This window comes from Odontesthes bonariensis, chromosome 9 (genome assembly GCF_027942865.1).
Source record: "Odontesthes bonariensis isolate fOdoBon6 chromosome 9, fOdoBon6.hap1, whole genome shotgun sequence".
Taxonomy (NCBI): domain Eukaryota; kingdom Metazoa; phylum Chordata; class Actinopteri; order Atheriniformes; family Atherinopsidae; genus Odontesthes; species Odontesthes bonariensis.
Window position 1 is genome coordinate 38,201,071 of NC_134514.1, and position 72,089 is coordinate 38,273,159.

A 72,089-nucleotide genomic window follows, 5' to 3' on the forward strand; every position below is an offset into this window, starting at 1 on the left:
GGACGCGGGGTAGCCATGACTGGAAAAACTCCACTGTCTGCTCAGTTTCCGTGTTTTCTGCCAAACCCACGACCCGAATGTTTAGGCGCCTGCTGTAGTTCTCGGCCATGTCCAAACTCTCTGTCAGGGCGCTGACCTGTTTCTCCAGCTCCACAATCCTCGGCTCCTGTGCTTCGGCGGAGTTTTCAACAGCTAGCAGCCTAGCTTCTGCTTCGTCTAGCCGCTTGCCAGCAGCATGGAGCTCTATAACAAGCTTTTGGACAGTCTCGGCCAAAAGGCTGAGTTTTCCATCGATAACTTTAATAATGTTGGAAGTCATTATGCTCAGAGCCTTAGCAAGGGCAGGGTCAAGTCCATCTGCGGTTTCAGACTCTGCCTGGTCGCCATCTTGAGTATCACCGCTGGGCTCGGACGGGACATCCTTTTTGTCTTTACAGTTTTTGCCCGTTGCTTGAACACATTTTGCAAAACTTCGCTCATTGTGCCAAAACTCTACACGCAAGCAAATAAGACACAACACTGGGAAATAAACGTTTTGTTTTTACCGTTGTGTTTTCTCTTTAGCCGTTGTGTTTTTTGATTTACCGTTGTGTTTTCTCTTTAGCCGTTGTGTTTTTTGATTTGCCGTTGTGTTTTCTCTTTTGCCGTTGTGTTTTCTCTTTAGCCGATGTGTTTTCTCTTTAGCCGTTGTGTTTTTTGATTTGCCGTTGTGTTTTCTCTTTAGCCGTTGTGTTTTCTCTTTTGCCGTTGTGATTTGCACTTCATGACCTCTGCAGCAGCTCCATCAGTTCACACGTGCTAACATTGTTGAACAGGTACAGCGGTACGTCTGTTTCGCTCTTGAAGGAAAGTGGGAGGACATTGACTCAATACAAGTATGTTCTGCCTTCTGTGTTGACGGAGCTTAGTGGCTTCAACCTTACTGTGTGAGCTGAGCTGTAGGTTAAATGCTTTGTAGTGAATACTGACACTCATGCCTTTGTTTAAGGCACAAGCGATGCTGAGGTTTAATGAATTAAATACTTACATTTACTGGTCTCGTGAAATGGGACATAAAGGCCTCTAAATAAAGGGAAAATATACTGTATCTTTATGTCAACTATTAAAATATTCAAAAGATATCAAACTGTGATTAACTGCAATAAGTGGTATTAACATGTTGGCCACTTGAGGCATAGCGAGTAATATTTAGAGTTAATTCCCCACAGTACAAGGGAAAACACCCAGCCAACTTCCTAGTGTGTCAAACTGATGTTTGTGACTGCATTAAATGCCTTTGCGGAAACCCAAACTGATGCTCTTCCCTTAATTGACCACAGAGGATTTAGGGCTTGATGTAATGTGACCACATGGCTTAATCCCTGCATATAATGAAGATGTATTGTGTGACATATTCAAAACAATACTATGAAACATGTCCTGTGGAACTTGGGGTTTATACAAATAAAAAAAGAGAACAACCAATTTCTCCAAAAGTTTTTTATTTGGAAGTCAAGAGCCAGAGGGGTGAGGGGAGGGGTCTTCCCACAGCCCTGTTGCCTGGTTGCTGCCTGGGGCGGGAGGGGCCAGGAGGAGGAGTTGTCCTGCTGGTTCGGGGTCTGTGGTGGCTGGGGGGCTGCTGGCCCCCGGATGTGCCCGCTGCGCCACACCCCAGTAGAGTTGGGGGATGGATGCATGTGCCGTGTGAGTGTGTGTGAATGTGTGTTTATTTATTTTTGTATTTTTTTTATTATTATCAGTTTTTTTTGTTTGTTTGTTTGTTTGTTTGTTTTTTTCTAATATGATTTATGGGGTGACTGGGTCTGGGTCTTGCTGTCCTCTAGCCTGCTTGTGCTGTTCCTGATGGGGGGTGGGCATTGCTTCTCCCCGCTGCTCGCGGCTTCACCCACCTGTGGGCACGTCTTGACTCCCGGGGCGCTTGCCCAGGGGCACTGGGGCATGCGCTGGCCCACTGCGCTTGGCTGTCTGGGGCGCCTGGCCCTCTCAGGTGTTGGGCGGGGCCTCTGCCGGGGGGCTTGGTGGCGCTGGGGCTCGCGGGAACCGGTTCCAGCGCACGGCCCATGTCTCGGTGGCGGGGGCCTAGCGGGGCTGGTAGGCTGCCATCTCTGGCCACCGGGGGGCCTCTGCCCTATGCTTGTGGGGGCTCTGTCCGGGGGCTTCCTCTGCTGTCTTCTGGGTGGATGCGCGGTTGTCCCTGCGGTGGGCTTCCCGGGTTCTGTGCTCCTTGGGGGCTGTTGGTGACCTGGGTCTGGGGACCCTCTCGGCCTGCTTCTGATGCTGGGTGGGTGGATGGATTGTGGCCCTATACACTGATATTTAAGCATGGTTATTATGTGGGACCTATGTGGGACCATCTGTGTATTGCAAGTTCATGCACACACACACACACACACACACACATATTCATTAGCCCAGTAGCATGCTCCCTAAGCAGTTGTTGTGCTGTCCTGTGGTTTAAGGTCATCCGTGTCCACAGTTGTATTATATGTGATTGCTGCTGCTTGTGCTTTTTTGTTTGTTTGTTTGTTTGTGTGTTTGTTCTCTGCTTGTCTGCTTCCAGGTGCTCCTGGTGCCTCTAAGGCTGGATTCCCCACAAAAGCTGTGGATTGTCTTCAGTTTTGTTTTTACAGGTGTAGCAGCTGGTTGTCTGGTTTTTCATTGTTTTCTTGTTGTCTCTTCCTATTTCTGTTCCTTTTTTTTTCTTCTTCGCTCTCCCTCTTTATCTGTCCCCCGGTCCAGTTCGGCACTATCACATGTCAAGTATTGTAACAAAAATAAATAAATAAATAAGGAGTTGATGGGCATCAAGGGGAGCTTTACATTCATAAAGCTTCCCTTGGCATAGCAAATGTGCTTGGCATAAACGGTATTCAGATTACAATTCTGCTGCCATAATGCTGGACAGGACAAGGGAGGAAAAAAAAGGAAGTCAAGCCTTTTCCCATTGGAACTGAATCACGCTTTATAGTTTTTCTAGAGAGCTTCAATAGGACTACACATTAAAACGTTTTCAGTGTTTCAGAACAATACAAATATTTAAGCATACAAAGGTATATTTTTTCTGAATGCAAAGTATTTTTGCTGGTATTCTAACCAGCAAAATGTCTAAATATTGTCTTTTTCCAAAGCTTCATAGTGAGCGCTATGAGTTTTACCATAATTGCTACTGAGTTCACATGTCAACACATCATCTCAATTAGGAATAATGTGGGACCAAGTCAAAGCAGGGTGAAAAGAAAAAGTTGTTCAGTCAACCTCAAATAAAGATGATATGTCATATGTCAAAGTTATTCCTAAATTGTACCATCAAAGTTAGAAGCTGGTCTGCTCAGAAAAATAAAGAATGAAGTAAAAGTAGTTGTTACTTAAACTCATGCTATTAAAGCAATATTAAAATATGATCAGGCTTTTTTAAACCATATCTAATAACACAAAGACCCGCAAGATATACAGAACCTACAGAACAAAAACACAGAACAGAAATTTTCCAAAGTGCCTTCTATCATGATGCATAGCCTACGTAGCTATAGGAAGATATCGCATCTACATACTATTTCTGCTGCCACCATATGGCAGCCTAGTTCTGGTCATCAGAATTTTCAATTTTAAATACTGTGCAACTCAAGGGAAAGCTAAGGAAAAAAGTTGTATATAATGGTGGGGTGGTAAGATAAAATAGTGCAAAACATTGTGCTTTTTATATTATTATATTATTTATGTTTATAAGAGGAAAGCTATGTTTACGATTCTGTGTGTCAGTAAACTGTGTTTGATAATTATAAGTAGGCTTTTATGTTTGTGAAGTAATGTTGCTAGGGATTATAGAGAATTTGATTAGATTAGATTCAACTTTATTGTCATTGCACAGAGTACAAGTAGTGAGACAACGAAAGGCAGTTTGGAATCTAACCAGAAGTGCAAAGAAGAAAAAAGTGTTGAGTGTGTGCATGTGCATGTGCAGTAAGTAGAGAAATTGAAGATCCATGAGTGGTACTGAATACATGAATGCTAGGATCCAGTTTTCCAAAAGAGCATGTGCTCAGTGTTATTTTCTTCACCAGTCAGTATTCTAGTGTCCAATGTAACTGATCACTACACAGCTTTAAGTCATACTTTTGTTGACTCTCCATATGAATTATGTAAATAATGTGATTGAAAATATCCATCCAGCATGTTTTGTGTCAGTCCTGGGGTGGAGGTGACCAGGAGGCATCCTAATCAGATGCTGGAACCATGTTAGCTGACTCCTTCTGACGCAGAGCAGCAGCAGCTCTACTCTGAGCTCTCTCTAGATGGTTGGGCTCCTCACCCTATGTCTAAGGCTGAGTCTAGCCACCCTCAGAAGGAAACTCATTTGCTTGTATAGGCAACCTCATTCTTTCTGTCTCTACCTAAAATCACATGACCATTAGTGAGGGTTAGAACGAAGATGGACCAGTAAATCAAAAACTTCATAATAATGGATTGGCACAGTGTCCTAATGACTGCTGACAAAGCGCTGATCTATCTGTCCATCTCTTGCCCCAACTTGCCATTATTCGTGAACAAGACCCAGAGATTCTTAATCTTTTCATTTGAGGCAGAGACTCATCCCTGACATACTCATCCGACTGAGAATCATGGCCTCAGATTTGGAAGGGCTTTCATTGCTATCACTTCACAGTCAGCTGTAAACCACCCCAAATGCAAGCTGAGAGCTATAGATTGAAAAAAACAACAACATCTTCTGCAAAAAAGCAAAGATTCAAACCTGAGATTCTCAAATAATAAGATACCATCCTCTCCCCAACTATGCCTCAAGATCCTGTCCATGAAAACCACTAACGGGATCAGTGACAAGGGGAAACCCTGTCAGAGTCCAATGTGCATCGTAAAAACAAGCTTGACTTTGTGCCAAGATTGCAGACACAGCTCTTAGTTTGGTTATAGAGGGACTGAATATTCCGCAAAAATGACTCTGGTACCCAGTACTTCCACAGCAACCCTCCAAAAAATATCTCAGGGATGGGGCGGTCAGTGGCGTAGTGGGTTAAGCAGCCGCCCCATGTACAGAGGCTACAGTCCTCGCTGCAGCTGGCCCTGGTTCGAGTCCCGCACCGGACGGCCCCTTGCTGCATGTCTTCCCCCTCTCTCTGCCCCCTGCTTCCTGTCTCTCTCCAACTGTCTATCCATTAAAAAAGGCATGAAAAGCCAAAACAAAATAAAATAAATAAAAAATATCTCAGGGATAACAATTGTAAGAATTCTCATAGCCGACAAAACACATGTAGACTGGATCTTTCCTATGACAGCTTCCCTCACCACCATTGTACACCAGTGGGCCCTCAGGTTGCCACCACAACAGGCACAGACAAATTTCTAGCAACAGTTCATGGAAGCTGTATCTTCAATCGAGTTCCTGAATGAGGTCCATTCGGATCCCATTTTCCCAGCCTTCCCTGGTAGATGACAAAAACTCTCCTGGTGATCTTAGTTAAAGATTTCCCAAACTGGGATCTCTGCCAGACATTCCCAGTTCACCCTCACTACTACCCGTTTGGGCTTATAGAGTTTGGTCTGGCATCTTTCCCCTATTATGGTCTATGTAAAGCACTTTGAATCACCTTGTTGTTGAAATGCGCCATATACTGTATATAAATTTACCTTGCCTTGCCCCACCAGTGGATCCAGCTCTCCAGCAGGTAGGGATCAGTTGACAGCACTGCCCCTCTTTTTACCAGAGTATCCAAAACATATGGCCGCAGGTCTGATGATACAACTATAAAGCCTAATTTATAGTCGTTCGGAAAAGGCTACGGAGAGCCCTCTCCGTCATCGGAGACCCTCCCGGAGACGCTCTCCATCGCTTGCGTGCGGCGGCCAACATTCCTATCTATCCGTCGAGGAGACGGAGACTCGCAGAGACCACAAGGGTTGTGATTGGTCGGCTAACAACATCATTTCCGGAATCACTTTTCTGGTTTAGCTCCCTCCTCTCACAACAACAACACCGCCATTTTTGAAAGAGTTTACTGTGTGCCGGTCAACATTTGGTCACTGAGTGGAACGGAGCCGGAAGGTGAACAATCAATCAACGACTTTCACCATAGATGATTAGGTCGTCTAACGTAGTGACGCCTACTGATCGGGAGGTGAACTGCCTTGCGTATCCGACATCCCAACGGAGAACTTCGAAAGGTTTAATAGCCTCTGCGTGACAACGGAGTCGGATTGACGGATAGCGACAGAGTAGCATACCGAGGCCTTTAAGCTGAAAGCTTTCCTTTCGGCCTAAGGTGGCCTCTCAAAAATGGCCACAGTGCTGAGATTCATGATGTCCACCTCGCACTGACCAATAGTGAGCCCAGCCAGGTAGAATTAAGCTGCCAGCAGCTGCTCCTCAGACCACTGCGGATCATTGTTGGCATCATCTTTAAAGAACATCCCCATCTTCACGGGGGAGAAGCGGTAGCCCTCTTTGACACCTGGATTCCTCTTGAGGAAGAATCCAGTTGCCACCCTGCGACACACCCACTCAATATGAAACACCTTATGCTTGAACACAATGTTTGTAATGGACAATCCATTACAAGCACAGCAGTCCAAGAACAAATCACTGTGTTCAAGCATAAGGTGTTTTCCCCATTCATGGCCTTCAATTCAATTTCAATTCAATTCAATTCAGTTGTATTTCTATAATGCCAAATTACAACAAATATCATCTCAAGGCACTTAAATAATATAGTCCAATTCACGCCAATTGGAGTTCAATTCATTGTAATCATAATCCAATCAAATCCAACTAATTAATTTCAAAATAATCCAATTCATTCATATAGAGCCAATTCAAAAACAATTTCCTAGCTAAGAAAACCAACAGATTGCACTGAAACTTGTCTTCAGTCCAATCTCCCGTCCTGAGCGTGCCTGAGGTAGACTTATAGTCAAGACCGCCTAAACCGAGACCAAGACACTACCAAGACCAGAGGGTATCAAGACCGAGACCAAGACGAGACCAAGGTCAAGACAGACTGAGTCAAGACCAAGACAAAGTCGAGACGAGACCGAGACGAGACCGAGACCGGGACCAAAAATACAAAAAAAAACAGATAGTGAGCTAGTGTTACACCATAACTTGCATCAATTGAATAAAAGCAGCATACTGGGGTAAGAGGTTCAGTCCCAGTTTAAATTAAATTTAAGAAGGTATTATTTCAACTACAGACAGAACAATGCAGAGACAGAGCATGCCATGAATGTGTGTGACTGTGAGCTCACTCACTGTAAATGTTTTCGTAGACTGGGTGAGATAAACTATGAATAGCAATTGCATGACAGCTGTTACTGCACTATTAGATGATTGAGACTCCTTTGTCTGCTGTTGAGGACTGATATTACTGACTGACTGGTACTAACTGGTCCAAAAGTCATCTGATAAAACAGCTAACACCTCCAACAGCTATGGGGAATATGTAACTAATTACAATTATACTTAATTTGTAGATGAAATTGAAGATACACAATTATAACCTTGCCAGAAATAGATTAAGCCTGTGAAGTCAAAACAATGAGATATGCAGATGTTATTTAAATGTCAATGGTCACATTTATTTAGTTAAACATTAAGTTAACCAGTGTGTCTGTTAGAAAAAGGTACATAAATAAGAATACCAGTGCTAAGTTTATGGAAGTTATAGCTATGTCATCAACTGCGAGTGCAGAGACAGTCGATGAACTCTTAGATAACTTTAACTTGAAAATCTCAAATGTCATGGATACTGTTGCACCTGTTAAAAATAAGATGATCTTGAGCAGAAAGCGAACACCATGGAGGAACACTATTATGGTAAAGGCCTTGAAAACAGAATGCAGGAAAGCAGAGCGTAAATGGCGAAAAACTAAACTTCAAATTCACCATGACCTCTACAAACAAAGTCTTTGTAATTTTAACCACGGGTTACTCCGCGCTAGACAGCAACACTTATCTGAAATGATTAATAAGAACATCAACAACACTCGTGCTCTGTTTGCTATGGTTAATAAGCTGACAACCCCCCCAAAACAGATAGTTTCAGAACTCTGTTCCACAGAAAAATGCAATGAATTTGCTTGTTTTTTCAATGAAAAAATCAAATCTATAAGGCTAAATATCAACATCAGAACTTTAAAATCTATTCTGTATCTGACCGGGAGCCAATGTAAAGACTTGAGAACTGGGGTGATGTGATGTGATCTCTTTGTTCTGGTTAAAACTCGGGCTGCAGCGTTCTGAGACTCTTTTGGGGGAGTCCAGTCAGAAGACCATTACAGTAGTCAAGTCTGTTGGAGATGAAAGCATGAATCAGCTTCTCCTGATCTGTTTGGGACATGAAACCCTTAATTCTGGATATGTTCTTAAGTTGATAAAAGGCTGATTTGGTGACTGATTTGATATGATTGTTGAAGGTCAGGTCTGAGTCTATCAGCACGCCGAGGTTCCGGACTTGGTGTTTAGTTTCTAGAGACAGTGACTCAAGATGTTTACTGACAGCAAACCTCTTCTCTTTGTTGCCAAACACAATGACCTCAGTTTTTTCTTGATTTAACTGAAGGAAATTTTGGTTCATCCACTTTTTGACTTGCTCTAAGCAGTCGCACAATGACTCTATAGGACTGCAGTCATCTGGAGACAGTGCCAGATATATCTGTGTGTCATCTGCATAGCTGTGGTAGTTGACTTTAGAGTTCTTCAGAATTTGACCCAGAGGCAGCATGTATAGGGTGAACAGAAGGGGTCCAAGAACTGACCCCTGAGGAACTCCACATGTCATAGCCACTCGATCAGATTGATTACTTCCAATAGTCACAAAATAACTCTGCTCCTCCAAGTAGGACCTGAACCATTCTAGGACTGTCCCGCTGAGTCCTGCCCAGGTTTCCAACCTGTTCAGCAGTATACTGTGATCCACAGTGTCAAATGCAGCACTGAGATCCAACAATACCAGAACTGACACCTTGCCTGAGTCAGTGTTCAACCTTATGTCATTTAACACTTTAATAAGAGCCGTTTCTGTACTGTGGTGAGGTTGGAAGCCTGACTGAAATTTGTCAAGGAGTCCACTGGAGTTCAAGAAGTTACTGAGTTGATTAAAAACCACTTTCTCAACAATCTTGGCTATAAAAGGAAGATTTGAGATGGGTCTGTAGTTGGTTAAAATGGAAGCATCCAATGTTGTCTTTTTTAGGAGTGGCTTGATGGCAGCTACTTTTAAGGGTTTAGGAAACGTGCCTGATTGAAGTGAGCAGTTTATTATTTGCTGCAAATCTGTTTGGACAGAGCTTACAATAGTTTTAAAGAAGTCAGATGGCATTGTGTCAAGACAGGATGTCGATGGTTTAAGATGCTGGACTGTTTCTTCTATGGTTTTTTGGTCAACTGTATTGAATTCTGATATCATAGTTGATTGATTCCTAGGTGGTTTTAAGGATTGCGTCATTTTATTATTTTGCTCATTTATGTTGATATTTAGCCTTATAGATTTGATTTTTTTCATTGAAAAAACAAGCAAATTCATTGCATTTTTCTGTGGAACAGAGTTCTGGAACTATCTGTTTTTGGGGGGTTGTCAGCTTATTAACCATAGCAAACAGAGCACGAGTGTTGTTGATGTTCTTATTAATCATTTCAGATAAGTGTTGCTGTCTAGCGCGGAGTAACCCGTGGTTAAAATTACAAAGACTTTGTTTGTAGAGGTCATGGTGAATTTGAAGTTTAGTTTTTCTCCATTTACGCTCTGCTTTCCTGCATTCTGTTTTCAAGGCCTTTATCATCATAGTGTTTCTCCATGGTGTTCGCTTTCTGCTCAAGATCATCTTATTTTTAACAGGTGCAACAGTATCCATGACATTTGAGATTTTCAAGTTAAAGTTATCTAAGAGTTCATCAACTGTCTCTGCACTCGCAGTTGATGACATAGCTATAACTTCCATAAACTTAGCACTGGTATTCTCATTTATGTACCTTTTTCTAACAGACACACGGGTTAACTGAATGTTTGGAGTTAACTGTAAGTCAGAGAACACACAGAAATGATCAGAGAGCGCCAAGTCCTTGATATCAACAGAAGAAATGTCAACACCTTTAGAGATAACCAGATCCAGTGTGTGGCCTCGAGTATGTTTGGGTCCATTCACATGTTGAAGGAGGCCAAAAGTGTCAAGTAGAGAGCAGAGTTCTTTGGCATTAGTGTCCATGTTATTGTCCATGTGAATGTTAAAATCCCCAGTTATGATAAAAAAATTATAGTCAGTGCAGATAACTGACAGCAGTTCAGCAAACTCATCAAAGAAAGTTCCAGGGTATCTTGGTGGTCTATAAATGATTAGGAAGATAACTTTTGGATCCCCCTTTACTAAAAAACAGAGATATTCAAACGAGCTAAAATCACCAAGTAAAATTTCTTTGCACTGAAAGACTGATTTAAAAATGGCGGCAACTCCCCCGCCCTTCTTACCACTTCGACACTTATTGATAAAACTGAAATTTGTTGGTGCTGCCTCATTGAGAATGGTATTACAGCTACATTCAGTCAGCCATGTTTCACTAAGAAATAAAAAGTCTAGATTATAGGTCATGATCATGTCATTTACTAAGAGGGATTTGTTGGCTAGTGATCTGATATTGAGTAGGGCTAATCTCGTGGAGACAACAGGTGATACTGGTGTGTTTCGGGGTTGACACACTATATTCAATAGATTGGTAGATTTAACTGAACCTGTTTTATTTCTCACCAGTTTGACCACTTTTCTGTTACCTGTCATCACAGGGATTGAAAAGGCTGTCTGAACTCCATAGGGCCCTGACTTTATCTGGGGAAGAGCATTCTTGATATCAATATTACAGCCTGGACCCGGCACATATCAGTCAGACTCACAGATATGATGATCCAGAGGAGGTGGGGGGGCTTGATGACTTTGGTTTGAGGGTTGTTTCCAACGTGATGGACGTGGTGGAATGGGAGGGGCTGGATGAGGTGGGATGTTAGGGGGGAAGAATATGGGATTTTGGCGTGGTGTCAATTGTATTCCAATATTGAGAAAGCTCTTCATCCTGTCCGGGAAATCCAGAAGTGAGGAGTCCAGACTGAGTGGAGAGTGCTGGGGGCTGAGTGGGGTCCGGGGGGGCGAAGGCTGGGGGTTTCCCACTGGGGCTGGGGAAGACTCCGCCTGTTGGACTGCCGGGGCTGGTGAAGACTCCACTTGTTGGGCTGTTGGGGCTGGTGAAGACTCCTTATCTTGGGGTGAGGATGATGACGTTGCAGGTTCTTTCTGGATCTGCTGTCCTCCATGGTCAGTCCTTGTCTCAGCGCCCTCACCAGAGCATTGTCCTATCTGTCGTTTTGGATCGTTTTGTCCTGTCTTGTCCTTGATAGGGGCTGCTGGTGTGTGACGCAGAGAGTAAAAAATGTTGGAGCTTAGCAACTGAACTCCTGACTTGTTAAGGTGAAATCCATCTGCCTTCAAGAGGTGCCTGCGTCCCCAAAAGATGTTGAAATTGTCAATAAAATTCATTGAATGAGCAGCACACATGTCTTTGAGCCATCTGTTTAGCATCATCAGTCTGCTGAATCTCTCATCTCCTTTCCAAACTGTTGGTAGAGGTCCACTGAAAAACACCTCTGTACTTGTGCATCGAACTTTGTTTACCAGGTCCATGAAGTCTTGTTTTAATACCTCCGATTGTTGCTTCACAACATCAAGGGCTCCTGTGTGTATGATGAGAGATTTCAGTGTCGGATGCTCAGCAACAATGTCCAGGATCTTCTTTGAGATATCAGACACCATGTTGTTACTAAAACAGAGTATTTTGGTCTTTTTCTTGCTGCAAAAACGTTTTATCTCATTCACAGCTCCGTCACCCACTATCAGAGTTTGAGGCCCAGTGGTTAGCTCTTTCTGTGGCCTTTTAGCATATAATTTAGCCTCATACCTTTCTCCGGTCTTGGGAGATGAGCGTTCTTTTGGAGAGTCAGGATTTTGAGAAATTGGAGCAAATCTGTTCTCTAGCAGAATTCCTGTGTCTTGTGGCAATTTGCTCCTGGTTTTGGTGGTGGTCTCGGTCCATCATTGCTTTTTCTTTGGTATCGGGGTAGAGACATTCCTGTGTGATAGTGCAGGCCACTCGGAGTCATTGTGGGTCTCCAGGTGTTGGGTTCTGCCTGATAACCGTCTTCCCACATCTGAGGGAGGCGATTTGTAGTGTTTTGGCTTAGCACCAAGGGAGTTCCAGGGAGGACTGGTTGAATATTTTCCATTTACACCAGGCTCCTGCCGTGTCTCGGTGGTGCCAGTTAGCTTCCTGTTAGCCTGCTCCCTTTCAGTGTTTTGGGATACTGGCAGAGTAGTTTCATTCCCATATTGTCCATTTATCTCCACGTTCACTTCAAGCCGATTAATTTTTGTTTCCAGTATTGCTATCTTCTGGAGTAGCTTGTGGTAATCGTCAGTGGAAAAGGGAGGCATCTTGCTGCTAATTAGCTTCAGTTAGCTGAGCTCCTCCAAAAGCAGGAAGCTGCAACGGAATTTCCACACGACAGTTTCCAGATGACTTTTTGATAAAAATGATTAAAAAAAGTCTTGGTTCACTTAAAAGAAAAAGAATAAAATTATATCCAAGATTTGTGGAAAGAAATAAAAGGATTTAAAAGCAAATAAAGCAATAAGCAGCAGGAGGAAGCAGAGACACGTCTGCACTCTTCAGAAGCAGGAAGCAGGAAGCAGGAAGCTAAGGCAATTCGTTCACCACAGTGCTTCCCTGTGAAACGCCTACAGTCTAGCAAAAAAGACTGCACAATGTAGGAGTCCTTGTTCTTGCAGATAACATGAGCAGTAACTCCCAGGAAGGACCGAAGCCTCCGGTCAGACCAGAGGTTTGTTGTTATTGCTACATTTGGCTGGACTTCAAGGGCTTTGATTATGTCATCTTTAACTTTAGTGACATGGTGAGGAATCAACTTCTCTGTCAAGGTGGCCCTTGACACAGGAGTGTATTTGCAATGAAGGACATTCAGGAAGTGTCTAAAGTATGGATTCTCAATGATAGAAAGGGGGAGAGAACATCCAACTATGAGGTCCTGGAGGATGGACTGGGTGATAGCCTGTTGCCTGGCTGAATTTGGAGAATATAGCTGGATGTTTGGAGCAAACACCGCTATTTGTGGCTGTGTTGGATCAGACAATGATGCTGTAGATCTAGCTTTGTACTCCAAGTACCTACAACATAGGGGAAAAAGAATCTGTAAGTCATCTGTTTCTATTCAACCACAACAAACTTCTGTATCTTACAAATGCAGTAATTTTAAATCTATCAATGAGTGCAGGTCTTTACATACAAAATAACCTCATCCAATCCAGTGTGACACATTAACAGAAAAAAAAATTTTCACATTGCATTAAGCCTCCTTATGTGTCAGCCAGCAATCAGACACAGCTAATGACAAGAAATGAAAGAAAAATATATACATATTCAAAAAAGTCTTAAGTTACTATACAATAGAATTGTGTCCCATAATAGATGGATAGATAGAAAGAGAAAGATAGATAAATACATTACTCTATCTATCTATCTATCTATCTATCTATCTATCTATCTATCTATCTATCTATCTATCCATCCATCCATCCATCCACCTATCTACCTATCTAATAATAACATGCTGTGGTAGCCCTACACGCTGGACTGGTTACAGTTAACACAGGACAAGACGCCTAACCACCATAACCACGTCAAACATGATTGTACATTTTGTAGAATGGGTGTCAGTTGCAATTATGCTCAGGCCAATTCAAACTCAAGATTCATGACGAGACAGTGGTAGAGGAGTTGCGGCGTGGGAATCAAACTCGTTGCAAGGAGTTTCGAGCTATCGCTAAACAATCAACATGTCAAATTGTACTTTCTCCTTCATAAGTGTCTCTGGTTTTAGGACGTTTTTACCTCACAGCTTTTATGACACAATGTCAGTCGAAAACATATGTCAAAGCAGCGTTTTGGAAATGGAGAGAAATTGAGTTTTATTGACTATAAAATAAGGCTCAATTACATCATCCTTGCTATCTGGGCCAGAGCTGCTGTGATATCTGGCTTCATCGGCGAGAATGCCGCTCGTGCTAACCTAGCAATGTCGAGGCACCCAAATGGCTCATCCTTCCTTGCGTGTCAGCAACCATATTATGCCAAAATCAACAACAAACCACATGGTACCAGGCCTTAAAGTGCTCACTGACACGGTTTTGATATACAGTATTTCTACTCAATGAATTCGCCAAAATATCTGACGTTGGTGAAAACTGTTAAGTAGCCAAGAGCCACTGATAAGTTAACTACCTGTACTTAGCATGTAGTTACACTCTTAGCCAAAAATGTTTCAGTAAGTCTGCAAAGAACTGAAGCTTGCAAAAAAATATCCGTCCCTAAATAATTTATACCGCGCGTGTAAGAAGAGCATGTCATGATAAATAATACTAGCACATGCATGATCTGGTCATGTGAGATTGGTTCGGATAAAGAGTTTGGAGCCAGTACCAACTAGCTAGCTTACCTCTCCGGGTGTCTCCGCTCCAGGTGTCTGGTGAACGTTGATGTGGTCCCGGCTGTTTCGGTGAGAGACACTTTGCAAAACTTGCATTTTGCAGAATGCTTCTTCCTGGCCCCTGGACTGCAAATGTCTTTATGGTCCATAAATGCAAATTTGATGATGGCGGAATTCGCTGACATTATTGTTAGGCTACTAGGTCTGACTGAGACTGAGCTACGATGTAAACCTAAAGTTTCGCGCTGTCTCTACACTTGTGTCTTTTGATTGGATGAGCGCCAGTTTCTTAATCACAACGAAATACATGTATGTCATTGATTGGTTGCATTCGAAAGGTTGCATTTGAAGGGTGTGAAAGGCGAAATAATTTAATGTTGCATTATCGAATGTTATCATTGACATTATTTGTTGCAAATCTCCCAAGACCAAGACAAGACCGAGGAATCCGAGACCAAGACAAGACCAAGACCAAAGACGGTCGAGACTGTGACAAGACCGAGAACACGTAAAAGTGGTCTCGAGACATCCAACTCTAGCCTGAGGCGACTGTGGAGAGAAACGACTCCCTTTTAACAGGAAGAAACCTCTGGCAGAACCAGACTCGGGAAGGGTGGCCTTCAGGACCAGAACCAGGAAGGGTGGCCATCCGCCTCGAGCAGCTGGGGTTTGAGAAGACAGAAAAGAGGGGACAACAAACATGTAACGCCATTCAAAGGATACCTGTTGGAACAGGGAAACACGAGTTAATGACCACAAGATTGCCAAATGTACATGATATTGTATGAGAAATTAAACGGGGGAAAAAAAGAGAGTAAAGTGAGGAAAGGTGGGACAGATGAGCTCCCCCAGCAGTCCGGGCCTATAGCAGCTTAACTATGGGATGTTTCAGGATCACCTGAGCCATCCCTAACTATAAGCTTTTTTAAAAAGGAAAGTTTTTTAAAAGTAGTGAGAGTGTGAGAGTGTGAGAGAGAAAGTGTGCCTGATAACTGAAGGCTCTGCCTCCCAAACTGGCAGCTGGTTCCACAGAGAGAGGCCTGATAACTGAAGGCTCTGCCTCCCATTCTACTTTTAGAAACTCTGGAAAGTAAACTCTGCATACTGAGAGCAAAGTGCTCTGTTAGGAAAATATCTTATAATGAGATCTTTAAGATATGATGGAGCTCGGTCATAAAGAGCTTTATATGTGTTTTTAATTGCATTGCACCACTTTGCGCTGCTTTTATATCCACTGGTGTAATTGCAGACACATGGGTGCGTTAATTGTTTATCAGTATTAATTGTTCATGTATCTCAAATGTGAACATCATTGTCTGAGGACTAATTGTTTTCACATTTATTTATTATAACAGTTTCCCAACATCACCTTAGGTGTTGCCAAAGAATCAACAGCTGCAGAAAAGTGCGTACGCCAGCCCTAAAGTTGGCGTGAGGCACCGCACATTTCCACGGTCTTTTCGCTCTTGATACATCTGATTGTTGATGTGAAAAGGTGCGTACGGCACCATTTTGTGCGTACGCAAGCTTTGTACATGAGGCCCCAGGTCTGTGTGCTCAGCATCATTCTCCTCCAAGTAAGCATGGAAAAGCCTTCTCTGCAGACTCCTGGCCCGAACTAAACACACAATCTTCCTTGCAATATCCATCACTTCTTTCATATTTAAAATCTTTCCACACAACACTGGTTGGTGAATTATACAATGATAATTCAGGAAATCTGGGAAAGATTCACTGTCTTTGCACAGTGCAATGAACCCACTGGTGTGGCCCAACATAGCAGGCGCCCCATCAGTTGTGATGGAGATCAGCTTGAAGAGCGGTAATTTTGTCTCACTAACGAATCCCATGAAGGCATTGAAAATATCCTCACCTCTGGTGTGTCCTTTTAATGGCAAAATGGTGAGTAGCTCTTCCTTGGTGCTTCCTCAGTTGCTCCTCCACATCTTGAGATGACATTTGTTTTATCTGGCGCTATATAAATAAAAATGAATGAATCTACAGCCATTCCCTCACATCGCCTTGTGGTAGTATTGTGGGAGAGTTGCACTTCTTTAATGGCCTTCACGATCTCTGTTTTATTTGTAAAGTCATCAAAAAGGCTATTCGCTGCCTCGAGAAAGGCTTCCTTTGTCAGGATTTCCTGTGTTTCCTGACTGGAGGTTGGTCTGGAGCTGGAACCAATTATCTACACACACCTGCAATCAATGGAGCCTCATCTGCATCTACTCTCTTCACCCATAAAGCCCTGGTTCAGTCCTCCACTCGCCGCCAGATCGTCTGCTTATCCTCAGTGGTATTGAGCCTTGACTCTGGTCTTTTCTATAGTATTGTCTTTGCATATTACTGAACCTCTATTTCCCTGTCTTCAGCTCCTGGTCTCAGCTACTCCCCTGCCCTGCCGTGGTCTCCCTGGAATCCTCCTTCTACCTCCTAGCCGCCAGCCTCCCTCACAGAAGATCAGTCCCTGTTTTCCCCTGGATTCCCCACCTTCTGGTTACTGCTCCCATCTCCATTATCCTGTGCCTCTGTTTCCACCTGTTACCCGTGTCTTGGCAATAAACCGGTTTATCACCACCACCTCTGATCCTTTTGGGTTTGTGTCTGAACTAGTGTGTCCAGTTAAAGACTGCCGTGACATCCTTCACAATTTCACCGTCTTTGAATGGCTTCTTGTGTTTAGCAAGAACGTGACTGACTCGATAGGAAGCAATAGCCTTACCCTGGGTCTTCGGTTTGGTGAAGACTGACTGCCGTGCTGCAAGCTGTGCTTTCAAATCCCGCACTTTTGAAAGGCGTTTTTGCGGGGAAATCTCTCTGTTAGCTCTCGTGTACCGTTTCCAAATTTCGCTCCAGATACCCTTTCTTTGCCAACGCCACCGTTGCATTGCAAATCAAACACACTGGCTTTGGATGAGAATAAACAAAAAAATAATCTTCTTCCCATTCTGAGCGAAAATGGTAGGTCTTGGCGCGTTTCACCTCAGCCATGTTTACCTTTAGGAGTGGTAACCGCTCTGATCGCTAGCTGCTAGCTCAGGGCTCTCAAGTTTTAAATGCAGGTAAGAGTGAGACACACCCCCACCCCGTTGGGCGGGTCGGTTGGACGGGTCGCAGGAATGGGGCTTTCATTAATAATATTATCATTAGTGTTGTTGTTATTAATAACTGCTCTGAGGGCTATTGAGGGCTTTGTAGGTGATGAGAAGGATCTTGAAGTTGATTCGCTGTTTTATTGGAAGCCAGTGAAGTTGATGAAGGATGGGAGTGATGTGTTCTCTGGAGGGGGAGTGAGTGAGCAGTCGGGCGGCCGAGTTTTGAACATATTGCAGTTTTTGAAGAGCAGAGGAGGGGAGGCCATACAGGATGCTATTGCAGTAGTCGAGTCTGGAGGTGATGAAGGCATGGACGAGTGTTTCGGCAGCTGAGGGGGAGAGAGTAGGGCGAAGGCGTGCCATGTTGTGGAGGTGGAAGAAGGCTATTTTGGTAACCTGGTTTATGTGGGATTTGAAGGCGAGTGTGGGGTCCATGATGATGCCGAGATTTCTGACCAGGGGGGAGGGAGTGACGGGGTGACCATCAATGCAGTGAGAAATGCTGGGAGGTGGGGAGGGTGGATTTTGGGCCAAAAATGATAATTTCAGTTTTATTGCTGTTGAGTTTGAGGAAGTTGTGATTCATCCAGTCTTTGATGTCAGTTAGGCAATTGGTGAGGGTGGAGAGAATGGCAGGAGTAATGCCAGTGGTGGTGATGTATAGCTGGGTATCGTCGGCGTAACAGTGGAAGTGAAGACCATGGTGGCGGATGATGTGACCTAGTGGGAGCATGTAGAGGATGAAGAAGATTAGTCCGAGCACTGAGCCTTGGGGAACTCCATGTGAGACGGGGGTGGTGAGGGATTTGTGGTTGTTGATGGAGATGTAGTGGAGTTTTTCAGACAGGTAGGAGGTGAACCAGGAGAGAGCGGAGTTGATGATGCCAATGGCTTGCAGACGGTTGAGGAGGATGGAGTGATTGATGGTGTCGAAGGCAGCACTGAGGTCGAGGAGGAGGAGAATGGTGAGGGAGCCGGAGTCGGAGGAGAGTAGGAGGTCATTGGTGACTTTTAAAAGTGCTGTTTCGGTACTGTGATGGGTTCTGAAGCCATATTGGAATGTTTCGTACAGGTTATTGGAGAGGAGGTATTGCTTTAATTGTGCTGCGACGGCTCTTTCCAGAATTTTTGAGAGGAATGGGAGGTTGGAGATGGGCCTGAAATTGTTGGGGTCGTCAGGGTCAAGGCCAGGTTTTTTAAGGAGGGGGGTGATGGCAGCAAGTTTAAGAGGAGAGGGGACGGTGCCGGAGGTAAGGGAGGAGTTGATGGTGTCCGTGATGAGTGGGGCGAGGGAGGTGAAACAGGCTTTGACAAGCTCAGAAGCAAGGGCGTAATTTTGGGTAGGGACGCTAGGGTCACGTCCCTACCAATATTCAGCCCCCAGGGGGATACGTTTAAAATGTCCATACCAATTTTGAATGGGAAATTGCACAGCGTTCGGGAAACAAAGGGTTAATTTTCCCCTTCCGCAGTTCCTTCTCTCAAAGACGGCGTGTCATTGGTGGGGACAGCCTTGCTATCTGTGATTGGCTCAACTTCTGTAGCGCTATGCCTGGCTTGTTGTTGCTATGTTGGTTGCTAAGCGGTGATAGCGGGAAAGCAGCTCGTCAACAGAGGCTGAGCGAAGTTTCAGTGCTCTGAGGAGGTTGAAAACATGGCTCGGGATAACAATGACGCAGGCACAGTTGAACCATGCTGCTGTCTGCCATATCCACCAGGACAGGTTGGATAGCATTAACATAAAACAAATATGCCAGCAGTTTGTCTGCGTCAATGACCGGAGGCGCAATGCATTTGGCTCATTCATACAAGATTTGGCTAGTTAATAGGCTGAAAGCTACAAACTTAATAGTTTGTAGCTTTATTGTGGTTTCCCTGTTCCTGTTGCATATTTAGCGTACTGGTGTTCATTATTACAAATGGATACAATGACGGTCTCCACTTTGTCTGTGATGTATAGCAGTGACTGAAAGCTCAGCATTTTTGAGGAGGAGAAAAAATGACCAATCAGTGATTAGAAATAAAGTGGTGTTGTAGAGTGGGAGGGCCGATGTCTATATCCAGTTAATAACACAGCAGACCCTGTTTCCACCATTTTAACTGCAGAAGAAACACAGAGTGCCGGGCTGTGAGAAAAGTGCTGTGGTGTCCAACAGCCAGACACCCCTCTCCCCCAACTTGTCCACGTCCTCCAAGTTAGTCACACAAGAAAATTGTTTTATTAGGGAGAGTAGAGGCCACTCTCAATAGTATAAATCTGCCACCCCCTGCTTCCTTCAAATGCAACACCAGTCACAGTTACACTTCAAATGAATAAAATTGGAGTAGCACATCACTTTGGAGATAAACCATGTTATGTGCTTAACAATCACAGGGCTATCAGGCATGCTGCAAGAAGCACTTGTCATACACATGGCGCACCAGAAGGCCAGATTTCTGGCTAAAATCGCATTGTATTTTCTGTGTAATAGCTTATGTTAGAGATAAAATGCTGATTCAGTGTTGAAAATAGGTTGATCCCAGATCCCTAAAGCACTCTGGATTACATAACAAGGACAACAAAACCAGCTGAGAGGCAACACATAGTTTCAGAAACTTATGCTAGATTCATAGCAGATGAGCTTTCCCTCCTTTTGAAATTGAAATTCAATTTTCCTAGTTTAACATTAGTAATCAAGTATAATAGATAAAAAGTTTTTATGTTTCAGTGACATGCAGCTGCACAGTCCTCCAATGTATCGCCAATATGTCAGGTTTTAAGAAAGAAAGAAAAAAGGAACAAATCATAATAACTGAAATGTGTTATTAAGCATCATTAACTTTAAGTGAATTTTCCTTGGTTTGCTTTTTCTTCTTTTTTCATGTGAATAAACACATTTCTGTGAAAATGTTTGATCAATCTTATTGGAAATTAAACTGGTATCTTCCAAATGGTAGCAACTATGATATTATTTGGAACATAACGTATAAAGATATGACTACATAAATCTAAATACACAGGATACTAATTGCTCAAAGTCTGTATTTTTGTTCGATATAAATATTTATTAGGTTTATTAGGAAATGAGGTATTCAGTGAGGGCTATAAATGAAAAAACAAAACAAAGCAAAAAAGGATTAAACCTAACAGTGTCTGCCCCCTTCAGTGTTCAGCAAATGTTAGCCATGTTTCTCAGTCCAACACTGGTGTCAGGCTGCCTGCAGCTGAAACCTCCTCCTGCTCCAACCATGTGACAGTGGGAGTGTGTGGAACTTCAATTCCCCTCCAACGATCTCAGCTCAATTCTAGTGCTGTAAAGAAAAATGTAACTTTCTTTTATTGCAGCAGATACTTGCAAAGGTGCTGCATGCATCTGAGGACTGTCTCCCCGAGGAGTCTGAAGGATCACAGAGGTCTGACGGAGCAGGGAGCAAAGCGTTAGGTAAGAACTGACACTGATTCACAAATATTCACAATTTTCCTAACTAGTTTTTACATTGTTATGAATTTATATTAAAACTGTGTTAGAGTTCATTTATGCAAAGTTAAGCCTCATAAAATGAAAAACTTTGTTATTTGGATCAAACATTAATCCAATAACAATAATATCAAAAATTATGATAATAATGATAAAAAGTTTTATAATTCAGCCCTCAGTATTTCTGCAGGTTTATCACCTAAATAAACAACATGGACTTTGTCCTTACTGAATGAATATAGGACACATAATGACCAAAATGCATGTAACTGTATAGTTTAGGCTTTATGTCACAAATTGACACATTCTCTGATATTGTTAGACTGAGATGTAGACTTTGTGGCTCTCAGTGCAGACCGACTTAGTTGCCTTCTGACTAATTGATCTGATTGTCTAATTGGCTCTGACGGAATAAGGGCATTTATAGATAAATACATCATAACAAAAACTTTTTCAGAGTTTATGTGGTATAAACAGACAGGACTGAACTTACCCAAACACCTTCGGTACCTTTTTTACAGCTTGTAATTCAACCTACCATCAATTTAAACGTAGCCTAACAAGTGAAAACTATTAAAATTATTAAATAAAAATGACTGGTTGGGATTAAATTAGAAGATGTTTAGAGTGTGGGTGATGCATGATGAGAATGCGCGTGTTGTTAATATTTTGAGGTTGAAGAATAAAGCAGCCAGCAGCTCATTGGAAGCAGTTACATGAGCGTCTGTCAGCAGCAGAAGCAGGCAGCCTGAAAGTCAGCGGAGCGGAGCCGCATACACTCACAAACACGCGCGCGTCGCCGAATGGCAAACAGAGCCCGCTCATTTGCACATGTCACCGAGTAGATGTGTAGGCCTAAGTCACGCTGGCAGCTGATTTATAGACAAGTTTCAGACTCATGCTTCATTTAATGCGGAAACCACAAGCTTACGTTTCACCTGCAAATACAGCGCGGCGCGGCGCGGCCTCCTCAGTCACCCACCGCCGAGGGGCTGCGGCCTGGTGCTGACTTACCACTAAACACAAACACAATACCCACACAAGGGCAATTAGCCACATTATAACCGTTTTTGTGAAATTGATTTTTCAATTCATGATACATTTAGAATGTTCAGGGACTGGAAAGATCGCTGAAGTGATCCAAATGAACGATATTGCATAAAAGTGCAAACATCAAGGCCGAAGCACGATTTACTTTCTAAAGAGTCCTTTTTGTGTTCTTATTGTCTAATGTGTGCATGGATTAAAAAAATAAATTAAATTAAACTCACAAACTCCGAGTGCAACTGGTCCAAATGAAAAGTATTGTTTTCTGTGTCAGCCACTGGTTTGAGTTGTTACACTGACCCTGCGCCATCTGTGACCAACGCAAACATCTTTTAAAAAGGCTAAACAGTCAAATAACTCACTGAATAACTGAATCTTCTATTGTAGCCTAATTCGGCTGCGTCCTCACACTTTCTTATTGTAACATTTTACTGAAGGGCTATTATTACGTTATTAGTTCACTGAGATGCTTCAGCTGAATTATATTTCACAGCTTTTACATGCAAACGTGTTTCCGGTCAGATAAAGTAGTTTTTCACACGGATTGCAATGTTCTTTAAGTGAAATATTATTATGATGGCAACTTGTATTTCACAGCTTCTAGTTAATTGGCGGTATGATACTGACTATGATAAGTGTTTTGGGGGTAAAGTATGGGTAATCCTCTATGGGATATGAGCGTATTTTACCAATGATGGCAAGTTTTGTTGTTGCAGGCTCCATGTTTTTTATGTAAATCCACAGGCTCATGTTAGCCTTTGGTCAGGTGAATACGGCAGAGATGATGACGCGGTTCACCTTCGTATCGAATAAGCAAACAAACAGTGCATGTTGATAATTAGATGCAAGGTGGTCGACATGAGAAGGGGCGCGTTGATGTAGATGCTGAGGCTGAGTGGAGGCTCCGCTGGCTGGAGACACTCCACCACAGCTCTGGTGTGCGAAACAAGGAGGGCAAATCAGTCCCACTGTTGCTGAGCAGCAATATGTGTGTGTGCAATTTTAAGAAAACATGCCTCTGAGTTCCCCTGTCAGAGCAGAGACTGCACTGCACAGGCGCAGAACGCAGCTTGACTCAGGAGAAGCTCAACGGCAGTAGAGCAAAAGAACACACCGACACGCAGTCACTTCTGAAGGGCAAACTGCCGCCGCCGGAGACCCGCTCCACAACGCATTTCTGGCACCCACGTGCAGCCGCTGCAGGGAGAGGGGACTCCCCGCTGTTTGCAGGCCGAAGACAGAGCAGCGGCGCGCGGGATGGATTTACGCAGATGATAACAGACTGCGTCAGGTAGGCTCCAGCAGACGCGTCTGCGCAGATGATTAGCAGAAGTGTAAATTGATGTTCTGCTGATGGTCGCCTTGCTTTGTTAGTAAAGCGTTCAGTCCCAGGTGCGTGTGGAGGAGCAGCTCCGTGGTCCTGCAGGCAGCTGCGCGCATTCCCCTCAGTGATCCACTCCCTCAGCAGATCGGATCCGGATGATCTGAACTGACAGCAAGAGATGCGCTCACTTTTACTTACTTTACAAGTTTTTAGTTTTGAACCCCTCTTGTTCGTTTTTGTATTGGCTACTATATATATTTTTATTACAACCGAACGTTTATGAGTCTGTTATTAGGCTATTTATATGATTATTATTATCATTTTTAACAATAGCGGGAGTAGGCCTAATAGTGATAAGTTTTACGTAGTTTCACTTAATTATTTTCATTCCTTGAAAATGGTGAATAATTTGGTCGTAGTATGGAATATTGGACGTATAGGTTAATGTATAAAGGACGTGGTTATTTGAAATATAAGTTAAAAAAAATTCTGATGTTATTTAAAATGAACTTTTTAAAACAATATATACTGATTAAGTAGGAGATCATTTTTTATTTGAAATCAGCAGAAAACGCCCCTCTTTGTAAGAAAAACAGACACTGGTCATTGCTCTTTTTCTTTTAGGCAAAGTTTTTAATGTTGTTTTATTCCGTTTATTTTTGCAACTGATCATTAGTGAAACACTGACCAACTGCACAGCTGATCAAGCCAGCGGAGCGTCTATTTTTAATGGCTTTATTCTTGTAGTCGTCACACAAACTGTTTGTCATTTGGACCCCAAACAAAACACAAACTTACGGTTAGGCCTGCAGTTGAGTGCGCACACAAAATGGCGCCGAGCTGAATTGTATTCCATCTGTCTGAGACACTTAACACGACTCATATCTTATTCACAACTAAAATATAATGCCTATTTTTGTGGCCCTCAAGCTTTTGAAATGGGTCCATTCTCTTTGTACAGGGCTCTAATTATGTGAATACATTGGATGACAAACATACACGTGACAAAAGAAAAGCTTGTGTGTTTATAACATTAAATATACATTCATATGTGAAGCAGTAAAAGTTAGGTGTTTCCTGTTTTTTCATTATGGAAGATTTATCCCATAGATTTTTCCAGATTTGCAGAGTATAACATTTGTAACACTTTTTATATGCTGCATGGGCTTTCTGAGGTGCACTATATAGTTTTAAAAGCAGATACCTTTCAAGCAAACATTTCTTTCAGGGCAAACAACAGGCACCAGGAAGCCCAGAGCACATACATTTACATATCCACTTACAACCATAAATTGCTGAATATATAACCTGTTTTTTGTTTTTGTTTATATACTTTTTTTAATGGTTTTACCATCTTTTAATGTGTCATATTATGTAGGAATATATTGGCTGAATAGTTTTCATACTGGTTGTCAGGAGTGACAGAAACAAAAACAGTGTGTTGGCTCACACTCTCAGTTAAACAGGATCAGCGAAAGGCCCAAATTCACACTGTGAAAAAGGCTCCGTGGCTGTTTCTCAGTCGCTCGCTATCTTTATTAGCTTTCACAAATGTCTCCACCAGTTTACACTGGACGCTGCCTCTCCACTTTCATGCTTAAGAGAGTGGTCGGCCTGTGTTTACACTTCGACATTACCAGTGAGCAACACCAGGATTTCACGGGCTCTGAGATGGGAGCAACAGGCTTCACGTTGACATACTTTTAGTAGTTTTTGCAGGATATCAAAGCAACACTGGTGCCTAATCTTAGTGAGAACACTCTAATATTATGGAAGAATGATGATAATAGAAAGTAAGTCTGAAATTCAGCAGCTGAAATGTGATTTGAAAGAAAAATTGTAGCCAGAAAATGTCTTTAAAGAGGAATAAGAATAATGAAAGGTAATTGATCTAAATAACTCCATTATTATAATTATTCCATCTGCAAATTAAACAGCGCTCAAAGTATAGTGTCTGCATGCAGCCTCGAACCGAAAGACACCCTCGGGGGTCTGAGGCGTTCATGAAGCTCACAGCAGCAGCAGGAGGATGCAGACAGATCGGAGGTTATGACGCAGTGTGAAAGACGTGTGCGGGGATCCTGTAGGTGTGACAGAGAGGCATGAAGGGAATGATTACAGCCTCCATTTTTACTGAAATCAGTTTCTCCTGATAATTTTACATTTTTTTATTGACTTTGCTTCCAACCTACAAAAAATCTAATCCTGACACCTTGTTTTTCAGTTAAACCAGGGTTTGCCTTTTGGATCAGGACTACATTTTAACACTGTGCTACAGTACTTCATAAAGTTTTCACAAAACATTCTGCCGCTCAGCTGCACTCATAGCTGCTTTTTTACTACAGTGAGTAGGACTACATAGTGTGTCAGTGTGATTTGCGGTTAATGGTTTGGCCCAAAGTCTCTCACAAATCTGAAACTAAACCTTTGTTTTAAATTTTGACTTACACAAGACAATCATCAGATGCATCAAAACATCCAAAACAAAAAAGGAGTTGGCACAGAGGTTGAAAAAAAAGAGAGGGTCATTTCATTACCTTCAATTGAAAAAAACAAACAAATCTTTGTCCTTTTTACACTTTGGGAGGGAACAGAATATGTAGTTTATACAGTTTTTAACTTTTATTCTTTAACCATGGCCACACTTAAATGAGAAATTAATTTAAAACTATTTATTATTAAATAGCTGAAATCTTCATCTATATATGATTTTTAGTCTTTCTATCTTGCAACATCTGACTATTGAAATTAGAGTATTATGGAAGGAGGACATAAATAGCACAAGTTACTTAAGATGTTTTGTTCATTTTAGCTGTTAATTGCCCAATAATAAAACTCTGTAAATATTACTTTGCTCAAGCTAACATAGTTATTTTCCACCTTGACTGACTTTGCCAGCAATTGGTGTCTAAACACTGTAAACAGTCCAAACAAATGATCTGGTTCTTACTGTGGAAACATATTTACAAAAAAATTAAACTAGATGGGAAAAAGGAAGAGTAACATGTTCTGAAATATTCCAGGTTGCTGATAGGGACACTATACTGACAGAAGAATGCTGATGTAGATAGATAGGGGTACTTACAGTAACAATAACATCATTACATTATCTAAGTGAATGCAGACTGTTTCATTGTTCATACTAGCACTCCTTGCACAAGGAAAATAGCTCTTCAGAGTAAAAGAGCAGGAGCTGAGTGTGAACCTCTGTAAAGCCTATATTCTACATTATTTTAACACAACTTGATGGCAGTAAGGTGGCCAGTGTTTTTTTTTAATGCAGAGTTGACATTCTATCTGAAAAGAGTCACAGCTGTCAGGTTTGCAGCTCAAAGGTCATTTCTTACATTTCACTGAGCTAGCTATTCATTGATAAGTCTGACAGCTGAGTATTTTCCTAATCCCACAGAGATGCTGCAGGAGAAGGCTTCAGCTGTAACAGATGAACATATGAGCCGGGTCCAGGCTGACGGAGAGACGGATCTCCTTGCAGACCAATCGCAACGTGGCCTGTCTCAAGCTCCCACTGATCCCAGCTCCAATGGGCCTGACCAGGTACACAGAAAAGCTATTGGCAGTTGCTCTCTGTGGCTGTTGTTGAAAAAGGGAGACATTATTCTTTACAGACAACCAGATATGTTTATATAGTAGTAGCTTAAACTTGTTGGCAAGGTTTAACCAGTGCTAGAACCAGCAGTCACAAAAGCGAACTTTGAATGAATAAATACACTTCCGTTAGGGAAAAGCTGCTTTCCATCCATAATGCTAATTATTGTGTTTGTGTTTATATGTAAATATTTGAAATTCAGTTGTATTGGCTTTGTGCTGTACAATGATTTTGACACTTTTTTTTAATTTCAGAACATTGAGAACATTAAGGTTGTTCTTCATGAGAGGGAGCTGTGGAAGAGGTTCCATGAAGCCGGCACAGAGATGATCATTACCAAAGCCGGGAGGTAAGAAAAGCTATAAATGCTCTATTTATCAGCAAAAGTTCAGCCGAGGCCTGAAGATTAGCACAATCGCTATAGTATTTGGGTAAGTGTAAATCTATTCAGTTATTTCCAACAGCAAAATGACTAAGGAACATAAGGCATGAGAGGATTATTGCCAGAACTGACAGATAAAAAAAAAAATGAAATTGTTACTTGATTAAATCTATCCTTAAATTAATCATTTTCACCAGATTTTTACCAACATGTCAATCATAACCAAGAAACTTTTGTATGTGCTGTTAGATGTTGTACATGTATGTTACATGTGAAGAGCAAGGAAAATTAAGCTTTTGTGGAAGATTGAAGGGACAATGATAATAAGTAATAGATTCTTTACTATGAAAACTGAACCTTTCCACAGCCATCTGTTCAGACAGTTTATATTAACATAGAGCAGTTTTGTCTTTCAAGCAGAGACAGAAAATTCCTGCCACATCCATAATTGAAACCACAAATGACTGCTTGGCTTGTTGGATTTAATGTGTCCTGAGGATTACATAGCAAAGCCTTTGGACATTAACCAGAGAATGAGAACACTCAAATCGACCTCTGCCTCCCATTCCTCACTGGATTTTTTTTTACCACATGAAAAAAGAAAGAAAAAAACTAAAAGGTCACCACATTTTTTCCTTAATGCTTCATAACCATAAGAGATGAGCTTTCTCTTGTCCAGCTGATAAAGTGGGTTCTGAATCCTTAAAGCCCTTTGAAGGCCTATGCAGTGATGTGCTTGTGAAGCCAAGCTGAGAAACCTGTATTTACCTGCAGCCAGACTGCAGCAGACGGTCACACAAAAATGTCCTGATTCATCAGGAGCATCAGCTCTGAAAGTGAAAGTGATATCACCAGCAAACTGAATTATACAAGCATATTTTAAATATTGCATCATTTGTATGATTGAATGGCTTAGACTCTTAAAAAAATTTAAAAGAGACCAAGTGAAATTCCTAGTAGTTTCACATGAACTTTTTTGTCTAATCCTTGAGAAGTCAGCCAGCCCAATCTCACAAAAAAAGCACAGGAAGTATGTTTTTCTACATATCCAAAACTGTCAAAATAAAGGCCCAGAAATAGTGAGACGGTAACGTTTTTCATTAATATTTAAGCCTAACCATGTGTGTTTTATTTAGAAACTGAACCATTTACTTTTTATTATATATTAAAGAAAAAAAGTACAGATATTTTTTATGAACAACTCAAACCAGAGAGACCCCAAAGTCCTCAAGTGAAAAGTTGTTGGACAATATTGGGTCATATGGGCCTGGTACTTGATTTGCTTTTAGCCAGTCCATTGTGTAACCACCACCTCCGACTTCCTTACAAGTACTTAAGTACTTTGGAACATCTAAAAAGCATCCAATGTCGTATTTTTGATTGCATATAAATAAATGAATAAATAAACAATATTTTTGGATCCTTAAAACGATTTTTTTATATTCAACAGCACCCAAACACAATGCGATTTAATTAATTGTAATATAATCATGATCTAATCAAATCAATCAAATTAGTCCAATTCATACAATGCTAATTCAAAAAGAGTTGCCCAACTAAGGAAACCAACAGATTGCATCGAAACAACTCTTGGATCCAATCTCCTGTCCTGAGCATGAACGAGGCAACTGTGGAATAGCCCAGAAAGTGTCGTAAATCCATACATGTTGAGCTGAGGAACAATTTAGCTGTTTAACTTTCTGACGTGAAACTGTGTTGAAGCACATACATAATCGAGTACTACTGCTGAATCAAATGTATGTACATATACATATATATATATATATATATATATATATATATATATATATATGTATATATACACATATCAGTGCAGAGGTAGCAGGAGAATAGGCACAGATGCAGAACAATAATATCATCACCCAGTGGATCCTATATATTTCCCCTCCAACCTCCAACACAACAATTAAACTAGCTCTGTGTTCTGTCTTCTTCCACGCAGCACCTAGCTGAGTCGTTGTTATGATAAGTGTCGTTGCCCAGGCATAATCCTCCCTCTTCAAAATTCCCAGTGCAGCCCTTCCCTCACTCTCCCTCTTTGTACACAGCCCGTCAGGAAAGCAGCAGTAACAGGTTGATAAGAGGAATCCGGCGCCCACAGTAGGCCTGAGTCTACTGGATTGTAGTGCTTCATCATCCCATACTCCAACCCCCACCCTCAATGTTTCTTTTGATCTTGTTGGGGTACTGAAGATTCCCAAAGAGTAATGGATCAGTGGAAGGCCTACACATGTGGAACTGTTAGGAGAAACAGCTGGCTCTGCACAGAAACACACGCACACACACACACACGCACACACACACACACACACACACACACACACACACATCCTGACACTGATATCGTACACACTCACCAACTGCCATTTCTAATGTTCCCCTGAAACTCACTTACTTAGTCACACCACCAAATGTATATGTCTGTCTATATGTTGTCTGCTTTTAAATATAAGTTAGTTTTTGTATGTATTCATATAACCCTGATTGTTTACATGTTTCATCACGTATATCTAAGGCAGGACTGAATGGACATAGACAATAACATCACAACCTTTTTATTCTAACTCCAAACATTTGTTCAAGGTCCCATGGCATGCTTTTCCATGTTTTATGGCTTATCTGCAGTGTTAGAGCAATGTATTATCGCCTTAAATGTCACCCAAAGCTTTAAAGAAAAAGCTTTTTCTTATGCTGAAGAAACTGATTATATCTAGTAGTCTCAAACTCTTTCCCATGGCAGCTAGAGCATGCTAGAGCAGGAATGAGTGATCCACTAGTCCTTCTCAGAGCACTTATTTAAAAAAAAAAGAAACATGTCCTAAACTAAATGTGTTGTGAGGGCAAGTTCACTTTTCTCTTAGAAGAAGCAAGACAGGTGTGAATAGGTTTTGATTTATAATCATTGTGACAATTCTACAAATAAGAACCAGTATGACGCTGGCTTTGCAGGGAAACTGAACCTCAAGATCAAGACTATTCCAACACTTAAAGGTCACAAGTCTGAGCTGCAAGCAGTGAGTGAAACTGTTTCGAATGTCTGTGTTGTGTTGGCATTTGACGTATTCAATGTTACGCTGATTGAAAAGGCAGCAAAGGTGGCTAGGTTTAAATTAATTTAAACCCAAAACAAGGTATCCATTTGTTGCGTCTACAACCCCTCAGAAACATGGCATTAATTACTGAAGCAATTAACAAACAAACAGGGACCTTCGTCGTGACGGTTCATTGTGCTGCTCACTCTGATATTCGGGATTCCATTCTGGCTCCAACATGTACGTTTGGATCTCATATGTTGTTGTTTGAAAACAGATCATGTTTCCCAAAGCGTTTTGTTGTATAAGTGTTGTCGTAGCTTTCTATTTGGCAACTGGAGTAGTGTGCATTTTCAAGTCACCGTCATTCCCTTCCTCACCCCCTCCACAAAACTGAAGGAATTTCATCAATCAGAGGAGACTTTCATTCTCAGGAGAAGGCTTCACCCAAGAAAAAGCTCTCCCTCATTCTGAACTTCTAACAAAGAAACTTTGAGTTTTGAAGTGTGCAAAGCTAATCTAGAAGTACCCGAGATTAAGAATGACCGGATATGATCATCCACTTTTTGTTTGTCTGAAATGCTTGTTTGTAAAAGAATGAAGCCCATTGCAAGCCACTTGACTAACACTAAGTAAGCACAGAGACATAAACTTTAAAGTTTGGAATAGAATTACTGTATGTGAGTTGACTAAATTTGAACACATTTCCTGTTTCTACCATGGCCAGTTAAATCTCCTATGAGCTCAATGGTAAACTGTTGTAGGGACCTAAATGATCCCATTGTACCAAAGCAACCTTGATTTTTGCTATTTAGCCCATTTTAATGATCAAAACAAAGCACAAAGCATTAACAACAAAAGCTTGTTTGTTGGCTGACCTTGACAGGATGTCAGCAGTGCTTCACTGTTGCTGTAGATGCTCAGTCGCTGGACGATCCACATTTATTTTCCTGTTTAAATGTCTTCTTCAACAAACCAGTGGCTCGGAGTCTCTGTGCTTAAGTTAGAAGTGGCATTGTGCAGATGCGATTTAATTTTGTAGTAATTTTATGGACCCAAAAGACAATTTTTTCGGAGGACATTGTAGGACAAAATCCAAACCTGTTTCTGTTGCTAGGCTTAAAATTTGAATCATTAATTTCCCACTTTTTACCTTTGCAGACTAGGAAGAATATTTGTTATAAAATGGAAACCAACATTTGAAAGATAATTATTGTGGGGTTTTTTCAGTGATTTCTATTTTAAAGGATAACCATGGAGAGTGGCCTGAAATATATAATGAAGAAAATGAATTACATTTGCCGATAACAGTTGTTCAAGGTTAAAGATGAACACCTTTCATTGTTTTCTTTCTCTTCACTCAACCTTTTCTTCAATATAGATGAGTTGTTTATTTTTAATTTTTAATACATTACTTACATTTGACACTACAAACTATGATATAAATATAAATACAGCTTGCGGTCATGTGCAAAACATGTATGTGCATCTGAGGTTTTCTGTGTTTTGATAGTTTGACAGTTAAAAAAAAAATATATGATTAACAACAACTTTGAAATAAAACTATCATAATATCAAAACTAGATTATGACTAAAATGGAGGGTGGCACTTCTGATACAGATTATGTTATTTTTGTGAAACGATGTTAAATTTGTGATCAATCAAATTTCCTACACCCAAATCATTTGGAGTAGGCCTGGTTGTAGGCGGCGCTGGGCACTTTCCTGTTTGCCCCGCCAGCAGCATGGCTTTGCTTACATTTTTTGTTGCTACTGTTTTGAAAACTGAAAAAGAAAATACCGTACATGCTTGCACATCAACTTTTTTGAGCCCATGTTATTCATCAAAATATTTGGATAGAGTAGTAGTCGTAAGTTTTGACACAACTGCTCATTCAAAATGAGTTGGTATTTGTGTCCATTAGCTTAGATATACAATGCATTACCTTAATTTAGGTGGATATTTAAAGGCCTCAGTATCCATTGGGACACACAAATTGTCATTATTCAAGTACAGTATATTACTTGCATTTCATCGGCCTAGCTGGACAGAGTCATTTCCACGATGAAGAGCAAGCATCAGTAGAGCCCCCCATTAGGTAGTTATGACCATACTATACAAATCCGCAGGCCACATGTCTTGACAGGGGCCTCAATCTGCTCTGTTTGTGTGGTGTGAGTGGAGCCAGAGATAAGGTCTGTTTTGAATGTTCCCCTAAGATTAACCTGTCTTTCAGTGAGGATGATAGCAGGACTGATCTGTCCCACGGATTGGATTTGAAGCCAGAGAGAGAGAGATTTGAATTACCTGCCCTCAATCCCCCTCCTCTTACTACATCTGACGTGTGGAAATATTCACAGTAACATGATCAGCACTCCAAGCCTTTGAAGATCAACATTTGCACCAATCAGAACAGTGAGAATAAAGATAGGGGTTTTGATGCTTCCTCAACCTCCTACATAAGCATGCACGGCTGTTATGTGAGTGTCATCCATTGTTTGAACATGTTGCCATGGGCAGTACCCATGGATAAACTCCAGGCCTTTTTCACTGTAACCTTTTAAGAAATGACGAGCCAGCTGTTTAAACTGTTGGTTTTGGGGTGCCATTAAAAACCACTTAGAGCTTTATAAGAGGGCGCACAGCCCTTTGCGAAATTTCCTTTGGCACAGATGGGACTTCAACGTTTTGGGTTTCCCAGAAAAGGTCAGGAAAGGTAGCTCCCTTCATGTGTTTTATAGCCTTGAGTGCTATATTAGCATATCCTGTCCTGAAGCCCTGAAGCCTTCAAAAGATAAAAATGTTTCCATAATTGTTATGGTGTTTTACAAGCATGAGAGGATTTCACTTTGCTCCTAAATAAATGCAGAAAGCGAGAAAATATCTAATCAGGCCAGCAAATGTAACTTATAAGAGAAAGAACAATGGGAAGAAATGCCTGACTAATGTAATTAGTGTTGTTATCTGTGTAGAAGTAGATGTCATCCACTTAATGTTTGGGTAAGGTTTGTTTTCGGTTTCAGAGATGGCAGCTTCTCACCCTACTTGTCTCTCAGCCCATGATCTTTATGGGACCTTGCTCATTCCAATCCCTTAAGAACATCATCAAGCTGCACTCTGCCAACTAATCGGATCTTCACCTACACTATCCTTTAAGATAATGGGCATGTTCTACACACTTTTCTTTTAAACATCCTTGGGGATCCTCTTGTAAAAAGACAATACATAGCACAATGTATGTTTTCATCAGCAATCGATATTCATTGCAAATGGAAAGGAATTTATTTTTTATGATGTCAACATACAAGTTTAGATAATATTCTGTCGATAGCTCTGACTTTTAAAATATAAACCTTAATTCACTGCACTGTAAAAAAGCTGCTTGAATGCAAGGACAGATAGGTGACTGTATTAAGGCCAAATAAGATGAAAGCATTTGTGTAGAGGTCATTTTTTTGGGAAATATTTTAAATACAAATAGGATAATGTCTGACTGTTTATGTCTGCATCATTCAACAGGAGAATGTTTCCAAGCTACAAGGTCAAAGTGACTGGGATGAACCCCAAGACCAAATACATCCTTCTTATTGATATTGTCCCAGCTGACGACCACCGTTACAAATTCTGTGATAACAAATGGTAAGTTTTATAAGGATATAAACTACAATAATCTGATTTGAATAGATTTTATTAACTTTTAAAAAAACAAAAATTTCTCTGAATACTAATAATTTGGGTTTGTGAGCGCTGTGCAAAATGTAATTAAAAACTGAGCAAAATTATTTGCAAATCTCATAAATAAACCGATATTTTAGTCACAATAGAACATACATACACAGAAAAAACAGTGAATTTTGAAAGTGTGACTTTCTACTGTTTCATTAAAGTATTATTAATATGATTAAAAATAAAATCAAATATTTTCATCTTGACTTTGACAATGGCAACACAGTGAAAGAATGTTGGATCAGGACCATGTTTACCACTGTGTCACATCCATTCTTCTTTTAACAAAAGCCTGTAAACATCAGGGAACTGAAACCACTTTTTTGACCATTGGGAAAGGATTGTTGTCTAAATCTTGTCTGAATGTAGCTGCTCAGTCCTGGACCCCCTTTGTAGTATTTTGTGTTTCATGATGCGCAAAATGTTTTAAAGGGACACTCCACCCATTTGCATTAGGCTTTGCATTGTTAGAAACCCAGTCATACTTTTGAATGGTCATGCAACACTCTCTCATTTCCCCCTGAGACGGGAGAAATCCGTATTCACCTCTTTACACTTCCTCCTACAATGACGCAAAAATCGTCATTTTGCGTCATTGTAGGAGGAAGAGTAAGAGGGGTGGATTTCTGTTGAGACTACAAGCGCTAGTTCCCACCCTTCAACACCGCCCATAGGGGGGTTGGACCTAATGCGCTAACAGACCTATCACAGATCAGTGCCAGTGCTTTTGAGAGCTGCAGCAAACATGGTCGAAGGTACCGAATACTCAGACGGATGCAATACGGAGGACTGGGATTTAGAAGAAGATATGGCTCGAGCTGGGGCGAATTGGTGGTGCCTGTGCTCTAACTGTGCGCCAATGGACACAGAACAAGAGTCTGTCTGCTGCCGAGAATTCCAGCGGTGGCAATTTCTTCTGGACGAAATCGGAGGATGGCATGGACGTGTGTGTTGTTGATCACCCGAGTTTCGCACCCCATATGGATAGTGGCGTCCTGGAGACCTACTTTAGAATACCTAAAGTCAACTGGAAACGACAGCCAAAGCCTACAGGGCCAAATGGACGTCTTTCTGTAAAGTAAGTGTGTTTTCTTTGTTTCTATGTCAAGGAGTACTCTTGCTAACACGCTAACGTGGCATGTTCATTGCACAAATAGCTTGCAGTTATGCAAGCTACTGTGGCACGCTAGGCTCAAATGCCATCACTCACTTTGTGATCAATGTTTTGTCTAGACAATTTCATCTAACAGCCTACCGGCACCTTCTTGAGTGGGTCCTGCAAGGAGAGAGATTGGGCAGAGGGCGTCGTTTCGTGCAGGCTATCCGCCAGAACTACCCAGCTCCAGACGGCCAGTACTGCGGGCACCAAGAAGTGGAGCTCAGCAGGAGCTATAGTTTCCTTGTTTTATATTCATTCAACAGTTGTATTGTTTGTATAGTTATTTAATTAAATGGTTAAAATGTACGTTGTTGTGGTTCTTTCTTAGTACTGTTGCTCCAAGTGTATTCGAGTTATTGAACGACTAACATTTCAGAACTGGAACAATATAGCTACTGTTACCTCAGATGACAAAACGACAGAATTGTGATCATAGCCTACCTATAATTACTATAAATTATGAAGCATTACAAGTATACATTGCATTATAAGTTTGTTGCAAATCAGTTACCTCCTTCCAAGTTTATGATGCTATTCTAAACTTTGTTGAAGGCAGACAGGAGAGAAGGAGTGACATTTTGTTTTTTAATTCACAAAATAAGAATTGTCATGAACATAAAGACACACAAACAACATTATCCACACTATAAAAAAAGAGGTATTGACCCTGTGATTGAGTATACAGTAAGGTGCTCGATGGAAGTGCAAACAGGTAAGGCAGTGCAAGGATAAGGTCAAAAGACCATATAAGACATAAAGACATTTAGGACATATAAGACATGGTAATATTACAAAATGTATCACGAGGAATGGGTTAAGGTACAGCTGACGTCTGGCGCTGTCTGGGATTCAATGTTTTCTGATGATGAGGACAACTCTGCAGCAGACGTCGACGTCGTTTTAGTCTGAAATGTCATACGTTCAATAACGTTAAAAACATTTGAATAACGTCAGACTAACACAGTAAAACAAGGTGGATTTACATCGCTAATAACGAACGTATTTAGATCTACATAGCAAAGTGTCTAACGTAACATTGCTAACTTTGCTGACGAGTGGAGTTAGCGAGGCAGACACACTAGAACAGCAAGCGACCAAAACATACAAGATATTTACTTTGTAAACAGCCAAATCATATGAGATGTGCTGCTTTACAGCAGACGACTATATCAGTGTGTGTTCTCAGTAGCCGCTAGAGTCGAGTTAGAAAAAAAGCCTTACCTCCAGGCAAATGCGTTTAGCATTGCTAGCAGTTCCAGAAGTTCCTGGCTTTTTGCACAAGTCCAACTCTTTGGGTAATCTATGAAAACTTACTCCGTGTATTTTCCTTGTGCTGGCTGAACATCCCGGTACCATGCAAGTGCACACCATTTCGAAACACAAACGAGGAGTAATTCACTAATGATTTCGCAAACTCTTCACTAGAAATTGTGTGACATGATTTCCAGGTAGCGTAGTCGGGTGGAGCTACTCTCAGGGGAGTGGCCTGCGGATCTTGAGCATTGCAATGCACTATGGGTATTGTTGTCTTAGATCCACAAGCACAAAAAAGTCATTTTCTGCCTTTTCTCGATCAAGAAGGCACCAAATTAGAAATGTATGCTACTATTCTACTACATATGTGGCCCACTTTCAATACATATTCATGTCTCCACTGGTGGAATGTTCCTTTAAATTGGTGAAAGGTCCCTGGCAGGGAGCAAGTACACCCCCTGGACACTACTATGAAGCCATGCTATCATAATAGATGCAGTATGTGGTTTAGCATTGTCTTGCTGAAATATTCAAGGCCTTCCCTAAAAAAAGACATTGTCTGGAGGGGAGCATATGTTTCTATGAAACCTCTATATATCTTTCAGCATTGATAGTGCCTTTCCCGATATGCAAGCTGACATCTATAAAAGCACCCACATGCTATCAGAGATGCAGGCTTTTGAACTAAATGCTAATAACTAGACGGTCACTCTTGTTTTTAGTCTGGATGATGTGGCATCCATGATTTCCAAAAAGAATTCAAATTTTTGATTGTCCTGACCACACAACAGTTTTCCCCTTTACCTCAGTCTATGCGTTATGAGACAATTTGGCATTCTTTTGCTCTTTGGGTCCTCATACAGTTGTGGGAAATCATGCAATTGCGTAAAACCAAACTTCCATCTGAGCCCTGCACATGCGCAGTTATACATGTGAATTTGTTGTCATGCTTTGGAGGCTGCCAAGACATCTCCAGAATCTGCAAAAAAATCATTAGACAATGTAAGGTAATGTTGCAGGATCTAACAATGAGATTGTATGCTTTTATATACTATGAGTGAAGCAGATAGTTTTAAAGTTGACAAACTTTTCTAGAGTTGCTTTAAATTAGCTTTGCCTCCAGATAATATGGCAAGAGTTACTGGATCATGTTCACAAATGGCTTCTTTGCATGAAAGAGCTTTAAGCTGCATTTGTGGATGGCATGGTGAACTGTATTTACACACAATCATTTCTGGAAGTGAATATGAGCCAATGCAGTGATTTCCATAACAGAAGCATGCCTGTTTTCATTGAAGTGATGCCTGAGGGACCAAAGATCACAGGCTTTCAATACTCAATTTTAGCCATGTCCCTTAGACGCCAGATGCTTGGAATTTTTTTTATATTACATACTATAGATGATGGCATATTTGAAATCTTTGCAGTTTTATGTCAACAGACATTGTGAAATTGTTCCACAATTTGTAGACATATATATATTTTTTTATATATAGATTGTTGAACCTGTGTCCATTTTTATTTCTGACAGACTCTGCCTCTCTAAGGTGCTATTTTATGGCTATGTTACTGACTCTGGGCCAATGTACCTAAAATAGTTGTTTTTCCAGTTGTTCACGTTTAGTACAAGTTACTTTTCTAACCTTTTGTTAACTCCATCTTAATCTTCTCCTTAAGAGGAGTTGCTGCCATCAATGTCTGACTTTCAACATTTGATGTCTTTTATGTACTATTGTGAATGGAATTTTTGTTTATGACATTTGCAAATTATTACATTCTGTTTTTTTTTTGTTTGTTTTTACAGTCTTCCATCCTTTTTGGAACTGGGTTGTAATTAGAGAGGACAATTCTGGTAATACGTGTGCCACAATACCCATTTTTACCTGGTATTAATAAGCAATTTGTGTCCAGATACAATATGTTATCCATGGGTCTTTGCTTATCTTGACTATGGCAGCAATTTGATCTGATATTATTATGAAAGTAATTTTGTTGGGCTTGGCTTATTGGTAAAAAAAAATATGCGCATTCAATTCAATTCAATTCATTTTTATTTATATAGCGCCAAATACAACAAATGTCATCTCAAGGCACTTAGATAGTAAGTCCAATTCAAGCCAATTGGAATTCAATTAATCAATAATAATCATAATTCATAAAATAATCCAATTCGTTCATATAGAGCCAATTCAAAAACAATTTCCTAGCTAAGAAAACCAACAGATTGCACTGAAAACTTTTTTCTTTTTCGGTCCAATCTCCCGGCCTGAGCGTGCCTGAGGCGACTGTGGAGAGAAACGACTCCCTTTTAACAGGAAGAAACCTCTGGCAGAACCAGACTCAGGAAGGGTGGCCATCTGCCTCCACCAGCTGGGGTTTGAGAAGACAGAAAGGGGGGGGGGGGGGGGAGGAGGGGGGCAGGGGGCTACCGCGACGGCGGCACTGTAATTCCAGGTATCAATCCTGAATTTCCTTTATCACTGGTTGAGATATAATCAAAAGGAAAACCCTTTTGTCACCAAATGTGGTGTGCCTGATCTGATCACAACCATATCTGAATGCACTCAGACCACATCTATAATTTGCTTTGACATTGGTTTCCCCCTATCCAGCTTATGTTTTCTGGGAGCAGGACAGATTCAAATTCCAGTTGGCTCATGTTGCTTTTCAATCTCCATTGTGAGAAAAGAACAGTAACACTAGAGAACTAAACAAAATGCTTTATAAAAAAAAAGCACTGAACTTTAACATGGAACTTAAATTGTTGTTTATTCCAGTGTCAGATCAGCATTAAAACAAAAAAAATCCCGAAACAAAACAATCTTTCTGTAACAAGGTTGTTTTTGTGCTTAAATTTAACTAAATCTTTAACATGAGATTGTTCCAGGTTAGTATAGATACACAATCTCAGGAGAAGTTCAGGTTGAAGAACTTTTGTACATGTCAAGGAGGACATTTGAAAATATCTGAGGATACTGTCTTTACATACAAGGTTGAATCAGCAATAGAGCCCCCTGTGTCCCATGTTCACTACATGTCAGTTTTTTGGTAAAAATCTTTTACTCCTACACCCCAGCTGGTTAATTAATCCCTGGCCATGGCTACAGTTTGCATATCCACTACACGACATCTACAACACTACACAGACGAAAACCATGTCATATTGTACTTTTGATGAAACACAGAAATTGAGTGTCACTATATGTACTTACCACTTTGGTCATACCTTGACTGGGTAAACCATGTGCTCTTAATATGAACACTCCTCAGAGTAACATTGTTTTTTCTAATTCCCAAGGATAAATGGCATTTAATAAAAATCTCAGAATTCCATATTTAATCCTAAGAAAAAAAAACAATGGGAAACACCTGCCTGCTAAAATCAAAGTAGCCTTGACCGTCTTAATTTTTCCAAAACAGGGAGCATGTTTTACAAAAAAAAGGAGAGTAAAGAATCTAAAGACCAACTAATTTTACCATTCCGGAGACCAGCTTTGTATGATATTACTGAAAAACAAAAAGTACACTGTTAAGTGGACTTTTTAGTGAGTTAGTTTTTTATTTTATTTTCTTCTAGTTTTTCCTACCAAATCTATGTAGTCTTTGGGGTTCTCTTATTGTATAACATATACACTGCCATTTCTGCACTGGCAAATTTCTTCTTGCAAAGTCATAGATTGTTAACCCTAACCAGAATTTTGAAATCATCTTTGCAGTATGTTTCTGGGCCATTTAGTTTGCCCAGATACTGGTGATATGAGGGGAAAACTCACGCTGTCACTGGTTCTTCACATCGGTTTGATATATAAGGGTCCTTAAGTGTGACTGCAGATCATCTATGATAACTGCTGTTTTCTAAGTGGGGGCTGTAGCTCAGGTAGAAGAGCAGTTGCATACCAATCGGAAGGTCAGTGATTAGACTCCCGGCTTCCACATGTCGAAGTGTCCTTGGGCAAGACACTGAACCCGACGTTGTCTACTGATGCATCCATTGGTGTATGAATGTGTGTGAATGCGTAGAAGAAAGCAGTGTATGTAGATACCACTGTCTATATGCACAAAGATGTGCTGTGTGAGTGGGTTAATATGGCATGTAGTGTTAAAGCGCGCGAGTGGTCAGTCTGGACTAGATCAGCGCTATACAAGTCCAGTGCATTTACTATTGTGTAGGGCACTGGCATAAATGCTTGAGAATGCTCCATACTTGACCCTGATCTTGACCCTGATCTGATGAAATTGCAGCCCTCATCTATGGATAGAACATAAGTGTTGGCATTAGGACTGAAAGGTTTTTGTAAGAAATAACTGATCTCTGCTTTATTACTTCTAATCTAATGTCACTGTCTGCCGTTGGTGGGTTCTTCAACAACACCTTGGAGAAGCAGTGTTATAGCAGAGACTTTCAGTATAAAGGATTGAATACTGTGGGTCTGGAGAGCAATGGTTTCCAGCTTTGTATTGATAAACGAGGCAGGTACATATTCTAACAAATGGAACACCCCATGTTACATAGATTGTCGCGTTTGCAATTTCTGTCCACATCTCAATTTGATTTTTTTACTTCTCTCTCAATCTGTGTTTTAGGATGGTGGCTGGTAAAGCTGAGCCAGCTATGCCAGGCAGACTCTATGTACATCCAGATTCCCCTGCTACAGGAGCTCATTGGATGAGACAACTGATATCATTTCAGAAGCTGAAGCTAACAAACAATCATCTGGACCCTTTTGGGCATGTAAGTTCCAACAAAGAATATTGTCGTAAATTCCGGACTATAGAGCGCACCTGAATATAAGCCGTGCCCTCTAATTTTAAAAAGAGAATCCATTTTGTACTTGTATAGGCAGCACCAGATTATAAACCACCGGTGTTCACATTGTAATATGAAATATTTACACGGAAAGATGTTACACGTGAGGAGTTTTAAACTTTTAATTAAATGCGTATGGTAACATCTACAAATACATACTGCAAATGCGCACAAATACATAAAAAATAAATACGTAACAAATACGTAAATGCTTTTTTTTCGAACAGTGCCTGTAGCACCGATGGTTTTAACTTAAATACCTATCGGTAACGCACAAATACGTGGCTTAAATGTTTTTTTTTTAACAGTGCCTGTATCACGGCTGGTAAAAAGACATTGATTGCCTTTAATTTAAAAATTGCATCATATGCATTTCTTCGTTTGTTTTACATGTTGAGGGTGAGTACAAATGGCCCATTTACAATAATTTAGTAGTGTAAGTGTGTTTGATTTATTATTATTGACCACTGTGAACTATTCGTTAATTTTATTGGTCTAATGTTATGAGGCAAAATGTTTTTGGCTGCATGAAAAAAAAGAAAAGAACATAATAGCCGCACTGTATTATAAGCCGCGGTGCTCAAAGCCTGGGAAAAAAGTAGCGGCTTATAGTCCGGAATTTACGGTAGTTGGGTTTTTAGCATTCAGAGGATGGGATGGCTGGTTAAAATGAGTTGCTAAGTCCATATATACTGTATGTTTAGAATTAGTCCAGGGACTATTATTAATTTTGTAAATAACTGAAAAGAAAACATTTTTGCGATATTATTTAAGAAATACTAAAAGCAATCTGAATAGGTCCCAATATCAAATCCATGGAGTTTAAAAAACAAAACAAAACACAACATAAAGAAATTGAAAAAAGTGCAAATGAACTCTTTTTTTAATTAACAAACAATTAATGAATATCAGCTACCTTCCTTGTATTATACAGTTCACAAACCAGTCTGCCAACTAATATACAATACAAGTACAGCAAATAACAAAGTATCTTCTGTTGTCTTAACATGTTTGTATTAAAAGTCAAGAAAAACTCAATTCATAAACCAAGGCACTTTGTGTATTTCTGTTCTGCATGTCTGGAATATACTTCCAACACCCCAATATACTGCTAAAACATCATGACTAGTGGGGACTGTTGTAACAAACATCTCAATCAATATTACAAATATCAGAGAGAGAAAGAATTATCTGTGAAACATTCAACTGATGTGATTTATCTGAGCTCTGATCTAAGGATGGTGGGAAGTGGAGGAGTGTGCAAAAGAGAGAGAATGGAGGGAAACAGATGAGACAGAGGTTGCAAAGGGAGGTGAAGAGTTTGACTGTGGCAGTGCTCCCCAGGGGAACTCTGGGATAGCTTGTCTGAAGCCATCCCATCAATGGGCACGCTCATTAGGTTCATAACCTCCCAGATCAGTGGCGGAGCCTGCTGTCAGATTGAGTCGAGTGCCTGGCCAGTGATAAGGGCGAGTAATGAGAACACAGCAAGTTAGAGGCCAAGCAGGGGCCAGATGACGCCCAGATCAGGAGGTGTGTGGCCTCTCATATTGAAGCAAAGGAAATCTCATTCATTGCTCATGATGCACATTGCAGAATGTGTAAAAATGACGAACATAATCATAGTTATCACTCCTCTTCTCCACTTAGATAGACATTTTGTGTTCACATAGAGAATTCCTGATATGTCATTACAAATGAAAATCTGTTACCTAATTAGTTTATTTCATCGGTATTCTGCATCTAAATGTTAGAAATGGTAGTGTCGAGGCAACCCAGTGACTCAGTGGTTCGGGCGCATTCTACAAAAATACATCAAGACGTGTTAGTTCTCAATTTAAATTACTTGGATCTTGCACCAAAGAATTAGATTTCTATGTTATAATGCTCTATTATAATGCTTTTATAATGCTCTATGTTATAATGTAGTACATTTCTATTTCCAAAGGTATATATATAAGTGTTTTCTCCTTAATGTTGCATGTAAACCTACACCAACTGGTGTCCTGTCATGACAAAGGCCCTGTTCAGCATCAACAGCATGGACTCTGCATTTAACTGCTGGGAAACAGATGTTAGTAACCTGGTACAGATTTGCTACTGTTTTCCAAGGAGAATGCACTTTTGAATAGAGCTGATTTGTTTCAAAATGTGGTAGTTTAATCTCAAAGACCAGAGTCATGAATACATGTCATTGACCCTGTGAATAAAGATCCATTATCACCATTCAGCGAGTATTCCAAAGAACGTTTTATCACTTGGGAAATACAGCCCTTCGCTAATTACATCCACTACAACTGTTTGAGTTTGCGTCCCATTTCAGACCTTAAACAGACATTCGATATAGCTCATTTACAATGTTGGTGATTTCAACATTTCTCTAACCTTTACTATGGAGTAGTTGCCATGCAAAGAAAGAAAGAATTATAAATGTTCACATTGGTTGTAATGTCCAGATTTAATGTCAATTCTAAAACACTTAAAACATTTTAAAATCTCAGGCACAAAAAGTTATAACGTGCATGTTTTTACATCAGTGGAAATGAAAGCAAATACTATCTTTAGCTCTTTGCTAATGTGAGGAAGACTGTCCTCCTCACTTCTTATGGACAGTCATCCAAGAATCTCCAGTATCTCTCTCAGACAGCAGAGCAGACAAAGGTCAGCACAAAGCCTTTGGTGATCCAGCCAATAGCTTATCTCTGTCTCCAGCCTGCCTCAGCAACAGAAGCATGTGAGCAAGAGGCTGCTCGGTGTTCAACCTGAGCCTAGCAGCCCATGGCCTATTCAACCTTTGCCTCTCTTTTGGGAGCCCTCTTTAGGAGGAGACTTCTCAGGAGAGTGTTGGGGGAGTGGGGAGGGGCCAGGGGGTAGAGCTTGATGTTTATTGTTGCTGACAGAGCTGGACTAGTGATGACCCTGCCCCACTGTCGCTAACGCCTCGCTGGGCACAGTGCTGGGCTGAGTGATGTTAGTGAGCTGACCTGCAGCCACCCAACAACCTAAACACTATGCACATTCCACACATGCCACCTACTATACTGATACATAAAACTCAGATTTCACATCAAGTGTGATGGAGATTATTGATGTACAGAAAGTGTTATTCCAACAACTTTACAGTTGAAAGGTTCAGCTTAATTTTGGTACTCAGAAGTGGATGTATGGTTCTCTGACAGGTTTGGTCTATCATGCATGTTATCTCCCTGTGCTCAAATAGATAAATCCCATAATCAAGCTTTTTGATGATTATGTTGTTGAACAGCATAGGAACCATGGAAGTGGCCCTTTCCATGGCAGACGTTTTCAGTGTGAATAAAAAAAACAACAGACAGGAACAGTCCATCTAAGTGTTTGAGCGCCATGCTGTTACGCAACCTGGCTAAACTCACATGGAAGTCGATCATTCTTATTATTGATTTTATCTCTGCTTCATTACAAGTTAATACTCATTACTAAATACAGATGCTTTTTTGTAAAGGTCCATTAAAGAATGCCTTTTTCCAACAACTGAATGTACAAGGGAAACGAGGGAGCTTCTCACAGCCTCAAAAATATTAGATGAAGGTGAGAAAGGTTTATAGACATCTGTTGGCAGTTGGTTCTCTTTATTTATTGACAATGCAGGACAAACTGCAAAGGTCAGTTGAGGAGATATGGTGTTTAACACATGCTTACTTTGCAAACACCCATCCATCTATTTTCTATACCCAAAAAACAAATGTTAAAATTAATAAATCAATGAATAAAACATACAATTCGTATGTCCTATCCCATGATGGCTGTACTTAATAAGATACCCTCTCTTTTCTTTCCTAGATCATCCTAAACTCCATGCACAAGTACCAGCCCAGGCTTCATATAGTAAAAGCTGATGAAAACAACGCCTTTGGATCCAAGAACACTGCCTACTGTACTCATGTCTTTCATGAGACCACCTTCATTTCTGTAACCTCATATCAAAACCACAAGGTATATGAACCACATCTATAGTGTTTACTCCAGATAAGAAAAAAGTGGACATTCCCGCACTCCTTACTATTCTGAGTAGCCTGTCCAAAGGTATATCATGTTTGTCTCATTTAGAAAGCTGAGAGGGTGTAATGTATATTTAGTCATTAAAATGTAAATAGGAGTGCTTCGATGGTACAGGAGTTCCTCCTGCCCATGACAGAAAATGCTGTTGGTTGGAAACAGTTGCCTAAAACATAGATTGATTATAGATTTATTCCCATCACTCCAAGTGCTTCAATGAAATATCTTCTCCTTAGATAACTCAGCTGAAGATAGAAAACAATCCCTTTGCTAAAGGATTCCGAGGCAGCGAAGAAGGAGACCTGCGTGTTTCAAGACTACAGGGGTATGTTAATGCAAAAAAATAATCAAACAAAACAAGAAACCAAAAGTAAAACTAATCTATTTAGTATACTGAAACTCTCGTTGAGATGTCTTTGAGTTGAATTATAAAAAATCTACTCAAGAATTCTACTTCACCTCCTTGTCTGTTTCTGTTCTGTTGCTGCTACTCATGCATAGGAAAGAATATCCAGTCATTTCAAAGAACCTGGTTCGCCAGAGGATCATTTCCTCACACAGTCACCTCGCAGGGAAACTTCGAGCAGGGGTTTTCACGGGGCACCCTCAAGTCCTTTCCTCCTATCAGTATGAGACTGGGGTTCCCTTGTCTAACTCAGAATCCCAAGATCCCATGTCGAACCACTTCCCTCAGAGCAGAGACCCCAGCCTTATGTATCACTGCTTCAAACACAGAGGTATGTTCTTATTTTTTTTTTGAAGATCATATAAATCCCACACAATATGACACAGAAGTATTATTTTCTTTAAATGAAAACTTTGCAGTTGATTATATCACTCTGCAGATAATACCAGACACTTGGAGCTTGGATGTAAGCGGCCATATCTGGAATCATCATCTGTGGTGTCAGATGAGCATTACTTTCATTCACCTCCATCGTACGAGTCGCCCCTACTGTCTCATCCATACTGCACTGAGGCGATCACTTCCAGAGAAGCTTGTATGTACAGTAGTATGGAGGCAGAGTCTGGATCTGGGGCAGTGGACACTGATGATCTGACTAACTCTACTTCAGTTAATTGCAACATGTGGGCGACAGTGCAGCCCTTTCCTCGTTACAGCGTTGATGGCGTTCCCTACCAGCCCTTCACCGCTCACTTCACCAACTCTACCCCCGTCACCCCCATGGTACCACATTCCACATCGTCAATTGTGTCACGACCACAGGCTGACTTGGGGGTCTACAACTCGGCAACGGTCCAGAGAGGTCTGTCCATCATACCACCGTCAACCTCCTCTTCATGTGGCTCTTCGGCTGTCCCTGGCTCCAGACATAGGTTAGATCATCCATCTCTGTACAACAAGAGGCCGGGGTCACCGCTTCGGCCGGAGAGACATTTCTCAGCCTATTCTACACAAGGCACTATATCCATCAGAGATTCATCCTATCAGTACCAAGTGGGGCTTGGTAGTACAGGGAGTCACTGGACTGATAGCGAATGTGGGAGAGTTTTCTCCAATGTATGAGTCTGAAATTATTCAAGATTCCCATGAGGACTTTGGATGCCAATCAATGCTAATGAAGTACACCCATAGTCACTGCCAAATTGCACCCCAAATCCTTCCACAGCTGTGAATTCTTACTGAATCAGTGCTCCATGCAATATTTGTGCAGTGAACAGTTGCTGGCCTCACCATCACTTATGTTGATAAGCATAAGTGATCATATACAGTAAGGTGGTTTTCTCATACTCAAATGCTAATTGTAGCTTTAAGCTGCACTTGAAGAATGTCAGAATGAACAATGAGCTAGCAGGCACAAGAAGAGTTGCACTTTCCCAGTGTTCTGTAAAACCTATGCAGTTAGTGTCAGTATGCTAACCTGAAATAAAAGCAGGAGGACAAAGAAAAGTTCAAACAGGAAAATGATCAGTTCCAGCACTTTGAAATTTATACAGTACGATTTAGACACATAACAACTTATTCAGGGAAGTCAGCAGTCAAGGCTACCATTACCACAGCAGTTCAGTTCACCTGTCAATACTCTCTGAATTCCCCTTTAATGGCACCATGTTTCTTTTCTGAAAGCTAATTCATGTGTTGAGTCTTGCTGTTATAATTAATATAGCAGCTCAGTCTTACAATGAAACTCACAAGGTGTACTTGTCCACTGACAGTGAAGTCCAAAGATAAAAAGTTGCTGGATAAAATTAAGTTGGATGGGACTTAAACTCAAAACTAAAAAAAAATGATTGAGTCTTTATCGTGGAACTGCCACATTTTGTAGAGTGGACGGTGAGAGACTGTGCTGAGTATAGCATCTCAGAGGCTTTTGGAGGTAATCTGTTTTTGCATAATCCTGTTGTGTCCAAGCTTGACGCTCCATTGCGGGGGTGAAAGTTTAAGTGCCTTGATGCCAAACATACATTAAGCCAGTTTCATGATCATTGACTGACTAAAGTGAACACATTTGGTTGGTTGGTATTTCCAGCAGCAGAATGGTATATACAATATTGACAAAAAATAAAACTGATGAATAAATAAAGATAAAAAAAGAATGGCCTTGTTTCTGGAAATGTTGTGGCTGGGTGGTTAGAAAGATCAAACCTTTGTTGATTTGGGCTTATTAAGGACTTTGTTGAGAATAAGAAACATGTACAATAAAACCAGTCTTGAAAAGGCTTTCATGTTGAAAATTTGTAATGACTTGTTAAGTTATCAAAGACAAATAATTCACAATGTGCCAACATTAGATACATTTTGATATACAGGGAGATTGATCATACAGAACATATATATAACTGTCACAAATTCTAATTTCTTCTTTTTAGCTCTCCAAGAATACTCACCTTAGTTTTTCTTCAGTGTGTCACTTAAATCAAGTATAAGACATATGACAAAAACTGCCCATCATTACAGTTCAAATATATGTTGGTCTAATGGGGAAAGCAACACTCATTTTGAGGAAACATTGTGTTATAAGTAAAAGTCTGAGCCACACTACTGTTTGGGTGTCACAGCTTAGCACCAACTCTAAACAGAACAGTGACAACAAAGAATTCTCAGGATGAAATGAAAGAAATGACAGAAGTGTTGTCAAGCCATGACGAGGTACAGAAAAGAGAGCTGCACACTTTCAAATGACAAAATCTCTGACGGACAGCAAACATAAAACAACTTGAAGGACAGTGGGGGTGAGGAGATTAGGAGTTTGATATCAGGAGAAAGTAGAGTTGGAATTTGAATTGAGAAAGGGACTATTTGTCACATGTGCTGGTTAACCCCACAATTAATCATTTAAACATCGTCCCTTTTTGCTTTTAAATTCAAGATTTTTGAAAATATAAAGATTTCTGCACACATGATCAATAAAGAAACATGATTAAAATTACAATTTTTGTCTAACAAGTCAATGAAATGAAATTAACTTGGATTAAATTCAGTTTGATCATATTCTGGCTATGAGAACTGTTCCCTTCCATTAAAGTGTAATGAATGAATGCTTTTTTTTTTTAACATGTTATAACAAAAATAGAACAAAACCAGAAAAGTAAAGAAAAACAAACCAAACAAACAATAGTCCTAATAACCTAATATGCTCAAAAAGGAGTAGGAAGAAGCACAATCTTATTTAATCTTATCTAATTATTTGCAGAAACCGTATTCTTGTACCACTTTTAAAATTGGATCGTGCTTGGACATTCTTTAGCCCATTCAACAGCTTCACTCCACAAACCGAGATGCTAAAACTTGAAGTTGTACGAACACAGATGTTTTTTAAATGCCCCCTCAAATTTTAACCCCAATCTCTTTCAAAAAAGTTAGAAATTATGTAAATTTTCAATTTGTGCAGTGTGAAATTGAACCACATCTGTGTATTTTAATATTTTTGAATTGAAGAAAAGTTAAGTCCTGTGATGTCTGTAACCAGTATAATGAATAATTCTCATGACCCTTTTTTGCAGTATCGATTTCTATTTCTTTATTTAACCAGGTGAACCCCATTGAGATCGAAATCTCATTTTCAAGGATCGATAACAATGATAATGAACATTTCTATGTATTGCCCCAAACCTTTGAAGAGTAAATTAAATAAGGTGAAACCAGTGAACAGTAGAGAATGTGGAGTGAATTGTTGTCCACAATGTGTTTAGTTTTACTCAGTTCTGAAATGCTTCTAGAAACCTTTTCATGTTTCATGAGATTTCCAGCTTCTTTTATCACCCCAAGGCACTTATTTTTGTCTCTTTCAATATTTACACCATCAATATGTATCTGTATATTTGTAATTCCCTAATAACATAGTTTTCCTCTGACTTAGATTTAAAGATAGCTCTTTACTGTCCAATCGCTTTTTTAATTGACATATTTCCAAGCGGGTTTATCCATGAACTCCTTTAAATTCCTACCAGAACAAAAATATTTAAAAAATTTATATCAAAAATAAAGTTTGAATATTTTGATACCTTAAAAATGTAATTTATATACATAATAAACCACTGGGGAACACTAAAACCAGTGATGAGGAATATTATCCCATCTTCACAAATTGTCTTCTGTTCCTTAAAACTTTTCACCCGGTGCAATACTATCCCCCTGATCACGTTCCATTCGAGTATATTGATTAATATGTTGTGATTGATTCTATCAAATGTTTTTTCATGATCAAGGAACGCTCCAACTGCATATGGATTCTGATCAATAGCATTTGTAACACCCTCTATTGAATCAATTAATGCCAGTGATGTTTGACCTGAATCCATATTGACTGTCAGAGTATTTTGTGCTTATCTAAGAATGGTTCTAGTCGATTATTGAACAATTTTTCTGGAGAATTATGGAAGTAGAGAAACAGACCTGTCTATCCCCAGCTGTATTCAGCAGCACAACGTCAGCTATTTTCATATGGTTTGGATAAATGACCAGTGTGAAATGATAACTCACTGATGTATGTTAGAGGTCCTGAGATCCCTTCTATCAACTTCTTCACAATTTTTATATCAATGTCATTACAATCTGTGGATGTTTTGCTTTTATATTTTTTTATAATATCAAATATTTACTGTATTTTTCCTCCACTGCTGTCAGGAGCATTGATTTAGGATTCCTTAAAATCAAGGTGTCATGATGGTCTTCAGATGGCAGTGGCTCGGGATTCGCCCAACACTTTAATAAAAAAAATTTAAAACTATTGACCGGATCAACAAGGTTGTCTTTTATGATTTAATTGTCAATAAAGTATTGAGGGTAGCTCTGTTGTTCTGAACTGTTTTAATATATCTCATATTTCTTTTATATTATGTTTGTTATTACTCAATATTCCATGATAATACTCCTTCCTACATTATCTGTATTTTTCATATTTATTGTTTTCCTCTTTAGTTTTTTTCAAACAAATTCCCTGTACAGTTTATTTTTCTTTTTACAAGCTTTTTGTATGCCCTTAGTGATCCATGACTGATCTATACGTTTGTTTTATTATTTTATTTTTATCATCATGAAGGTCTTTAAGAATATTTCATAACTTTATCAACATCACTTTCTTTATATACATTTTCACAATTCTGCTTTAGTAAATCATTCTTGAAAGCAGTTACAGTTTCCTTAGTCCTCATTCGTCTGTATTTAGGTTATTCTTCTGGTTGATTTCTTTTATAGTCACTGTCATACACTGCCTAATTGGAAGGAGGTCGCTGATGTCAGTGATTAAGTCTGCTCATAGTGTTGTTTTCCATGTCGTTTGTGAATATATTGTTGATTAAGGTGGCGCTGTGGGCAGTGATTCTGCTGGGCCTGTTGATTTTGGGATAGAAGCTCAAAGTGTTCAATGTATTTGATGTAACCTCCCGCATGAAAGGGTTTGGTTTTATATCGGATGTTTTCTGTCTGTTCTCTGGGCTTTATACTGTATTTATGTGAAAAAGAAAGTCTGCATGACTGTGTATGAATTTGTCTGTCATTATGTGCTTTGTTGGATTTAGCAAGTCAATGTTAGAATCACCATGGATGAAAATTACTTTCATTCATTGAATATTTGGATACTTGAGCCTGGTGCTCTATATATATATAAACAGCTGATTATAAGTTTTGCACAGTCTACATACAGTCCAGCACCTTATAATTGAAGTTTCTGTCTACATACACTGCTACTCCTCCTCCACTCTTGTTCCGTCTGTTAACACAGTTAAGTTCATACCCATCCAATTCAAAGTCCAGTCCTTTCTCTGCATTAATCCATGTTTCCGATATGGCTATCATATTGAAAGGGTTTATGAATTCACTTAGATAATCCAGTGCAATTATTTATGCACTGTCCTTCCAGGGCTGCCGGTGTGGTGGTTAGCACCGTCGCCTCACAGCAGGAGGGTTCCAGGTTTGATCCCCACCCGGGATCTGTGTGGAGTCTGCATGTTCTCCCCGTGTATGCGTGGGTTCTCTCTGGGTACTCCGGCTTCCTCCCACTGTCCAAAAACACGCGTTAGGTTCATTGACGTCTCTAAAATTGTCCCTAGGAGTGAGTGTGGTTGTGTGTCCCTGTGATGGACTGACGGCCTGTCCAGGGTGTACCCCACCTCTCGCCCGCTGGGATAGGCTCCAGCCCCCTGCGACCCGACAGTTGGATTAAGCGGGTATAGAAGGTGGATGGATGGACGGCACTGTCCTAATAGTTTGGTTGAACTGATCATTTGTATAGTAGCAGCAGTGATTGTTAATGTTGGAGAAGAAATGATTCTCTGGGTCTATGTCATTTTCCAAGTCGAGCAGATTTTGGTCTGTGCTTTAAAACGTTTTCAGTTCAAGTTTATCCAGAGCGGAGATCCAGTGAATCACATCGTTACTGATGCCAGATGTCTGAAGAATGTCTGAACTTATGGAGTTCCTCAACGCTTCTGCTCACCAACACTTTGGATTGTTCCGGCGGCCCGTTGAGCTTAATGCACACTTCACTTTTTTTTTAAATAGTGTGCCTTAGTGGCGATGTCAGTCTTTCATTTAGTCAGATGTTCATTTATGAATGAAGGTGGGATTTATTTCTTTTTCTTCGGCATTGTGGAATGCAACACAACAGCGCATGCAGCCGTGCACGTGAATTTGTTGTGATGCTTAGAAGGCCAGAAAAAAACATCCAGAAGCGACTGAAAATGTCAAGAGAAATGTTATGGTGATGTTACCGGACCAATAAACAGAAAGCTTCTGCATTTTCATATATAATGATATATGTGATAAACAGACACAAAAAAGTTATTTTTTATCATAACAGTTTACTTTTTCTGAGATTTTTGAATGTGCCCAATGTGTGAAATCAACACGTGTGTGAAGTAATACAAATCGTATGTATTACAGTGCCATGTGCTGAAAGTTAGCAGAGAATCTTTTGAAAGGCTGCAAAATTCCAAGACACTGTGGCCAACTGTGGCTTCGTCTGTGAGGCAGAGACAGTAACATTAAGATTATAATTTACATTTACATCTCTGATAAAAAACAAATGCATATGAACATGCTGCTGTGTTGTGTATTTCTCATTAGCCACTAAAGGAACACTAAAGCAAATGTCTGGAATATGTAAACCCAATTCATTATGGGTGCCAATGCCAAAGGCATTAGGCAAACATATTACTCTTGTAAATACTTATTATTCTCTATCATTTTAAAAATGATAATAAATGATCTTAAAGAAAAAAAGTTAAAAAATGACTGTAGGATCCCATCCCACGGGTGCTCCAGGGCAGGGAATCTGCATAATAAACGTCAGTGTACTTCATAAAGTGTCACAGCACACAGTAGGAGTCAGGGCTCTGTACAGTAGACAAGACAGACGAAAACATATTTCAACTGTGCTGATATTTCAGAAAGCTAGTTTGAGAAATGTTAGAATTAGACTTGCGGATTAAGCTAATATGGCATATAATACTATTGATGCACAGACATATCATGCCAATATTTGCAGACTTTCTTTTTCACATAAATACAGTATAAAGCCAAGAGAACAGACAGAAACCATCCGATATAAAACCAAACCCTTTCATGCGGGAGGTTACATCAAATTATTTGGAAACATGAACTTGTATGAACTACATGAATAAAGTATTTTTCTATTCTATTCTATTCTATTCTATTCTATTCTATTCTATTCTAGTATTCAGACATTACGACATTACAAAAGCTTTCAGTCCGTTGGCTCTTTTTGTGATACGGTATGATTGCTTGCAGCAATAAAGAAACAGCAGCCCATCGAAGTTTCAAATCAAAAGCAGCTCTCTTGCCCAAATTCTTGCGATATTGATACAAAAACATTTTTTAGAATGATTTCTAACTCTCTGTGGTTTTAAACTCTACACGTGAGAAAGTCTTATGTTCATTAATTGTTACGAAGGTAACTCACTGATTTAGTGTCAGTGAATGATAGTTCTACAGTTTATACAGTCTAAAGACCGCCACCAAGCATCATGGTGCTGCCCAAAAGAATCAAAAGGACGCACGTACAGTGTTCACGTGTGTCAAAATGTCAAAGGACCTTTGATGATGGTAAAGCAAATGTGTTGAAAGGAATGTGGCTTCAGCAGCACACAGGGCACTGCTTTCCTTCACATAGAGCTCTCATTAGATCATGAGTTATGCTGATGGCTCGGTCCTGCTTCGTGTCAGCACCTCTTTCTCTATCTCTTTCTCAGTTGTTGATGCAGTTCACATGAAGGGAGTTCTTCTTACAGAGAGCTTACACTCAAATCAACAAATCATGAGTCGAGTATCTTGAAATTCTGAGCTGTACGTTGCCTGAAAAAAGTGAGAAGACATTCCTGTCGCTGACAAAGAGGTTTCAGTAAGCTGAGGTACGCCCTAATCAAATTTACGTTCAGTCACACGTGTTTTTGTATAAATCACCATAAAAAAATTTAATGTACACTGTTTGTATTTGTTAACAGTTTTCTAATGAGAGCTTTTTTTACATGTTATTTTACTGGCGTTCCAGCCCGCAGTCAGCCTCCACTCATGTCAATAAGGAATGAAAATGGACTTTTTAAACATGTCGGGAGCAATGCAGTCAACTGCAGCGAATACCGAGTTGACTATATTGTGTTTCCCATCACATACAAAGAAATGTAAAACAATGAACACCTTGAATAATTTAGAATACAATCCAAGAAACTAAAACACAAGAAAATGTTCTATTAAATGATTGACAACAATTTGCTATTTGCAGTAAATGAACATAGCATGTTTCAACGCTTGAATGGAACCTTGTCTCCTAGACACTATGATGGTATGATACTATTACATTTAAAGGGATAGTTCGCCTCTTTTGACATGAAGCTGTATGACATCCCATATCAGCAACATCATTTCTGAACATCTTCTTACCCCCTGCTGCGTCCTGTGAGCCGAGTTCCAGCCTCGTTTTGGTGTTGATGAAGGTAGTCCGGCTAGTTGGCTGGGGTTTAAAAAATAAAGCGTCTTGCTTCTCAAAACAATATGCGTTCAAAAGAGTAATACATTTGCATCACAAAATCGTTCTCGATGAAAAAGTCAGACCTCCCATCGCTTGGCGCTATTTTTGCCTCCCTTCATATCAATGCGTCCAATGTAAACTGTGCAGACCGAAGAGCAGACCGAGCACTCCCCTGCTTCCGAGCAGCAAACACCGTAACAGGCGCGGCTATCGCTAGGTGGCTGTACACTGGTGATATGAAGGGAGGCAAAAATAGCACCAAGCGATGTGAGGTCTGACTTTTTCATCGAGAACGATTTTGTGATGCAAATGTATTACTCTTTTGAACGCATATTGTTTTGAGAAGCAAGACGCTTTATTTTTCTAGCCCCAGCCAACTAGCCGGACTACCTTCGTCAACGCCAAAACGAGGCTGGAACTCGGCTCACAGGACTCAGCGGGGGGTAAGAAAATGTTCATAAATGATATTGCTAATATGGGATGTCATACAGCTTCATGTCAAAAGAGGCGAACTGTCCCTTTAAGGCCAATTTAACTGATATCTGTATCAAGTTTACTCAACAAAAAAATAATTGAAGAGTGTTACACTCTTGTAAAACACAAATACAACTAGCGGAGGTTCAGTTGGTTTTTAACACCAAAATCACCAAACGAACATCCCTCTTGAAAAAAAAAGTTTAAAAAAATCAAACAAAATCAACTGATTTCTGATTTCTCTCAAATTATTTTTGCTATTGTGAAATACGATTGGTTGTATGGAATAAGCATTCTGTACGAGCCAAATTAAATAATTATGCTATGTGAAGTGCAAAATGATCCATACAAGAATCAACAAAGGTTGTAGGATGTTGCAGTATATGCCATTTATTGTGAAGTTAACGACAACATGAGCACTGACGACATTGGACACAGTTAATAAGAATGAACAACACCTAAAAAGTCCTCACTTTGCTCCTGCTCAGACTTCAGCTTTTTATAGGAATGAGAGAGCAGAAATGAACTGCTGCTGGAGCCAACCATATCTGTAAAGAAAAGAAAAGAACATTTCATATCTTCACTTCAAAATGGATCATTTATAAAAGCAGCAAAATGGATCTCACTTCTCCAGTCTTTTAAGCAGTTTTACTCTGCTGAAATATTGTAGTGTGTGTTTATTAAAGGCAAAGTTTACACCAAAGGTCCCGGACTCAGGTTTAACAGTCCAAGTTTTTAGTCAAAGCTTTAATGGTGCATTTAAGGGCAGGGAAGGCACATTGAAATTTATGTTATCTGACTATCCACATAAAACCCCCGTCAATCTCATTATAAAGAAGTCACGTTTAAGCCCCCTTCTGGAGCACATGTAAACCAAGCTGCGTATGTATCTCCAGTGAGAGAAGCTGGGCATTAAAGTCCATCTGGAAGTCATTGAGCAAAGATCTGGCTGCTCCCCTCTCCCCTGCGTCGCATTGCCCTTCTGTACTGTCGTTCCATAATCCCACCTAACAGCCGCCTGGGCTTGGCCGGTCCACTTCAACATACTGATTAAATTGGCCTTCTTGTAAAAATAGAAGACAAAAAAGGCTTGGTTTTTGGGACAAGCCACTCCAAAAAGACACTTTAAATATCTGAGGGATTTAATATCAAGTCCATTAAGGCTTTTCTGGAGCCCTGTAAATAGTCAATTAGTGGATCATTCTGATTTGATCCACATGCAGAAAGATCTGCAGTGCAAAGAGTGAGGATAGTCTGGGAGTCTGTGCATTTCACACCCACATGGGATGAATTCACAAACCAACATTCACATTAGTTGAGAAGGAAAAGTTTAACATGTTAAGGTGTTTCAAGTCTTTTTTATTATATGCTTTCATAAAAAATCCTTCATTCTGTACTGGGAGCCGAGGAACACAACACTAAAAGAAAAAATCAAAGTCTTACCAAGTATATTTGTCTTATTTCTAGTCAAAATATCTCATTACACTTAATATAAGACACAACTGCCTAACAAGTACTATTTCAGCCAGATATAGGGACTTGTTTGAAGACAATACATCTGGAATATCTTGTTAAATGAAAAAGTCTTGAAAACAAATTGTTTTGAGTCGGATTTCATATGAAACAAGCTTTTTTTGAGGTTTTTAAGCTAATTTCAAGATCACTTTTATCTCAAAAGTCCTAAATATCACATCTTATTTCAAGAAATCTTGACAAGCCGATTTTCACTAGTCCCATTGGCAGATTTTTTGCTTATTTCAAGCAAAAACATCTTGTATTTGTTGTTTTTTTACTTATTTTTGGATAAGTAAGCATAAGCATTTTTTCCAGTGCACTGCTCAGAGGAGTGGGAGGTTTGAGTACTGGGCCAAACGGTTCGGTGTCGGTGCAGAGCTCCGGCGGAGGACATTATACTCTTGGTGTCTCTTGATCAAACATACAGCTGGCTGTAGCTTAACTAGTTTGGTTAAACTAGTTTGGTCTGGTTGCACACTGTTGTTATTTGTGTGTGTCATCTTATGGCAATTCAGTTTAATTCAATAATACTTTATTAGTCCAGAAGCGATCAATTATTTTTAAGAGATTCCATCATTATAATTAGATGATAATAAATAAAATAAAATAAAAAATAGCTAAGAAACATTTTGAAAGTTTGGAAAATGTAGCGAAGAAAAAGGGTGTTGTTTCAGTAGTACACGAACGTCATCAGCAGGTAACACAGGTGAACTCTCACAGGAGCCAACATGGACAGGAAGGTTTATGTTTACGCTTTTATCCAAAGCGACTTGCACTCATGTCCCAGGTGGGCAGGTAGCAGAACGGGGTCTTGCCTAAGGACTCCTACTGTACCTTTCATGTGGGTCAGGATTTGAATGCCAGTCACCCACATGAAAGCTGCCACTAGAATAAAGATGAGCAGAAAAGTGTTCGAGTTATTCCTGCAGCCATGTCTCAGTGAAAAAAAAGTTTCCTTTCCTGATATGTTGTGTTCTCATTGCGGCTCCAAGATTGTGATCTTACACTTCCTGCTTTTTCTTAGTTGAATCCTGCTCTGATGACATCTCCTCTACAACTCGTCTGCATCTGGGGTCTTATTCTAGGCATCACTTGATTGTTGGAAAGTTCAATCGGCTGCTCCCACATGCAAAAAACTGTCCCTTTCCCATCGTTATGCTTCATAACAGATTTACAGCAGAAATCTACCCAGCAGCACAGGATCCAAAAAGGCATAGTTTTGAAAAATCTGTGTTTTTACAGCAAAAAGCTCATTGGAAAGGGCAAAGACAGACACAATGTCCAGAGCTTCTGCAGCAGGCTGCCACCAGTGACGTGCCTTTTTTTCATTTAACCTGATACTCAGCTTCACTCTGGCTGACCACCAGCCTGTTTTGGTCTGGAATTCGGTTTTTCCTTTCTGTATCTTCATGATTATTCACTGACTTAATCTGCTTTGTTTGATGCAGATTATCTGGATTTCCTGGTTCCAACAAAGAATGAACCAGGAATGAACTTTGGCATTTTGCAGGTGGATGTGCTGCATTTGGGATGAGACTCAGCACTTCTGAGGCATTGGTTTCCTGTCAAAAAAATGGTCATTATTCACTGTAGATTTGCAATGGATTGTTGCCAAAAGTGAAGGAGTTTAAGTAACTTGGAAAGAGGAAAAAAGATCCCATTGATAGAGCGTGTGGTTTCACCAGGTCCCAACCCAACTAACACCATATGAGCAGCTTTGAACAACAAATGAAGGAGCAGTCCACCGAGACACTTCCAGAGGTTAGTGCTGTAGAGTCATTGCCAAGGGACATTAAGGCTGTTTTGGCAGCACAAGAATGTCCAGTAACATGGCAGCACACCTGGCCGACGTAAGCTAAGATACATTACTGTACATGCAAAAAGAAAAATCAAACTGCCCAAGCAGTACAATGCCAAACAATACCAAAGAGGGACAGATATCAGCCCAAAACATCTTAAAATCAAGCCAAGATATCTGCACTTTACAACAGTGGTGAGGGCAAGGTACAAGCTCCGAGGCTAACGCAGGGCAGCTAGTCCTGAGCATAGCACGAGCAACTCACCTGCTGATAACGTTGCCATGACAACATTAGTCATAATGTCAAGAGGGATTGCTGTGGGCAGTAATGATCTCATGGACAGTGTTGGTCAAGTTACTTTTAAAAAGTAATTTGTTACAGTTACTAGTTACTGCTCCCAAAAAGTAATTGAGTTAGTAACTCAGTTACCACATTGTAAAAGTAATTAGTTACTCAGCAAAGTAACTGTGGTGTTATTTTTTACGTTCTATAACATCTTTAACATCAAATATGTTTATATTAACTGATTGAAGAATAAAAACACTCTATACAGTAATTTAGAACATTCGGTATTTATTTGAACTCAATAGATTGCAGCCTGCCATTTGATGCATAGAAATAAAAACATAAATATTGAATATAAAATGGTGATGGTGGTCACCCGTTTCTGACCCAAAAAATGGAGTGTTGTTTGTTTTCGAGTGGCTCCGTCTCCTTCGCTGGGGCTCACGCCAGCTGCATTTGGGCTTGGGGTTGGGTTAGCTAGCTGCATTTGGGCTTGGGGTTGGGTTAGCTAGCTGCCTTTGGGCTTGGGGTTGGGTTAGCTAGCTGTCTTTGGGCTTGGGGTTGGGTTAGCTAGCTGCCTTTGGGCCTGAGGTTGGGTTAGCTAGCTGCATTTGGGCTTGGGCTTGGGTTAGCTAGCTGCATTTGGGCTTGGGCTTGGGTTAGCTAGCTGCATTTGGGCTTGGGGTTGGGTTAGCTAGCTGCCTTTGGGCTTGGGGTTGGGTTTGCTAGCTGCCTTTGGGCTTGGGGTTGGGTTAGCTAGCTGCATTTGGGCTTGGGGTTGGGTTAGCTAGCTGCCTTTGGGCTTGGGGTTGGGTTAGCTAGCTGCCTTTGGGCTTGGGGTTGGGTTAGCTAGCTGCCTTTGGGCTTGGGGTTGGGTTAGCTAGCTGCCTTTGGGCCTGGGGTTGGGTTAGCTAGCTGCATTTGGGCTTGGGGTTGGGTTAGCAGCTGCATTTGGGCTTGGGGTTGGGTTAGCAGCTGCAGAAGCAACAAGTGCTTCATATTCGCATGGGTTGATGTAAGGTGCTTCATCAGATTTGAGTTACTTGAGGCAGACGTGGATAAAGTTTTTTTCCCTGGGCATAGCGTGCATGTTACATACACATTCTTGCTTTTTATCTCCACGAGTGAGAAGTAGTGCCGGTACTTCCAGTTAGAGAACGCTACCTTTGAACTTCCCTGGCTCGTCGCCATTGTCGCTGTCTCGTGTGTGTTTAGTAGTAGTAGTCAGTGCATGCAGTGAGACAGCGTGAGCAGGGCATCCGCCCACACAGCCAATCATCATCGCATTTACAACGGTGTCATCATCCCCACCCCTGCTCTCTCCAGGCAGCATGCAGCTGATGTGTAGCCGAAAGCCTACAACCAAATTGTAGTAACGCGCCACTTTATATTCGATAACGGCGTTGTAACGATGGGAACAGTAATTAATTAGATTACTCCGTTACTGGAAAAATAACGCCGTTAGTAACGCCGTTATACTTAAACGCCGTTACTCCCAACACTTCTTATGGAGGGTTCTTCGTTGTAGCAGAGCTGAGGAAGCCTCTGTCTGAAACAACCTCATCCTTTGATCACTATATCATTTAGAGGGTGTGCAATCTCATCTATTACATTTAGTAACGTGTGAAACATTCTTCTTTGAATAATCGTCTCAAGGGGCTCCACAGCAGTCCCCTGTACAGAAGTCACTGGCTCTGATTTTGCTGCCCAGACAGATGGCTGCAAAGTAGACTGCACTCTCCACTCCAGCCTTATTCCTGTCCTGCCAAAAAGCCACAATCATCTCCTTTATCTTCTTTACATTCAAGATGAGGTGATGTTCCCACACCATGCCACAAAGCCACCAGTCAACCAGATCCCTGTACTCTTATCCATAACTATACACCCAACAACTGCAGAGTCATCAGAGTCTTTCTGGAGACGACAGGACTGCAACTCTGAGGTATCCAGAGTGACGAGAAACAAAAAGACTAGAGCCCCCCATAGTCCTCCTTCGCTGCTGACCACCTTCTCAAACACAAAACCTTCAGTCTGAGAAACAGTGCTCTGTTTTTGAGGTTGCCAATAATAATAATATTCTCTCATTGAGGAAAAACATGGGTAAACACTGCAAATTGCATGAGAAAGAACATGATCTTAACCATGCTGTCTGCTTTGTCCAGATGAGAGTGGGCGGCCGAAGCGGGTGGATGAAGGCATCTTCAACACCAACTTAATGATGATGGGCAAACTGTTGAAAGATCTTCACTCGCTCAAATATTGTTTTCTCATGAAACTGCTTTTGAAAATATACATAAAAGCAAAGCTAAAGTTGGATACACATAATCCTCAAGACGATCATGCCAGTTTTTAATGGAGCACTGCCTGAGGGCCTGAACATTGGGACTGGTTTTCAAACTTATGTACAGAGATTTCTGATTATGTGAACTTTAGAAGCGGGTAATTACTTGCTGACCCAAACAAACCAGAGATATTTGATTAAGTTAAGATCTGGTGATTCAATTAGCCAACTGAATATTCAGGTATTCAAGAAAGTGTTTACAGGCTACATGGCAAGAAAAAGAAAGCACTTCAGAGGACAATCAGTGATGAGGAAAATGTTTCATAACAACACGCCTGCCTTGCCATCATGTTAACTAGCACAGAGACTGGCACTGAGATGCACCCTTCGGACTTCTAATTATTACCTTTAACTCGCTAAACCCTCTTTCACCTCTGACTGAAGTGTATTTGATGTTTGGCAGTCTAGGCAAGCACCATGACCCAAAGACCAGATCCTCACCACCCTGTCGCCCCACCAAATTCATCTCGGATTAGTGGGTCCTTTTAAAGAGAAAGAAAAAAAGGCAAGGTATAGGAGACCTCTGCAGATTTAACCAAACTCAAAGCAAATATGACCTAACTTTGTAAAGTATAGCTCCACAAAATAAGATTGTTTACTGTTTTTTTATTGTTTTAAGTGTTTACTTGAAAACAGAAAATAGATCTCTAAACTTGCCAGTCTTTTTAAAAAATAATATTTTTTTACAAATAACCTGTAACTACACAATTAACGAAGAAATAAACTAGTGTAAAATCATCCGCCCACACATACAGTGTACAGACAGGGCTAAGAGATGTGAATGCAAGGCGGGGAGCAGAAAGGATCTCCCCTTGGAGTGCCTGCGCCCTCTACTGGCTGAAATGTGTTAGGTCAAACACAGATGGATTTCAGGCCACTCAGATAGAGCTGACATGCCAGCATTTGTATTGGAATGTCAAATTATTTGTACTCAATGAGAATCACAATGATAGCAAACAATGACTTAATAATCTATTTTGGAGCATTAATGATTAATTTGTTGTGTAATTTATTGAGAATATGTGATTTGGCCTCTGTCACATACAGCCTGCATTGCAATAAAATGCATTAAAGTGCCACTGGACATAGTCTAATGAAGTTATTATCAGTTATTGTTAAGATTTCTGACACCAATCAAGTAAAATGATTGATAAAAAAACAGGATTGTAACTAAGGAAGGAATATGTAGAACCTGTTCTCATGTCTTTAGAAAGCTTATGTGTGATGTTTAAAAAAAAAAACATTTAAGAAAGAAAGAAAAAGAAAAACTTTCAAATTTCTCAGAGAATAAAATCATTTTGTAAATCTAATTTGCTCTTTCCAGTTTTAATTTTTCCATTACACCAGAAAGAGATAATCAATAAATCTGTGTGTATCTCACCTCTTTTTCTTATTAGCTTTGTAGCTATAATTGTGTAAATAAATAATGAGAGGTGTTACTTCATCAGCAAGTTATAAACAAGCACTGATGGAAAACTGTCGACTTAAATTTCACATCACATTTTTTCCCATCATTTCATGAAAGGAAAAGCCACTGACCCGAGGCACCTTTACTCAGAAGGTCAACCAAGCTAGGCCAAGTCTTAAGGTAGGATTGGAAGGACAGGGGCATACTTCCCACTAAGATGACTAGCCTCTATTAAGTCTGTAATCACAATACTCTGAGCCGCTCCTTAGAGCTTCATGTTTAGCAGCCGGCCTGGTCCGGATCAAGTATTTACTTTGATAAGTACGGTTTACCGGGGATCACACGCTGCTGACGGGCAGGTTAGCCAAAGGAGGAAAAATCCTTCTGGGGGTGATTATGTATCTAAAGAAAGGCTGGGTGAGAGGTATAAGACAACCACGTTTGTCCTTTTGCACGCTCTGTGCAGGTGGAGCTCATGACTGGATCACAATTAGCACATCTCCTCTGCTCTTACAGCACCATGCATGGTTACAGAACTAACTTCTGTAACCATTCTGTAACCATGGTTACAGAATTTCATGTCTTCTTTTTCTTTTCTATTTACCTCCGAATCAAATTCATTTAAATCTGTAGCTGTCATGTTTTCAGTTAGAAGAAAGAAAAAAGCAGCTTGGAACACATTCTGCTCACAACACCTATGAACAGGAACTGAAATAATCTGAACCCATTCTAATTTCTGACACACAAGTCATTTCAATGAGTGGTCAGTAAATACAAAATAGAAAGTGGTGGCAGGTTCGAACATGTTCTGGGCAAGAATGCGCAGAGCACACATCAACACACAGATTCAGATATTTCTGCTTCAGACGTGTCTGTTGATGACAACACCACTGCAGTCCAGTTCAGATGAACACGTCAGACTCTTCTTATAAAATGGTTATTTTAGAGCTCCAAATTTCCTCTCCACAAACAGATCTCTGACCCATGGCCCTTGGACTTTGACCGGGAAAACCATCCAGCTCATATTGCTGTCAGTACAACTAGAAGAAGACTGTTCGTACTATTGCACAAATTCATTGGTTAGCTTGATGAGCACAATTACGTGTATCAATGGAGGACACAATGCAGCATGAATGACATAAGCCAAAAAACAAAAGAAAAAATGCTCATAGGCTAGGTGATGAGGTGTAAAAGAAAAGCCTTGCTGTTGTAATGCAATCTCAGTAAATCTGGACACCAGGTGTCCTTCCAGCAGGTGTTGGATTACCAGCTGGGTTTTCCAGAACAGGACCCTGTCTCCTGCAAAGTGAGCATACAGTAAGAGGCCTAAGCACAGGTAATAAAGGTAAACTTGAGGATTTAGGTCCTCAGCTCTGACTCCAAAGACTCTTAGCAGGTGATTTGTGGCTCATCCCCTTGGGGATTAGGCTGTGACGATCTGACAAAGCTCGACCATCAAATCAGGTGTCTACTTAACGCAGTGCACCCAGCTTGATCAGAGAAATGGCTGAGGAGTGGGTCGCACATCCTGTTAGCGTAGCTGTTTGAAAGGGTATTTAAAGGGTGATCCCATTATGCTGGATTGAAATCTCTGTAATGTGTTCCAAAACAGGTCCAGGAAGGATTCCGACAGCAGCTTTTGGCAGGAACCTTGACCAGGACATATGCTTCAATGTATCAAGGTTGTTTTCATTGTGCAGGAAGTAAACTACTGTTGTGTTGGTGTGAGAGAATGATAAGCAGGTGTCATGAAAACATTTATAGATACACACAACCATCTTTGCTCTAAACCGTTTGGCGTAGGGCGTCAAAAGTAACTCAAGTGATCACAGAGGTGGTCTACTTATTACGATTATATCACCTGGAGTGAATAATAGTGACATCCAATAAAAATGGATCAATTCAGTGTCACACTTGGCTGTTAAATGTGAGGCAAGAAATGAGGTGGAGATGGAAGAAACCCATCCAAGTAGATAGTGCCTATTCTTGCATCTTTGCACACGTAGCTAATCCCCACTTAAAGGGAGCATATTTGTTGGATTGCTTTATTTGGAAGGTTACAAAAATTGCCAGATGCAACTTCGTTGGCCAATCCTCATCCCTCCAAAATAGGGAATGATACTGTTAAGCGATCTGATCAGCACTTTGTTGTGAGCCAAAGAACATAATCTACAATGGCTAAAGAGCTACAGTCCCTTCAAATTAGTACTGGAGAACTGATGTAAAATGATGTTCATCTCTCTACAAAACTTAAAAACCACTAAATGTAACAGCATATTAACAGAATTATCCGAGTGCTGAAGAATTATCAGACAAGTTGGAAGGAAATGGTTTGAGCTCCTAAAGGGAAACATCCCATTTCAGTGAGTCTGCAGTGAGGTAAGGCCTTCCTTAGAGCATGACATCTCTTGTATGAACCAACTGTTTGTCTTCTATCAGTTTCAAAGTTTGTTTAGAATCTTGTCATGTGGCCCTTGGCATCCATCGTGAAACAGTGGAAGCAAAACAAGCAGAGTGATTATCATCACCAAGGCAGGAAGGGTGGACAACAACAGTGAGACTTATCTCGCTCATCTTGCAGTCCCCATTCGCTGTGGCCTAAACTCATTTTCACCTCCTCTCCTCCTGGCCCCAGAGCCTCATGTCTGATGTGAGAGGATGACACCTCCCCTTCCGTTGCCTCCATCCTACAAGCCCCACTCCTCATCAGTTGAACTCTGAACTAGCACAATTACAGTTAATGTGCTGGATAGGATCACTGTCCTCTCTCTGTGTTCAAAAAACATCCGCCCAACCTGCATACACACTTTCTGCTGAGCTTTCTGTTTAGCAGAGGTAAAGAAGAATCTGATTCTATACTTTGACCATTTCCTGACACCATAGATTTTAATAGTTGAGACAAAGGAGCTGGATGAAAGGGTATGTTATGTGGAGAAACTGTAGAACACACAAACTGCTATCTCTGATGGCTAAGATTGCAATCCTTGGCTCCATGCTTGTGCTATCACTGGCACTCATCTCACACAAACACACACAGCCCAAACAATGACAAGCAGCATTTCTGATAGGACAAACAACATCCTGATATAATTACCGTCAGGAAATTAACAAGACAGTATGTCTGCGGCAGCAGAAGCATATACTCTGCAGTGTATGTTATAGAGGGGTTAAGACAGCAGATGGGTGGGAGTGAGGAGGAGGAGTCCAACACCCAGAAGCTTTGCTCCTAAAGATGACTGGCTGGGCTTCTGCTGTGGATGCTCACTGTCTGCACAACATTCTTCTTATAATCATTTTTGCTGACATCAAGACAATGGGCCTCATGCAAGAACATTTTTGTATTTTTATTCTAAATTTCTCTCACTTTTTTCGTACGAAGGACTCGTACGAACACGCCACGTCAGATTCAACAAACGCTCTTAACTTCAGAAAAAGTGTGTAAACGACCTGCGTAAATGATGAATGCCACCCGTGCGTATTTAAGTGCACGTGCACGAGGATAGTAGATTTGCATACTCCACGTCCAAAATGATACCATATAAGGCTGTGCTTCCTGTCTCCTGTGCCAGGAAGTGTTGAGTCATGAGAATGGCATCAAGGTGCAAAAAGAACAACTTTAGGGGCTCTGAGACTTTACATCTAGATCTTAACATAAATTATTTTCTTCTATCAGCAATACCTGCCTCTGACAAATGCCAGCTAAATGAAAATGTTGTTTTAAAGTACCAAACAAACTATACATCCAGTATTCTGACATATGTCGCATTCACTGTATGTACCAAAGCCATCAGTGGGGATCAGAGGGCAAATGGCAAAACAAAGATGTAAACGTAATCAGGATTACTGATGACTCATCAGCACCACATTTTACTGTAGTCAAACAAGCTAATTAGTGTCATATTTAAGTGTTCAACAACTTTTGTTAAAATTTATATAAAGCTATTAATGGTTGGAGAAGAAACTATTAGGATAATGATCAATGACAGTCCATTTTGCAAAGTCAGTGAATAAAAAAGCCTGCCAGCAAATAAATGACTTCTCTTAGATTGCCTCTCCTTTGAAAGCTTACTTTTCCATTAGTGCTCAGTGCAGCTGAAACGCCAAACTGGATAGGGCTTTAGCTGAGAGACAGCTGTCAAGCAGGCTAAGAGAGCAAACATTACACTTTTATCCACACTTATGTGCAAACACACACACACAGACAGGCAGGCAAACACATGCAAGTGAAAACACTATTCAAAAGGTGAGAGATGGAACTCTTCCTGACACCCACAGAGTTTTTTCCTTCGATTTTTAAGTTCCACTCCCTTGTTTGCTCTGTTGCAAATCCTCGTGGCCTCGTCATATGTTACTGTCGCTGGTGTTTCTGTCATACTGTGCACTCATACACCAGTGTCAGGGGGTGCTTTTGATGATATCCCCTGTGTTTATTTGCATTCATATGTTCGGTTTTCATGCTTCAGGAGTTGACATCTTTGGTGACATCACTTATTCATTTTGATCTTTTTACGTAGTACAGTATGCAAGTAGCTCGAATAAAACCTGACTTTCATAAAAAGCTACACAGTAATAAGGCAAACAAAAAAGGAATAAATAAGACGTGATAACAGCAGATCTCAGTTTGCCTCATTTCAGTTGGATAACAGCTCATATGATCACATCTAAAGTTGAAATTGTTCATACTCATAACCAATAACTATGTTTGCATGTCTTTCCATGTCCTGACCCGATGATTTGCACACTGGGCATAATCATAGTCCCATCTAAAGCAATAATAATGTTGCATTCGGTACAGATTAAAAAAAGATATGTAAGTAACTGTGTCATGGAAAGAGGACTCATCCCACTTCTTAACTTTTTGAATAAGACATTAAATTCCGGCACAGGCCTTGTAGCCTTGGAAAAAATGAAAACTCTATAATTTGACATCTCTTCTCTGATACAGCAGTTGTTACATAGATGTACAAAACAACGTGAAAAGATTTCAGGCATACTGTCCAAAGTTTGTAAAAGTTTTGCATCATTACGCTGTGCATGCCATTATTGCTGGTTGTTATAACTGTTTTTTTCCTGCTCATGGCAGGTATCTCTGGAATAGTGTTTTTGTGGTTTCTCATGCCTTTGAATTTAAATCAACACCTGTCAGTAACCATTTCAACAAACAAGCTGTATATTGCAGCTGAAGCTGTGCTGAGGTTGTTCACTGTTGGAGAAGTTAAAGAGAAGAAAAACAAAGTATACATCATGTTCTGTCACAGTGCATGACTGTGAATCATCAGCCATCTTTTTTGGTGCACATGTAAACAGGCTCTGTGGTGAGAAACTGAAAAAGTCTTAGAAACGAGCTCCTCTAATGTAATCTGTGAAGGCATTTTTCAATATAAACTCCTCCAAGCTTCTCCTCACCTAATGGCACCACAAGCAAAACACACTTGTCTGGCTATAATCCATCTTCTCATGTCTGTGTGGCAGGCTAAATAAGTGCCATAACAGCACATGGTTCCAGAACAACCTCAGGCTCAGACTTCTCTATGGATCAGCTGTGTACAGGGCAGGGATTTTCTTTTCTCTGCTGGATCGTGTTGTTGCTGGTTATCCCGAGAAGCACCAGTGTGTTTAGGCGCAGAAATGCCCTGCTTGTGTCATTACAAATGGTGCCTCTATCCTGGGAGCTTTGGTTGTCTCCTTAACTTCTTTCAGCATTCTCTCATGCACTAAAACCTCAGTGAAAGAAAGTCTGTTTGGACAAATGAACTAAACTAGAGACAAGATAAGCTAAAGGGTCACAGTGTTTTATTTTTCATTTAGCCACTCGTTATAGTTAAAGTTTAAGAAATTCCTTACTGCAGCTGATATAAGAGACAACACGGTGAAACCTAACAACAAAGCCCAATGGTGAGCCCCTGGAGGCTGGAACACTGTTCACAGCTTAGTCACTCCCGTCTACTCACACTAAAGTAGGGAAACAGTGCCCCTGTCTGTCCAAAAGAAGTCAGACCAAATATATGTCTTTCTCTGCAGAGAAGTGTGTCAAGGTCAAAAGGCTTAGGAACTCAAGCAGGAGTTGGTAAAAGGCAAAGACGGCACATCTTCAAAAGGTCCTGTCCCAGTTGCCCTGTGATCAGTATACACACATGCATACATACTCTAACACAGAATACCCTGCCAAATATGGCAGGAAGAAACACAAGCAAGGAAATGATTGAATAAAGGAAACCATATGGGGAATGGGTGGAATCATGCTCCGTGACACTGTCACCTGCCTGCCCTCTTTGCACATGACTGCATTTGGCTGAAATTTCACACAGCTTGGATGAGACTCTGTTAAACCTCCTTTTGTGTTTCTGTCAATAATCATGTTTGCACTCTCATGATCCTATTGGCTTTGGCTCTGGTAAGTTATTTGCTGCTGCACCTCTACACCACCTACATGACTGACTGATGTATGGTCTCTCTGGTACAAGGGATCAACAAAGCAGTTACTGACATGTTTTCCATTCTTTGCCTTCTTTATTTCTGTCTGTCTGTCTCCAGTTTTACAGTGTTTGAGCAAACAGTGTCTACAAAAAAAGAAGAAAACACCCGATAAAAACATTAAGAGTGCAAGAAGTTAATATTCATAAAATACTAATAAACTATGTAATAAAGTCATGTGACAAAGAATACTTACCGATCAGGACAAATTTTCAAAAAAAAACTTCTTGTTCTTAACAGGTCTTGAATTAGGTAAACATCTTCAGATATGGAACAACACAAAACATATTGTATTATATCATTATTTATTTAACAAAATAAATATGTAGTGTGTAAAAAATGAAGCAAAACCTTAGTGGTTCCACTGGAATTAAGAGCCTAAGTACCAGTCATCAAAAAACGTAAGCACCTCTATGAAAGCAGAGGTTTTAGCAGTTTGCTGGTCTGGAGCATCCAGATGTGTGCTAACACAATGCCAAGACAGTTGGCAATTTTCCAATGAGTGGATATTCCAGCAAGTTCACCCCAAGGTAAGACTGTGATGCCAGGAGAAACTGCAAAAAACCCAAGAGCTCTCAGACGCTGCAGGCCTCAGTTAGCATGTTAAAGGTTAAAGTTCATGACAGCACAGTTAGAAAAAGACTGAACAAGTATGGCTTGTTTGGAAGGGCTGCAGGAGAAAGCCTCTTCTCTGTAAAAAGAAAATTTTTTAAGATTGCAAAGCTGCATCTGAACAAACCACAAGACTTCTGGAACAACAGAGCAGACCAAAGTGGAGATGTTTGCTCATAATGCACAGCAGCACGTTTGGAGGAAACCAAACACAGCATATCAGCACAAACACCTGGTAATAGATCTACAAGACGTAGGAACCTTAAAGTCATTGAATCGACAATTAACTCCTCCATAATCTTCTCCATGGACTCCTTCTCATATTTCCAATTTCCCCCCCCACCTCTGTGTGTTCACTGGGAAGAAACAGATCAGAAAACAGACAAATATGTAATAATACCAGAGCAGCATGTATCACACATCCATGGGAGTTAAGTTATTAAGTCTTAAAATAATTGGTGAAAGAAAACTGGCTCAATGCAACTAAACACCACAGAAACCTCAGTTATGTTAACCTCGATAGTCAACTTCATCCTTACCAGCAAAACAGGAGCAATGGTCATTTATTTCAAAAGTATCTTCCTAAAAACTGATGTCATTTAGTTAAAGATAAGTGATGCAGCAAACGTCATACTGTAAAAAAATAAATGCAACGACATCAGGACTATAATTCTCATCACACCTTTACATCCACCAGTCTGCGTGGACTTAGTTTCATTTTATCATCATGTCAGTCATCCCTTCATTTGAACCAGAACCACCATTATTCCAATATGAATGTTAATTTGCCAAAACTCAACTGAGATAAAAAGTGATACATCAGAAAATGCTCACAATGATTTCTAACAGTCATACTTGCGCAGCAGATTTTGTACTGTAGAATGAAGATTTGTTTGAGTGCTAGCAACCAGACTATTTGGACCTGTAACAACATGCAACAAATGTTGTGGGGTCAAGTGCAATCAAGGCTGCATGGCATGTGCTTAAAGCCAAAAAGCCACAATCACATTTTCAAAGACTATTTGAACTTGTCAGGACTGGTATTTGGTACGCTAGTGCCACTTGGGCATATTTTTGGTTAAGAACACCTAATCCTTCCAAATACCTATATTATCCAAATTTAAGCTTGAGTCTTATTATGAATGCACTGGTGCTATAATACACAACCTTGTTTCCAAAAGAGGTGGGGTGCTGTGTAAAATGTAACTAAAAACAGAACGTGAATGATCCAATTCAGCCTCCTTTGCAAATCAGTAGAACACAGAAAACATTTCAAATGTTGAAAGTGAAGGATTTTACTATTTCATGAAAAAAATGAGCTCAACTTGAATTTGATAGCAGGAACACATTTAAAAAAATTGGAAAAGCGGCAACAAAAAAACTGAAAAAGTAAGTGGTACTAGAAATAGCTGGAGGGACATATTGTAACTAATAAGGTTAAAGGGCAACCGGTCCGTAAAATGATCGGGTATAAAAAGAGCACCTCAGAGAGAATTTCTTAGAAGTAAAGATGGGCAGAGGTTGAGAAATTAGCAAAAAACTACATCTACAAATTGTGAAACAATTTTAGAATAATGTTATTCAGTGTAAAATTGTAAAGTCTTTGAAAATTCCATCGTCTACATTTCATAAAAATGATTCAAAAGACATTTCTGTGCTCATGTGGACATGCTCATGAATCAATATTGGATGCCCATGATCTTTGGGCCCTCAGGCAGCACAGCATAAAAACAGACATGATTCTGTCATGGAAATCATTGCATGGGCTCAGGAACACTTCCAGAAATCTGTGTCTATGAACACAGTTCGCCCTGCCATCCACAAATGCAGGTTAAAGCTCTATCAGGCATAATAGAATCCATATGTGAACATGACCCTCAAAGGCTCCCATATTCCCTGGGCCAAAGGTAAATTAAAATGGACTAAGAAAAAGTGGGAAACTGTTTTGTGGTCAGACTAGTCAAAATTTGAAAGAAGAGAGGAACAAACTAGCTTTTTATCAAAGCTCAGTTCCAAAGTGTACATCTGTTGCATTCATGCCTGTAAAACTGGCAACGTGCATAACTGGCAATGCACTCTCAATGATGAAAGATACATACAGGCTTTTCTCTCAGGGAAGGCCAAACATATTTCAGCAATACAATGTTAACCCTCACACTGCATTTAATACAACGGCATGGCTTCGTAGCTGGAAAACCTAAGCTTGCTTAGAACTGGACTTGCCTGGCCACAGTC

General features: G+C 40.4%; 1 protein-coding gene across 1 annotated transcript; it reads left to right on the forward strand.

Moving 5' to 3' along the window:
* Window positions 1-23,357: 23,357 nt before the first annotated feature.
* Window positions 23,358-48,069, forward strand: tbx4 (T-box transcription factor 4). The gene is made up of 9 exons (XM_075474511.1): window positions 23,358-23,440; window positions 26,883-27,028; window positions 27,335-27,429; window positions 34,036-34,155; window positions 41,240-41,387; window positions 45,282-45,434; window positions 45,734-45,822; window positions 45,999-46,234; window positions 46,343-48,069. Exons 2-9 carry the CDS (start codon window positions 26,885-26,887, stop codon window positions 47,023-47,025), a joined length of 1,668 nt encoding a protein of 555 aa, XP_075330626.1. The 5' UTR covers window positions 23,358-23,440; window positions 26,883-26,884; the 3' UTR covers window positions 47,026-48,069.
* The last annotated feature ends 24,020 nt before the right edge of the window (window positions 48,070-72,089 follow it).

Bases quoted from the DNA above. Each gene is read 5' to 3' on its own strand.
- tbx4 (XM_075474511.1), top strand. From the start codon at position 26,885: ATGCTGCAGGAGAAGGCTTCAGCTGTAACAGATGAACATATGAGCCGG. The intron at 27,029-27,334 runs GTACACAGAAAA...TTTTAATTTCAG, and splicing joins GCTCCAATGGGCCTGACCAG to AACATTGAGAACATTAAGGT. The intron at 45,435-45,733 runs GTATATGAACCA...TCTTCTCCTTAG, and splicing joins CCTCATATCAAAACCACAAG to ATAACTCAGCTGAAGATAGA.